The following is a 68,988-nucleotide window of genomic DNA, read 5'->3' as shown; positions in this document are numbered from 1 at the left end:
AAGTTTATGGATTTATTGGTTGGAAGATGTTCATAATAGTCTCTATCTTTTTTTTTTTTTTTGAGGAAGATCAGCCCCTGAGCTAACATCTGCAGCCAATCCTCCTCCTTTTGCTGAGGAAGACTGGCCTCGAGCTAACATCCGTGCTCATCTTCCTCTATTTTATACATGGGACGTCTACCACAGCATGGCTTGCCAAGCGGTGCCATGTCCGCACCCGGGATCCAAACTGGCGAACCCTGGGCTGCTGAAGCGGAACGTGGGAACTTAACCGCTGCGCCACCGGGCCGGCCCCTCTTCTTGTCTTTTAACTAACTGCTACAATCACCGTGATGTTCCCTTACTCGCTCCTGACACTATTTGTACCTTCACCCTTTACTCTTCAATAATCTTAAGCAGAAATTAGTCAATTTCATTAATCTTTTCAAATAACCAACTTTTGATTTGTTGACCCTTTCTATTGTAATTCTGCTTTCTAGTTTGTTGATTTCTGCTCTTATCTTTATTTTTGCATCTCCGTTCTTTGCAATTACTTTGCTAGTCTTTTCCTAACTTTTAGAGTTGAAAAATTAGCCAAATAAGTTCCAATCTTTCTTTTCCTTCCTTGATAAAAGCATTTTAAGGCTATAAGTTTTCTTCTGAGTACAGCTGTAGCTGCATCCCATAAGTTTTGAAACCAAGTATTTTCATTATCATTCAGATCTGAGTATTTTCCAACTTTCATTATGATTTCTTATTTGGTCCATGAGTTATTTAGAAACTTTTAAAAAAATTTCCAAAGATACAGGACTTTTGTTTTCGTTGTCCAGAAATGTTTTTGTTATGAATTTCTAATTCACTTGCACTGTGGTCAGATAATATAATCTGATTTAAATAAATTTTTTGAAATTTGTTGAGACTATCTATGGCTTTGTGTGTGGTGATTCTGACAAGTTTTCTGTAAGCTCTTGTAACGAATGTGGACTCTCCAGTTGTCGAATACAGTCTGTCCATAACAATTATATGAAGGTTGTTAATTATTTTGTATGAAAGTCCTATATCCTGATGACTTTTTGTCTGCTGGATCAATCAACTATTAACAGAGATATTTTAAAAATCTCCCACTATGTTGGTGGATTCATCAACTTTTCCTTGTAATTTTGTCAATGTTTGCTTTATATATTTTGAAGCTGTATTTATAGGATACACATGTTGGACTTGTTATATCCCCTTAACAAAGTAAACCATTTTGTCCCAGTAGATAGTTATCATTTTTATCTGACATTGATCATTTTTAGGAATTCTTTTTGCCTTAAAGTTTATTTGCCTGCAATGAATACAGCTATATATAGAACACAGCTGTTCGGGTTAGTATTAGTTTTGTCTTTTTTCATACCCTTGCTTTCATCCTTTCTCTGTGCTTCTATTTTACATATGCCTTTCATCCACAGTGAATAGCTAGATTTTTAAAAACTCCATTCTTTTAGCTAGAACGTTTAGCCCACTTATATTTATCGTAGTTGTCGATACGGTGGATTATTTGCCATCATCTTACTTGTGCTTTCTATTTGTCATCCCCTTTTGTTTTCATTTGTTCCCCTTTCTTGCCTTCTTGTGGATTGACTAAAATGTTTTCCTAATTCCAATTTCCCCCTTCTTTATAATTTAAATACTATTTCTAGAAAAAGCGTCATCCCATCTTTTCCTTCTTTAGAATTTAAAGACTCGATTTCTAGACATTTTAACTTGTACATTTAACCTAACAAAATCTACACTTAATCACTTTACTGAGCTATAACTCACTGCTAACGAGCTCACCCACTCCTAGGCGCTTATCTGTGTCCACATAGGCACAGTCTTGTGTTCTGGAGATATCTACCAGCATCAAGTCAGCTGTGCCTCCCCAGTGGTCTAGTTAGGCTGTGCCCATGCTTATGCCCCATCTAGGGCCTTGCAGGAGCCAGTGGTGGAAATACGGTTGCAGATGTGGAACCCAAAATTTTGAGATTGAAATGCTTGTCCCTTTCGCTCCTTCATGCCAGGATTATCCATGCGCCTCCCAGGCATCTCTCCTCACTTGGAGACACTCTGAGTCCACTGGGATTTCCAATACCTTCACAGATGTCAAAGCCAATGTTCTGGAAGGTCCCAGGGGCTGGCCCACCATCCTCTTCATGCCACTTGTACAACTGAGCCACTTTGGACTTTTGCCTGTTGGTAGAAACACCAGAAAGACCCTGTTATGAGCAGGGAACAGGGACAAGGACTCAGGGGCTGGCTATGTCCTTGCTTTCAGCTCCCCCACTGTCCACTCCGAGGATGGAATGATTGAAGACAGAGGGATCAGAAAAGGAAGAGGAGGTGGCGGCAAACGGAAGAGGGGTGGCAGTGGCTCACCTTTCCACCTGCCTTCTGGAGCGGAAGATGAACATCAGGAGGATGGCGAGGATGATCAGCACCACTGCGCCCACCGCCCCGAGGAGCCCGTACACCAGGCTCTTCTTGGTGCTGAATTCACACGTCTCCCCGCTGTACCATTCAGTGTCTGTGATCAGGCAGCTGAGACAGAGAGAAGGTGCAGGTGGGGAGAGGGAGCCACCCAGAGTCAGGGCCAGCCAGTGCCCGCAGCCTCCCAGTCTCAGAACCGGCCCTGACCCCGTGGGTGCTTAATGAGGAGAAGGTAAGACGAGTTCACTAGGGTGCAGAGCAAGGAGCCCCAAGGGGATGAACAGAGACGAAGTCGTTTCCACCGGATGGGCCTTAAATAGGCCCAATACCCAGCACTAGGCTTTAGGTTTTGCAGCCCAAGACCTAGAAGAGTTGGCCCAACACTGGGGCTTCCCTGGGCTGCACCCAGGACCTTGAGACCCAACTGTGACTCTTTTGCACACACATTAATCATCCTCCTTTTCAGCCTCCCTCTCTATCCAGAGAAACACTCCGCCATGCCGGGACCAGGGAGCGCACTCCACCTCTGAAGCTCCTCCTCCTCCCTGGAGATGCCTTCTCTAAGCCCGGCTCTTTTCCCGCCCGCGGCGGGCGCCAGCTTGCGAACTCCTCTTCCAGGAAGCCATACCGGAATAACTACTCCGGCCTTTGCGTATGTGTGACTGCTTCCCCCACACCTGGTGCTCCAGCTGGTCTCTCTTAGGTTTAGTTTCAGAGGGCAATGCCTTCCTTTGCTTTCCTACTCCTGTGACTCCACCTTTACACGCTGTCCCCCCACCCCTGCCTCACCCCGACTCTCACCCCCCCACCCCCACCCCCACCCCCACCCCCACCCCAACCCCAACCCCATGCAGGTGTGTGCTCTTTCCCCATTCCCCCAGCAGGGGGCGCTGATCTCTCCTGGGAGCAAGGCTCTGTCCTCGCCATCTGACCAGGAGCTTCCCGAGGCTGGGGCCTTCCTTCTGCTTCCTCAGAGCTGGGCATACTCCTCAGCCTCTCTCGGCACAAATGCCGGGGAGGGGAGGGCAGTTACTGAGCCACCTCGGCCCGTTCTGGACCTGGCCTTGGGGCTCTGGCCACGCGTGTCCTTTGTGGCTAGCTGCATTCCAGAAAGGCGAGGACCCACGCCAGGACCTCGGCCTCCAGGCAGTCTTGAGGGGCGGGGAGGAGGACATCTGGGCTTGGATGGGACTTGCGACACTCACTAGCACCGAGGGCCGCTGCGGTCCAGCTGGCACGTCCCGTGGTTGCAGTTGAGGGACCTGTTGAAGTTCGGCTCGCAACGGCTGATGCAGTTTGGTTTCCCGTTGTCGTCGTACTCCACATAGAAGTACTCAGCGAAGTCTTGCCCGGCCTTCTCCCGGCACTCCTCTGAGGGGCGTGGAAGAGGGGCCGCGATCAGGAGGCTGGGAGCCCGCCTGCCTCCCGCGCCCTCCCCGAAGCCCCTCACGTCACCTACCTTCAGGGTCGTACTGGGTAACTGAAATGTTTTGCACCCTGGTGGCAGTCTCGTTGAAACACAGTAAGGCTGTGAAGGAGACACGTGAAGCCTATAAAAAGCTTGTTTTGCCGGGGGCTCAGGTGTATGTGAGGGGGGGGCGGTGAGGGGCTGTGGTGCGGGGAGCTGGGAAGCCCATCCTCGCAGAGGAGGAATGCGAGCCTCACATCTAGCTCTCCAGAACGATGATCCTGCAAGTGTCCTCTGCCCACCCCCCCCGACCCCTCGCCGTGTCCTTCTCCTATAGCCACCTCTGCCAAGTTCCTCACACCCCTCACTCCGTTGAGCAGCGTCTACTTTGCATAGTAAGCCACGCTGTGCTTCATTTTCCTGCAGACTCTGGCAACCACAGGATTTAGCCTGCGTGTACACTGGCTCTGCACTCTCCTTTCAGAGCGTCTCTGGGAATATGCTAGTCTGAGTGACAAGCTTGGGGACGGAGTCCTGGGCTCTCAGTGCTCTGTTGCTGCCCCCAGCGGCTTTTCTCACCTCCCCCACCCCAGGGATGGCAAAGCTTGAAGACCCCCTCATGGCCCTCCCCAGAAGCCTAGGAATTTACTTTCGCAGGTATTATTTGTGCTTATTTGTTCTTGAGTTGTAGTCTTGATTTTTGACTCCACGTCCTGGATGGCCTTATCCAAAACGTCCTTGTAATCTGGGGTGAAGTTGGCCTTCAGGATGACATCATGCTCCACCTTCACACTGCCAGGACTGAGGAGAAAGAGGAAGATGCCCTCAGGGTCATAATGGGTGCCCGCCTCTCCTACCCTTTCCCCAGGTAGGCTGTGCCCTCCTGCTCCCATAGGAAGGCAGATCTGGGGCAGGACCATTGAAAATGATGACCCAGTGTTTACTGGGTAAAGGCTCGTTCCAGGTGCCTTGCTAGGCGCTTCACCATAGGACTTCTATCATGACCTGAGCCTAAGAGAATCATCTACAAAGGGAAGGCTCTGGGCCGCCCTGCGTGAAAGTCTTAGGGAGGAAGATGGACAGAGGGATGGGACCGTGGAAGAGGTCATCCTTAAGGTACTATGAGATGTGTTCAAGTGGGAGACTGGGCAGCTGCTGGCAAGGTGTCCTTGAGGGGTTGGAGGTCACACCAGGGACTCATGGGATTCATGAATTGCTAGGTGGCTCAGGCTGCAGGAGGTCTGCGGGCCTGCTAAGATTGTATGCAAAAATTTGAAGGTGCATATGTACCTATTTTCTACTCACACACATTTTGGTCAATTCTAGAAGGAGTCTCTGACATCTAAAAGGTAAAATTTCAGGCGAAAGTCTTTCCCTACTCTCTGTGTAGGAGGTCGGAGAAGTCTGGGGCCGGGCTCCGAAGTGAGAGCGGCCTCGGACAAGCTCACAGCAGCTCTTTGCTTTCTCTCTTCTCCCTAACTCCCCATCTCCAGTCAGCAGTCACCAAAAAAGAACCAGAAATGCCTTTAAATCAACACACTGTTATTCCAGAAGGCAAATTACTTCTCTCAAGTGAGTGTAGGAATTATTTGCACCCCAGGAAAGAGTCCTTTCTGGGTTAAAAATACAGCAACAAGTCTTACATTCTCATGCTCACAATCCAAGATTCCTAAGTACTGGACGTCATCAGTAGTCTCTTCCCCTTGCATTCTCCTTAATGCTTATATTCAGAGGCCTAAATATAATAGCAGGTCTGGACGGATGCTCATAGGATAATGTTAGAATTAGAAATAACATATAGAATAGTAGAGTTCTTAATATTATTATTCACATTATTACTAATATAATAATTATTATAATAATATTTGGTATAACATGTAGAATACTAGAATTAGAATAACTCAGAATAGCACTACAGTCAGAAGGGACCAGGAGATCTAGTTCGAGGCTGCCTTTCACAATGAGGATGCAGCCATTCCCACGAAGCCCGCTTGGTCGTGGCCTCAAGCATCTCCCAGTCTCCATCACTGTCCTCAGCTCCCTTTTTGAGAGCTCCCATGGAGAACTGGGGCTTGGTCGAGGTTGTGCGGGTGTAGTGGGAGTTAGGAGGTGCGGGATGAGACCCTGACACTGGCCCTAAGTAACAGTGTGACCTTGGACCAGCCACCTGGCCTCATGGGGCCTCAGTTCCCTTGTCTGTAAAATGATGGGCTGGCGTGGACAGATGGTTCCCAGGACTGTTCCTTCCATGCTTTCAAAGTGAGTGATTCTCACTTCTTATCTGCCCTCTCCCAGACCTCTCTGGAGCCACTCTCTGAGCAAGACGCCCTTTCCTGCTGTGTGTTTTCCCGGAGCCCTCAGAGCCCGGCTCTCTCCTCCTCTCTGCATGAGGAGGAAGATACCTAGAAACGCCTTCAGGTGACTGCCGTGACCAGGAATGGAAAGGTGCTGGCTCTGTGCCTGGTCCACAGAGCCCGTCCTCTCTCTTTCACCTGAGAGATAGAGAGGAACAGGTAGGGAAGAAGGATAAGGACTGGCCTTAAAGACCCCCCACAGGGCAAAAGAGAACCCTGCAAGGTCAGCACATGCCAGTCCCAGAAAGGAGTTTTAGGGCCAGAAAGAAAAATGCTTTTCTCTTGCAGGGAAGCTGAGCTGCTCAAGAGCAGCAAGCAGCTCCCTGCCCGGAGCCTGGCCGACCCAGGCACCTGCCGTGAACACAGACTGGGAGGGGCCTGGGAATCCCACCCAGTCCTACCTTACATTAGACAGAAGAACTTTCCTGTTAGAATTAAGGGAGAAAGAAAAACAGAGGCTAGTAGACACTTTTGTCTTCTGTGCTTTTTGTGCATTTTTTCCCCCTATTGGTTGTAAGTTCCTCTTGGAGACTCTGTAAACCATGAGAAAAGATGTCTTCTTCATGATCCAGAGGAAGCTGGGGGACCCATGTAAGCCCAGTTGGCCAGCACCATTCAAAGGATTTCATAAAGTTGGGGGTCAATAACAGGGCAAAGATTCGGGGGGGGGGGGCAGAATCCTATCGTAGGTGAGTAAAAGTAAACACAAAATAACTGTGGGTTTGGGTGCTTTTTTCCCTGGGGGGCTTCCCTTCGCAGGTTATTTGGCTTCGTCTCTGAAGACCAATGGAATGTCCATCCCACAAGGGTAGCCTCCGGGGGTTCTGGTGTGGGTGTCACCAGCGCAAGAGGACTTCTCTTTGTCTTGGCTCTACCACTCTATAAATGATCCCTTGGGCAACTCACTGTGCTCTCTAAGCCTCAGTTTCTTCATCTGTGCGATGGGAACAGTCCTACTGGCCTCACCCACAGGGTAGTTACAAGCTTTCATTTGGAAAATGTATGTGAAACTGTAATTGTTGGACGGTTGTTGTGGGTTGAATTGTGTTCCCCCCAAATTCCTGTGTTGAAGTCCAAGCCCCAGTACCTCAGAATGTAACTGTATTTGGAGATAGGGCCTTTATAGAGGTGATTAGGTAAAAATGAGGCCAATAGGGTGGGCTCTGATCCAATCTGACCAGTGTCCTTATAAGAAGAGGAAATTTGTTCACACAAAGACACACCAGGGATGCACCTGAACAGAGGAAAGACCGTGTGAGGACACGGCAAGAAGGCGGCCATCTGCAAGCCAAGGAGAGAGGCCTCAGAAGAAACCTGATTTTACCCTGCTGACACCTTGATCTTGGACTTCCAGCCTCCAGAACCATGAGAAATAAATTTCTGTTGTGTAAGCCGCCCACTCTGTGGTCTTTTGTTATGGTGGCCTGAGCAGACTAATACAGGGGACATAGTTACAATTGTCTTTATAGTTATGACTACTGCTTCCCCTCCGAAAGCCTGCTTTCAAGAAGCCCCAGACACTCACCTCAGCTTTGTGATGTTGACCCCTTCATATTCAGGGATTCCGGAATAAACAATTTCCATCTGAAAGGCAAGGGGCCATTGTGTCACTCCAGAGTCCCCACCTCGGTGCCACCGGGCCTTTCCTTACTCAGAATCTCAGGAGGGTGGAGGATGGACCGGCGGTGTCTGCCGGGCCGTGTCCCACCTGGCAGCGGCATACCCTCCAGATGGAGTAGTCCCTTCACAGAGACCTGCCCTGCCTCTGGGACCCCTGGCATCCCCCAGAGGGAGCCTTACTTTGTTTTTCCCTCCCTCCCTCCCTCCCTGGCAAGCCCTGAGGAAATGGGTGACTTCTTTCTTAGCCCTTAGAGACTCCTCCCGGGGAGAAACGAGTGGCCACGGGGACTTGCTCTCCTAGGCTCACCTGTTTTGTGAATGTATCGTTGAAATCCTGGAATTCCTGAGAAGACCAGTCTTTTAGCTCTTCAGAGAACCCTATATTGGTCACTGTCACGGTCAGTTCCACCTGGGCAGAGACGGTCTCTGGCGGAGATTCTGAGGGGGCCAGACACCGCACCGCTTACTGAGGTAACACCCCCCAAATTCCCTACCAAGGAGACCCACATCTCCAGCAATTCTGCCCTGGGAAGAGGCGTGGTCCAGGTCCCCCACCCCTGACCTCCAGTCAGGTCTCACCGGAGTACCCCTTGGGGGACAGGTCTACTGTACTCCTCATGGCTTTGAATGCAGCCCAGAGGACCATGGGTCTTATATTCTCTTAGAGAATTCCACCACACATTTTGTATTCCGCTCCATTATATACTCATTTAAGTGTGTTTTATGGTAAAATTTTGTTCCAAATTTGTATTTCGTTCGAAACTATACTTCCTTGCTTTATTCATTTTTTTAATGCTTTACCTTTCTTACCACCAGGTAAAATGGTTGCCCTGGAAGAGGCCATATTCCTGGCCACACGCTGAGGAGGGGCAGGAACGGGTGCTGAGCATGGAGACTGGGCCCAGGATTGGGGAGGGGAGGAGGACCCTGCAGTCTTACCTATGTCAAGGCTTGAGACCACCTCCTCACAACTCGTCCCATAGTAGGGGCTGGTGCACACACACTTGAGCCCATCCCAGGTGCCGTTGTTCCAGCAGATTGGAACCCTGTTCTGGCACTGATGTCCTCCGAAGCCAGGGGGGCATTTACAGCCCTCTTCACTCAGTGTCCCTCCATTCAAGCAGGTCTCTGAAAGGGAAAAGGTCCCACTCAGCCACACGTATTTGCACAGCACTTTACGGCTTGCAACATATTTTTGCAGACTCTGTTGAATTTGATACTCTCATGAGGCCCTGGGGCAGGCAGGACAGTTAGTGTCATCCCCACTTTACAGATGGGAGAAACGAGGTGGAGAGAGGCTATGAGACCCACCCAAGGTTCCACGTGGAGGCCAGACTTGACCTGGTCTTGGAGTCCTATGCCAGCATACCTTCCTTCAGGCTCCAAAATGAGGAAAGAGAACCCTGGTGTCTTGAGAGGTTGGGGACAATGCAGTCAGGGCAGAGGAAGAGAAAAAGGGAAACAGAGACTGTGAGAACTCAGGGGGAGTGGCCAATCTCAAGTCCACCAAGCTGGGAATGAGCACGTCATTGTCCCTCCACGCCTACTTCAGAAGAACCTGTACCGCACATCATTGCCATCGTGACTGTTCATGATTCCGTTTTTATTTGCTGGGACATGGAGTTTGAGGGAGGTGTATAGACTTAGTGTAAATAGATAGGAAGTAGTTCGAGACAACTCTTGAATGTCTTTGCCAACTAGTCTGGAAAATATAAAGCTCTGTTCTCTTTGGCTTTTCTTGCAAAGAGCTGTGCCTGTGCACATCAGTCTTCCAGGCATAGTTTCTCTGGGGAGGTGCATGAAGTATGCATATACTCTATGAAGACCTGCCCCACCTCTGCCTTCTGGTCTACCCCCATCAGACTCAGGGAGCAGGGGCCACAGCCATGACAGTCACATCACACAGCCTCTGTTTACAGGCCTTTGGTTCAAGACATTCAGGAAGAATGGAAGAGATGAGTTAAGAGTAGAGTCCTGTGCACACTGGAGACCCATAAATCCCAAACCAGCCTCTCTCTCTTTCTCTCTGTTGTGTATTACTGAAGATGTTCAGACCTGACGTAAGAGCCCAAGCACAGGCTTATGAGTAGCAGCAAAAGCAGCTGCTGGGGTTCGTTCACCTGTTGCCCAACAGTCTACAGGGAAGGCCAACATCCAGGGAACAGGAGAAAGACAGAGGGCAACCATCTTCCTTCAGAAGGGTGAGCAGCTGCTGCGGGCCCGGTGGTCATGCGGCCACCTGGCATTCACTGAGAGACACCTGTAGGGCTTCTTGGGAACACAAGGTCCAGACTTCCCCTCTGAAGATGCTCAGCCCCCTATCTGAGAACCAGAGAGCTTAAAAAGACAAAGATACATTGGAGAGAAACCAGAGAATGAAGCCACATAATACAAGGCCAGGCAAAGCAGAGCTCAACAGAGGAAGCAATCACAAAGCCCTGAGAAAACGCATCAGCCAAAAGCTGGAGAACCGCCCTTCTCCTTCATCAGTTCAAGAGGGGACTGGTCAGTGCCCTGGCAGACACAGATCATGTATCTGTGAGCGTATCTATAGTTGACCTCAATTAATGCATGTTGTCAAGTATTTTAACTAGTATACTTTATCCTCTCAATCTGAGAATAATACTCACAGCTATCATGGTATATCATATAATATATACCGCATATTGCATGTAATATATCAGTATATTATAACAGTAGGTGTGGAGTGGGGCAGGTCTCATCCTAACCAGAGTGAAGGGAGCTGAAAGCTCTACAGTCAGAGAGAAGAGAGGGTGGCACAAAGATAGAAACACTCAAGAGCATGGAGGTTGAGTTCAGAGCCGATACAAGTGCACCTTCTTTTGCTGCTGTGGTGGATGCTCAGAGGATAAGAAAAAAGAAAATGAAAGTGAATGGTGGTAGAGAGAGTTGCCAAATGTACCTGTGAATACTATTGGCAACATCCTCCTCTCCTCCAAGATAATAATCTTTGCATGAGGAAAATCAGTGAGAAAGACCATCAAAAAGATGTGAAAATGCAAATAAAAAATACAAAGGTAGTGAAATTATGGTATAAAAATGCAGTGGGACAAAGACTGCAGAGTACAAAGGGAGGGAATGGGATGTGTGGACACTTTACCAGGGGTTGAAGGTACCCAGGCAAAAAGAGGTAAAAGGCAGTGTACAAATGATTGGAACTAGTACAAGAAACAGCAAGATGGGGCAGAGAAGTAAGTGCTAGGATGATAGGAATGCAGAGGTTTTATCGAATTGAAAACAAGGAAGACCAAAAGAAGTCTATGATGAGTAAAGCTTTAAAAAGAAAACCATAAAGAGGAAATTGAAAAGAAATGTAAGTTTCAAAAAGGAGAAATCAAGAATTGCTTACGTGGTGTGGTTGTTGGAGAACTAGAAGTTGTGGTGGGGGTGCTTCCCATTGTAACAGCGGAGGAGCTAGTGGAGAGAATGGTGACTGTGGTGGAGGGAGTGCTCAGCGTGGTAGGTTCCCCCCTGGCAGTTGAAGTGGTGAGAGTTGTGGTGGTGGCAACATCAGAGGTCACAGAGGTGGATGAGGCAGAAGTTGTTGAAGGGCTAGAAGGACTAAGAGTAGACACAGGGGAGGTGATGTGAGAAGTAGTCACTGAAAATGGGGTGACTTCAGATGTACGAGCTGCTGTAGAGGTTGTCACAAGGGTGTGAGTGCCATGAGGAGTTGTTGAAGACAAAGTAGGTCCCGTAGAAGTTGTCAGAGCAGTGGTGATGTCACTAGAAGTTGTTGAAGATGCACTGCTCTCAGTTTCAGTCGTCATAGGGGTGGCACTGTCGGTAAGAGTGGTTGAAGATGCACTGGTCTCCGTTTGAGCTGTCACAGGGGTGGTGCTGTCACTAGCAGTTGTTGAAGACGTACTGGCATCAGCTTGAGTTGTCACAGAGGTGGTGATGTCATTAGGACTTGTTGAAGACGTACTGCTCACAGTTTGAGTTGTCACAGAGGTGGTGCTGTCACTAGGAGTTGTTGAAGATGTACTGTTCTCAGTTTGAGTTGTCGCAAGGGTGGTGCTGTCACTAGGAGTTGTTGATGATCCAGTAGTCCAAGTGTGAGTTGTCACACGGGTGGTGCTGTCACTAGCAGTTGTTGAAGATGCACTGGGCTTAGTAGGTGTTGTCTCAGGGGTGGAGCTTCCAACAGGAGTTGTTGAGGGTGCACTGGTGTCTGTTTGAGCTGTCACAGAGGTGGTGCTGTCACTAGCAGTTGTTGAAGATTGACTGGTCTCAGTAGGTGTTGTCTCAGGGGAAGTGCTGCCACGAGGAGTTGTTGAAGGTGCACTAGTCTCTATTTGAGGTATCACAGAGGTGGTGCTGTCAGTAGCACTTGTTGAAGATGCCCTGGTCTCAGTATGTGTTGTCTCAGGGGTAGTGCTGCCACTAGGAGTTGTTGAAGATGCAGTGGTCTCGGCAGGTGTTGTGACAGGGGTGGTTCTGTCAGTAGCGGTTGTTGGAGATGCACTGGTCACAGAAGGTGTCGTCATAGTAGTGGAGCTGTCACTAGTAGTCCTCGCAGATGCACTGGTATCTGTTTCAGTAGTCAAAGGTGTGGTATTGTCACTAGCAGTTGTTGAAGATGCAGAGGTGTCAATAGTGGTTTTCTCAGGTGTAGTGCTGCCACTAGTAGTTGTTGAAAAAGCACTGGTCTCAGTGGGTGTTGTCACAGGGGTTTTGCTGTCACTAGTTGTTGAAGATGCAGTGGTCTCTGTAGGGGTTTTCCCAGGTGTAGTGCTGCCAGTAGCAGTTGTTGAAAAAGCACTGGTGTCGGTAGATGTTGTCACAGGGGTGGTACTGTCAGTAGGAGTTGTTGAAGATGTGCTGGACTCAGCCGGTGTTGTCATAGTTGTGGTGCTGTCACTAGTAGTTGTTGGAGATGCACTGGTCTCCATTTGAGCTGGCACAGTGGTGGTGCTGACACTAGCAGTTGATGAAGGTGCACTGGTCTCCGTGGGTGTTGTACCAGGGGTCGTGCTGCCACTAGGAGTTGTTGAAGATGCACTGGTGTCCGTTTGAGCTGTGACCAAGGTGGTGCTGTCACTAGCAGTTGTTGGAGAGGCACTGGTCTCAGTAGGTGTTGTCTCAGGGGTGGTGCGGCCACTAGGAGTTGAAGATGCACTGGTGTCAGCAGGTGTTGTGTCAGGGGTGGTGCTGTCACTAGCAGTTGTTGGAGATGCACTGGTCTCAGTAGGTTTTGTCTCAGTGTTCGTGTTGCCACTAGGTGTTGTTGAAGATGCACTGGTGTCCATTTGAGCTGTCACAGAGGTGGTGCCGCCTGTAGCAGTTGTTGAAGATGCACTGGTCTCAGTAGGTGTTGTCTCAGCTGAAGTGCTGCCACTAGGAGTTGTTGAAGATACAGTGGTCTCGGCAGGTGTTGTGTCAGGGGTGGTGCTGTCAGTAGTAGTTGTTGGAGATGCACTGGTCTCAGTAGGTGTCGTCATAGTTGGAGTGCTGTCAGTAGTACTTATTGGAGATGCACTGGTGTCAGTAGGTGTTGTCTGAGGGGTAGTGCTGCCACTAGGAGTTCTAGAAGATGCACTGGTGTCCGTTTGAGCTGTGACAGGGGTGGTGCTGTCACTAGCAGTTATTGGAGATGCACTGGTCTCAGTAGGTGTTGTCTCAGGGGTAGTGCTGCCACTAGCAGTTATTGAAGATGCACTGGTGTCAGCAGGTGTTGTGTCAGGGGTGGTGCTGTCACTAGCAGTTGTTGGAGATGCACTGGGCCCAGTAGGTTGTGTCTCAGTGTTCGTGCTGCCACTAGGTGTTGTTGAAGATGCACTGGTGTCCATTTGAGCTGTCACAGAGGTGGTGCCGCCCGTAGCAGTTGTTGAAGATGCACTGGTCTCAGTAGGTGTTGTCTCAGCTGAAGTGCTGCCACTAGGAGTTGTGGAAGATACAGTGGTCTCGGCAGGTGTTGTGTCAGGGGTGGTGCTGTCAGTAGTAGTTGTTGGAGATGCACTGGTCTCAGTAGGTGTCGTCATAGTTGGAGTGCTGTCAGTAGTACTTATTGGAGATGCACTGGTGTCAGTAGGTGTTGTCTGAGGGGTAGTGCTGCCACTAGGAGTTCTAGAAGATGCACTGGTGTCCGTTTGAGCTGTGACAGGGGTGGTGCTGTCACTAGCAGTTATTGGAGATGCACTGGTCTCAGTAGGTGTTGTCTCAGGGGTAGTGCTGCCACTAGCAGTTATTGAAGATGCACTGGTGTCAGCAGGTGTTGTGTCAGGGGTGGTGCTGTCACTAGCAGTTGTTGGAGATGCACTGGGCCCAGTAGGTTGTGTCTCAGTGTTCGTGCTGCCACTAGGTGTTGTTGAAGATGCACTGGTGTCCATTTGAGCTGTCACAGAGGTGGTGCCGCCCGTAGCAGTTGTTGAAGATGCACTGGTCTCAGTAGGTGTTGTCTCAGCTGAAGTGCTGCCACTAGGAGTTGTGGAAGATACAGTGGTCTCGGCAGGTGTTGTGTCAGGGGTGGTGCTGTCAGTAGTAGTTGTTGGAGATGCACTGGTCTCAGTAGGTGTCGTCATAGTTGGAGTGCTGTCAGTAGTACTTATTGGAGATGCACTGGTGTCAGTAGGTGTTGTCTGAGGGGTAGTGCTGCCACTAGGAGTTCTAGAAGATGCACTGGTGTCCGTTTGAGCTGTGACAGGGGTGGTGCTGTCACTAGCAGTTATTGGAGATGCACTGGTCTCAGTAGGTGTTGTCTCAGGGGTAGTGCTGCCACTAGCAGTTATTGAAGATGCACTGGTGTCAGCAGGTGTTGTGTCAGGGGTGGTGCTGTCACTAGCAGTTGTTGGAGATGCACTGGGCCCAGTAGGTTGTGTCTCAGTGTTCGTGCTGCCACTAGGTGTTGTTGAAGATGCACTGGTGTCCATTTGAGCTGTCACAGAGGTGGTGCCGCCCGTAGCAGTTGTTGAAGATGCACTGGTCTCAGTAGGTGTTGTCTCAGCTGAAGTGCTGCCACTAGGAGTTGTGGAAGATACAGTGGTCTCGGCAGGTGTTGTGTCAGGGGTGGTGCTGTCAGTAGTAGTTGTTGGAGATGCACTGGTCTCAGTAGGTGTCGTCATAGTTGGAGTGCTGTCAGTAGTACTTATTGGAGATGCACTGGTGTCAGTAGGTGTTGTCTGAGGGGTAGTGCTGCCACTAGGAGTTCTAGAAGATGCACTGGTGTCCGTTTGAGCTGTGACAGGGGTGGTGCTGTCACTAGCAGTTATTGGAGATGCACTGGTCTCAGTAGGTGTTGTCTCAGGGGTAGTGCTGCCACTAGCAGTTATTGAAGATGCACTGGTGTCAGCAGGTGTTGTGTCAGGGGTGGTGCTGTCACTAGCAGTTGTTGGAGATGCACTGGGCCCAGTAGGTTGTGTCTCAGTGTTCGTGCTGCCACTAGGTGTTGTTGAAGATGCACTGGTGTCCATTTGAGCTGTCACAGAGGTGGTGCCGCCCGTAGCAGTTGTTGAAGATGCACTGGTCTCAGTAGGTGTTGTCTCAGCTGAAGTGCTGCCACTAGGAGTTGTGGAAGATACAGTGGTCTCGGCAGGTGTTGTGTCAGGGGTGGTGCTGTCAGTAGTAGTTGTTGGAGATGCACTGGTCTCAGTAGGTGTCGTCATAGTTGGAGTGCTGTCAGTAGTACTTATTGGAGATGCACTGGTGTCAGTAGGTGTTGTCTGAGGGGTAGTGCTGCCACTAGGAGTTCTAGAAGATGCACTGGTGTCCGTTTGAGCTGTGACAGGGGTGGTGCTGTCACTAGCAGTTATTGGAGATGCACTGGTCTCAGTAGGTGTTGTCTCAGGGGTAGTGCTGCCACTAGCAGTTATTGAAGATGCACTGGTGTCAGCAGGTGTTGTGTCAGGGGTGGTGCTGTCACTAGCAGTTGTTGGAGATGCACTGGGCCCAGTAGGTTGTGTCTCAGTGTTCGTGCTGCCACTAGGTGTTGTTGAAGATGCACTGGTGTCCATTTGAGCTGTCACAGAGGTGGTGCCGCCCGTAGCAGTTGTTGAAGATGCACTGGTCTCAGTAGGTGTTGTCTCAGCTGAAGTGCTGCCACTAGGAGTTGTGGAAGATACAGTGGTCTCGGCAGGTGTTGTGTCAGGGGTGGTGCTGTCAGTAGTAGTTGTTGGAGATGCACTGGTCTCAGTAGATGTCGTCATAGTTGGAGTGCTGTCACTAGTACTTATTGGAGATGCACTGGTGTCTGTAGGTGTTGTCTGAGGGGTAGTGCTGCCACTAAGAGTTCTGGAAGATGCACTGGTGTCCGTTTGAGCTGTGACAGAGGTGGTGCTGTCACTAGCAGCTGTTGAAGATGCAGTGGTCTCAGCAGGTGTTTTCTCAGGTATAGTGCTGCCAGTAGCAGTTGTTGAAAAAGCACTGGTGTCGGTAGATGTTGTCACAGGGGTGGTACTGTCAGTAGGAGTTGTTGATGATGTGCTGGACTCAGCAGGTGTTGTCATAGTTGTGGTGCTGTCACTAGTAGTTGTTGAAAAAGCACTGGTCTCAGTGTGTGTTGTCACAGGGGTTGTGCTGTCACTAGTAGCTGTTGAAGATGCAGTGGTCTCAGTAGGGGTTTTCTCAGGTGTAGTGCTGCCAGTAGCAGTTGTTGAAAAAGCACTGGTGTCGGTAGATGTTGTTACAGGGGTGGTACTGTCAGTAGGAGTTGTTGAAGATGTGCTGGACTCAGCCGGTGTTGTCATAGTTGTGGTGCTGTCACTAGTAGTTGTTGGAGATGCACTGGTCTCCATTTGAGCTGGCACAGTGGTGGTGCTGTCACTAGCAGTTGATGAAGGTGCACTGGTCTCCGTAGGTGTTGTCTCAGGGGTCGTGCTGCCACTAGGAGTTGTTGAAGATGCACTGGTGTCCGTTTGAGCTGTGACAGAGGTTGTGCTGTCACCAGCAGTTGTTGGAGATGCACTGGTCTCAGTAGTTGTTGTCGGAGGGCTAGTGCTGCCACTAGGAGTTGTTGAAGACGCACTGGTGTCAGCTGGTGTTGTGTCAGGGGGAGTGCTGTCACTAGAAGTTGTTGGCGATGCACTGGTCTCAGTAGATGTTGTCCCAGGGGTAGTGCTGCCACGAGGAGTTGTTGAAGATGCACTGGTGTCCGTTTGAGCTGTGACAGAGGTGGTTCTGTCACTAGCAGTTATTGGAGATGCACTGGTCTCAGTAGGTGTTGTCTCAAGGGTAGTGCTGCCACTAGCAGTTATTGAAGATGCACTGGTGTCAGCAGGTGTTGTGTCAGGGGTGGTGCTGTCACTAGCAGTTGTTGGAGATGCACTGGGCCCAGTAGGTTGTGTCTCAGTGTTCGTGCTGCCACTAGGTGTTGTTGAAGATGCACTGGTGTCCATTTGAGCTGTCACAGAGGTGGTGCCACCCGTAGCAGTTGTTGAAGAGGCACTGGTCTCAGTAGGTGTTGTCTCAGCTGAAGTGCTGCCACTAGGAGTTGTGGAAGATACAGTGGTCTCGGCAGGTGTTGTGTCAGGGGTGGTGCTGTCAGTAGTAGTTGTTGGAGATGCACTGGTCTCAGTAGGTGTCGTCATAGTTGGAGTGCTGTCACTAGTACTCATTGGAGATGCACTGGTGTCAGTAGGTGTTGTCTGAGGGGTAGTGCTGCCACTAGGAGTTCTGGAAGATGCACTGGTGTCCGTTTGAGCTGTGACAGAGGTGGTGCTGTCACTAGCAGCTGTTGAAGATGCAGTAGTCTCCGTAGGGGTTTTCTCAGGTGTAGTGCTGCCAGTAGCAGTTGTTGAAAAAGCACTGGTGTCGGTAGATGTTGTCACAGGGGTGGTACTGTCAGTAGGAGTTGTTGAAGATGTGCTGGACTCAGCCGGTGTTGTCATAGTTGTGGTGCTGTCACTAGTAGTTGTTGGAGATGCACTGGTCTCCATTTGAGCTGGCACAGTGGTGGTGCTGTCACTAGCAGTTGATGAAGGTGCACTGGTCTCCGTAGGTGTTGTCTCAGGGGTCGTGCTGCCACTAGGAGTTGTTGAAGATGCACTGGTGTCCGTTTGAGCTGTGACAGAGGTGGTGCTGTCACTAGCAGTTGTTGGAGATGCACTGATCTCAGTAGGTGTTGTCGGAGGGCTAGTGCTGCCACTAGGAGTTGTTGAAGATGCACTGGTGTCAGCTGGTGTTGTGTCAGGGGTGGTGCTGTCACTAGTAATTGTTGGAGATGCACTGGTCTCAGAAGGTGTTGCCCTAGTTGTGGAGCTGTCACTACTCGTTATCGGAGATGCAGTGGTCTCTGTTTCAGTTGTCACAGGCGTGGTACTGTCAGTAGGACTGGTTGAATATGCACTGGTCTCCGTTTGAGCTGCCACAGTGGTGGTGCTGGCACTAGCAGTTGTTGAAGATGCAGTGGTCTCAGTAGGGGTTTTCTCAGGTGTAGTGCTGCCAGTAGCAGTTGTTGAAAAAGCACTGGTGTCAGTAGATGTTGTCACAGGGGTGGTACTGTCAGTAGGAGTTGTTGACGATGTGCTGGACTCAGCAGGTGTTGTCATAGTTGTGGTGCTGTCACTAGTAGTTGTTGAAAAAGCACTGGTCTCAGTGTGTGTTGTCACAGGGGTTGTGCTGTCACTAGTAGCTGTTGAAGATGCAGTCGTCTCAGTAGGGGTTTTCTCAGATGTAGTGCTGCCAGTAGCAGTTGTTGAGAAAGCACTGGTGTCGGTAGATGTTGTCACAGGGGTGGTACTGTCAGTAGGAGTTGTTGAAGATGTGCTGGACTCAGCCGGTGTTGTCATAGTTGTGGTGCTGTCACTAGTAGTTGTTGGAGATGCACTGGTCTCCATTTGAGCTGGCACAGTGGTGGTGCTGTCACTAGCAGTTGATGAAGGTGCACTGGTCTCCGTAGGTGTTGTCTCAGGGGTCGTGCTGCCACTAGGAGTTATTGAAGATGCACTGGTGTCAGCTGGTGTTGTGTCTCGGGTGGTGCTGTCACTAGCAGTTGTTGGAGATGCAGTGGTCTCAGTAGGTGTTGTGCCTGAGGTAGTACTGCCACTAGGAGTTGTGGAAGATGCACTGGTGTCCGTTTGAGCTGTGACAGAGGTGGTTCTGTCACTAGCAGTTGTTGTAGATGCACTGGCCTCAGTACTTGTTGTCTCAGTGTTTGTGCTGCCAGTAGGAGTTGTGGAAGATGCAGTGGTGTCCATTTGAGCTGTCACAGAGGTGGTGCCGTCCGTGGCAGTTGTTGAAGATGCACTGGTCTCAGTAGGTGTTGTCTCAGCGGAAGTCCTGCCACTAGGAGTGGTCTCGGCCGGTGTTGTGACAGGAGTGGTGCTGTCACTAGTAGTTGTCGGAGATGCACTGGTCTCAGAAGGTGTTGTCATATTTGTGGAGCTGTCACTAGTCGTTATCGGAGATGCAGTGTTGTCTTTTTCAGTTGTCACAGGCGTGGTACTGTCAGTAGGATTGGTTGAATATGCACTGATCTCTGTTTGAGCTGTCACAGTGGTGGTGCTGGTACTAGAAGTTGTTGAAGAGGCAGTGGTCTCAATAGGGGTTTTCTCAGGTGTAGTGCTGCCACTAGTAGTTGTTGAAAAAGCACTGGTCTCAGTGGGTGTTGTCACAGGGGTTGTGCTGTCACTAGTAGCTGTTGAAGATTCAGTGGTGTCAGTAGGGGTTTTATCAGTTGAAGTGCTTCCACTAGCAGTTGTTGAAAAAGCACTGGTGTCGGTAGATGTTGTCACAGGGGTGGTACTGTCAGTAGCAGTTGTTGAATATGTGCTGGACTCAGCAGGTATTTTCACAGTTGTGGTGCTGTCACTAGTAGTTGTTGGAGAGGCACTGGTCTCCGTTTGAGCTGGCACAGTGGTGGTACTGTCACTAGCAGTTGTTGAAGGTGCACTGGTCCTCGTAGGTGTTGTCGCAGGGGTCGTGCTGCCAGTAGGAATTGTTGAAGATGCACTGCTGTCTGCAGGTGTCGTGTCAGGAGTGGTGCTGTCACTAGCAGTTGTTGAAGCTGCACTTGTGTCAGTAGGTGTTGTCTCAGAGGTAGTGCTGCCATTAGGAGTTGTTGAAGACGCACTGGTGTCCGTTTGAGCTGTCACAGAGGTGGTGCTGTCACTCGCAGTTGTTGGAGATGCACTGGCCTCAGTAGTTGTTGTCGGAGGGGTAATGCTGCCACTAGGAGTTGTTGAAGATGCAGTGGTGTCCGTTTTAGCTGTCACAGAGGTGGTGCCGTCCGTAGCAGTTGTTGAAGATGCACTGGTCTCAGTAGGTGTTGTCTCAGCTGAAGTGCTGCCAGTAGGAGTTGTTGAAGATGCAGTGGTCTCGACCGGTGTTGTGACAGGGGTGGTGCTGTCAGTATAAGTTGTTGGAGACGCACTGGTCTCAGTAGGTGTCGTCATAGTTGGACTGCTGTCACTAGTACTTATTGGAGATGCACTGGTCTCAGTAGGTGTTGTCTGAGGGGTAGTGCTGCCACTAGGAGTTCTGGAAGATGCAGTGGTGTCCGTTTGAGCTGTGACAGAGGTGGTGCTGTCACTAGCAGTTGTTGAAGATGCAGTGATCTCAGTAGGTGTTGTGCCGGGGGTAGTGCTGCCACTAGGAGTTGTTGAAGATGCCCTGGTCTCTGTTTGAGCTGTCACAGAGGTGGTGCTGTCCGTAGCAGTTATTGTAGATGCACTGGTCTCCGTAGGTGTTGTCTCAGTGGTAGTGCTGCCACTAGGAGTTGTTGAAGATGGAGTGGTCTCGGCCGGTGTTGTGACAGGGTTGGTGCTGTCAGTAGTAGTTGTTGGAGATGCACTGGTCTCAGAAGGTGTTGTCCTAGTTGTGGAGCTGTCACTACTAGTTATCGGAGATGCAGTGGTCTCTGTTTCAGTTGTCACAGGCGTGGTACTGTCAGTAGGACTCGTTGAATATGCACTGGTCTCCGTTTGAGCTGTCATAGTGGTGATGCTGGCACTAGCAGTTGTTGAAGACGCAGTGGTCTCAGTAGGGGTTTTCTTAGGTGTAGTGCTGCCAGTAGCAGTTGTTGAAAAAGCACTGGTGTCTGTAGATGTTGTCACAGGGGTGGTACTGTCAGTAGGAGTTGTTGAAGATGTGCTGGACTCAGCAGGTGTTGTCATAGTTGTGGTGCTGTCACTAGTAGTTGTTGGAGATGCACTGGTCTCAGTACATGTTGTGCCTGGGGTAGTGCTGCCACTAGGAGTTGTTGAAGATGCAGTGTTCTCCGTTTGAGCTGTCACAGATGTGGTGATCTCGCTCGCAGTTGTTGGAGACGCACTGGTCACAATAGGTGTTGTCGCAGGGGTGGTGGTCTCTTTGGGAGTTGTTGAAGTTCCAGTGCTCTGATGAGGTGTTGTCTTATTGTTGTTCCTGTCAGTATCATTTCTTAAGTTTGCACTAGCGTTTGTAGGATTATTTTCTGTGTTGTTAGTTTTCACCTGAAATGTTGCACATGTAACTTCCATACCATCTGTATTCCTCTCTGATAGCCATTGGCACTGGGAGTCCTGGAGATTTTTCTCAGATATCTCCCCTCCTCCATCCCAAACAACACTGGTCTCACTGAGGTCTGAAAGAGAGAAATGGAAGTTAGTCTCGACCACCTTCTTGTTTCACAGTCTAGACATCAGGCATCATGACTCACTTCACATAGAGGTGAAGCAAGAAGATTGGGGGTTAAGGGATGAGGTCTGAAGGTCTTCGGGGACGTCAGAGTATGTCAAATTGTGCAGGTGAAGGAAGTTCATGTCCAATTCAGGGGTCAGATTTCTGGGAAGTAACTATTTCCATGTGACTAAGTCCTCTCCAGTGCAATGTGAGCACTATTGACAGATGCCACTTCCAGCCTGACCCAAACAACTTCCCTCATGTTCCTGATTGCTCTGCCAGTTGGAGGCAGATGGTGAGGAGGCCAAGGAGAATAGTGAAGCCTTAGGAAGAAGGATCCTAGGTCCCTGAATCACCATGTGAAGGAAATCTCCCTGCCAACCAGGACCATCTGCCTTGTATTGTTACAGGAGCAAGAAAAACACCTACTGTGGTTCAGCCATTATACATTTGGGGCGTATTTGTTATAGCAAATACAAAAATATCTTAACGGATATAGTGAAGAGCTTTGTTTAACCATAGGAACAGGTACAGTTACTTTGGTCATTCTAAAAAAATTCAAACCCATAGTATTAATATTTTATGTTAAAGAATCTCTTCACATTTGCAATTCAATATATTTGTTATGGTCAAGAGAATTTGGCCTATTGGAATAACGTGCCAACCTTGCAGTTTCAATTTAAAATATGTAATCGAGGAGATCTTGTCAAGATGGTGGTGTAAGCAGACTCTGAACTCATCTTCTCCCACAAACACAATCAGGTTACAACTATTTTTGGATAAATTACCCTGGAGAGAAAACGGAAAACTGGATAAAAAGAAACTTCACAACAAGGGACAGTCCTGACTAAGGCAGAAGAGGCAGAAATTCCTGCTGGAGAAGAAAAAGCCACCTTTGGGAGCAGCGGAACTTCTCAGCTGGCCAGGCAGGAGCCACCCTAAGGTATGCAGCCCTCCCTGGAGGACTGAGGTCCCGAGCAGGGCTGCTACTGTGATAAGCATCCTTCAGACTCAGACCAACTGAGATGGCAGTCTTACTATCTGGCTTTGCTGGTTATTAGCTGCAGTGAGGATACACCCAGAAAAGCTATTGGCAAAAGCCACAATGTCCCGGGTCTTGAAGGGCCCATGCACAGACTCACTCATTGTAGCAACCTAAAATCACCAAAGAGGTTGACAGTCCTTTGGTGAAACGAGACTCACCTGGTGGGTTTTGGGAGCATTTTGATGAGAGGAGGGACCTCTCGGGAGACTGAGACATTGGTGGGGCCCATTGTTCTGAACGGGTCCAGGTGTGCTGACCCGGACCTCAGTGGGCCCCATTGAGTTCATCCCTTGGCCCTTTAGCCCAGGGGTCTGCCATGCCCACTGGAGTGCAGATTTGATCCAGTTCAGCCAGGGCAGGCAGACCACCCTAGGGACTGGCCCCGCCTGAGAGCAGGCCCTCAGGCTACTTTTCAGCCTGCATTGACTGGGTGCCTTGATCCTCTACAGGCAGGCAAGGGTGTCTGCCTCTGTGGGGCGGGGCCTGTGTGAAGATCAGGTGAACTGTGGGGGGCATTGGTGGAGGGGTGGGGGCCTCTGCAGTGTGGCATCAGGGTGCGCTCCAGGGGGTTGAGAAGCGTGCTCGATGAGGTCTGTGTTGACAGTGTGTGTGGTCCTGTGGGGGGTGAGGCTTACCAGTGGCAGTAGACCTGTGCTTCACAAATAGCCATGAAAAGGATCAGCCGCACCTTCCAAAGCCTGAAACAATTGAGTGCTCCCTGCCTAGGGCCAGCCCCACTCAGCAGCACTCCTAAGAGAACTGACAACAGCCTTGTAGGCCTGAGGCCTATCACAACTGTACGCCCCTGAGCCTAGCAACCAGCTACAATGGCTACCAACCCAATTAAGAGGAAAACTGCAATAGGAGTGTGCTGATAGACTTTGTAGCCAGCGGTGCTGAGGCTTCCCAAACCAGATTTACAAACAGCTGGCCAGGGAAGGAAAGACTAGACTCCCTGTGTACCTGCAGTGGGAGCAACCCTGACACAGCAGAAGGACACAAGTAGCCCACAAAGGGGTCACTCTTGGATCTTCTGGGACTGGTGATGAGAGGGAAGCACACTGCTGGGCCTCATAAGGCATATCATACATAAGGCCACTTCTCCAAGATCAGGAGACATAGCTAACTTACCTAATACATAGAAATAAGCATAGAGAAAGAAGCATAATGAGGAGACAAAGGAATACTTTCCAAGCAGGGGAACAGGACAAAATCCGAGAAAAAGGACTAAATGAAACAGAAACAAGCGACCTACTCGACAAAGAGTTCAAATAAAATATCATGAGGAAGCTCACAGATATTGGGAGAAGACTGGATGAACACAGTGAGCACAACAGGAAAGAACTGGAAGATATATATATAAAAAAAAAAACAATCAGAAATGAAGAATACAATACTGGAAATGAGAAATTCACTAGAGGGACTCAATAGCAGAGTAGAGGATGCAGAAGAGTCGATCAGCGAGCTAGATGAAAAACTAGAGGAAGTCACCCAGGCAGAACGGAAAAAAAGAAAAAAGAATTAGACAGAATGAGAACAGTCTAAGGGAACTCTGGGACAATGGCAAGCATGCTAACATTCGGATTATAGGTGTCCCAGAAGGAGAAGAGAGAGACAAAGGGGCAGAAAATTTATTTGAAGAAATAATAGATGAAAATTTTCCTAATCTGAGGAAGGAAACAGACATCCAAGTTCAGGAAACAGAGAGCTCCAAACAAGGTAAGCCCAAAGAGGCCCACACCAAGACATATCATAATTAAAATGTCGAAAATTAAGGATAAAGAGAGAATCCTAAAAGCAGCAAGAGAAAGGCCACAAGTGACATATAAAGGGAAGCCCATCAGGCTATCAGCAGACTTCTCAGCCGAGACCCTACAGGCGAGAAGAGAATGGCACGACATATTTAAAGTGCTAAAAGGAAAAAACCTGCAGCCAAGAATACTCTATCCATCAAGGCTGTCATTCAGAATGGAAGGAGAGATAAAGAGCTTCCCAGACAAGCAAAAATTAAAGCAGTTTATCACCAAGAAACGAGTCCTACAACAAATGCTAAAGGGACTTATTTAAGTGGGAAAGCAATGACTACAAACAGAGATAAAAAAAAATTATCAAAAAAAACAAAACAACAACAACAACAAAACCACTTGTAACAGCAACAATAAAATCACTTGTAAAGGTAAAAATATAACTACCTGTGAAGATGATATCAAGGTTAAAAGACAAATGTACTAAAATCACCTATTTCAATGATAAGAGGGTAATGGATAGACGCACACTAAGCAAGAGACTATATATGACTTGAAAAACATAAAACATGGGAGGAAGGGAGTGAAAAAGTAGAGCTGTTAGAAAGAGGTCAAGCTAAAGAGTCTGTCAACTCAATATAGACTGTTATATATGTAGAATATTAAATAGGATCCTCATGGTAATCACAAGTCAGAAACATATAATAAGCAAGAAAAAAAGTAAGACAAAAGAATTCAAAGGTATTGCTAAAGACAGCCATCAAACCACAAGGGAAGAGAGCAAGAGAAAAAGACAGGAACAGAGAAGAACTACTAAAACACCCAGAAAAAAAAGTAACAAAATGGCAATAAATACATATTTATCAATAGCTACTTTAAATGTCAATGGACTAAACGCTCCAATGAAATGCCATAGGGTGGCCAATTGGATAAAAAGACAAGACCCATGTATATGCTGCATACAAGAGACACACTTCAGACCTAAAGACACTCACAAACTGAAAGTGAAAGGATGGAAAAAGATAATCCATGCAAATGGCAAAGAAAAGAAAGCGGGGGTAGCAATACTTATATCAGACAAAATAGACTTAAAAAAAAACTGTAACAAGAGACAAAGACGGGCACTACATAATGATAAAGGGAACAATCCAACAAGAAAATATAACACTTGTAAATATCTATGCACCCAACATAGGAACACCTAAATATATAAAGCAATTATTAACAGACATAAAAGGAGAAATAGACAGTAACACAATAATAGTAGGGGACTTTAACACTCCACTTACACCAATGGATAGATCATCCAAACAGAAGATCAATAAGGAAACATTGGCCTTAAAGGACATGTTAGACCAGATGGACTTAGTAGATATATAGAGAACATTCCATCCAAAAACCACAGAATACACATTCTTTTCAAATGCTCATGGAACATTCTCCAGGTTTGATCACATGTTAGGACACAAAACAAGTCTCAATAAATTTAAGAAGATGGGAATAATACCATGCATCTTTTCTGACCACAAAGGTATGAAACTAGAAATCAACTACAGGAAGAAAACAAGAAAAGCCACAAAAATGTGGAGATTAAACAAAATGCTATGGAACAACGATTTGGTCAATGAAGAAATCAAAGGAGAAAGCAAAAAATTCCTGGAGACAAATGAAAATGAGACTACAACATGCCAAAATCTGTGGGATACAGCAAAAGCAGTTGTAAGAGGGAAGTTTATAGCAATTCAGGCCTACCTCAACAAAGTAGAAAAATCCCAAATAGACAATCTAAAAGTGCATCTAAAGGTACTGGAAAAAGAACAACAAACAAAGCCCAAAATCAGCAGAAGGAAGGAAATAAAAATCAGAGCAGAAATAAATGAAACAGAGACTAAAAAACAATAGAAAAAATTAATGAAACCAAGAGCTGGTTCTTTGAAAAGATAAACAAGATTGACAAACCCTTAGCTAGACTCACCAAGAAAAAAAGAGAGAAGGCTCAAATAAATAAAATCAGAAATGAAAGAGGAGAGATTACAACAGAAACCTCAGAAATACAAAAGATAATAAGAGAATACTGTGAAAAGCTATACGCCAACAAATTGAATAATCTAGAAGAAATGGATGAATTCTTAGAAACATACAACGTTCCAAAACTGGGCCAAGAAGAAGCAGAAAATTTGAATAGACCAATCACCAATAAGGAGATTGAAACAGCAATAAAAAACCTCCCCCAAAATAAAAGTCCAGGACCAGATGGCTTCCCTGGTGAATTCTACCAAACATTCAAAGAAGACTTAACACCTATCCTTCTCAAACTCTTCCAAAAAATTGAAGTGGAGGGGAGCCTTCCTAACTCATTCTACGAAGCCAACATTATCCTGATACTAAAACCAGACAAGGACAACACAAAAAAAGAAAATTACAGGCCAATATCACTGATGAACATCGATGCAAAAATCCTCAACAAAATACTAGCAAATCGAATACAACAATACACAAAAAACATCATACATCATGATCAAGAGGGTTTCATTCCAGGGATGCAGGGATGGTTCAACATCCGTAAATCTATCAACTTGATACACCACATTAACAAAATGAAGAATAAAAATCACATGATCATCTCACTAGATGCAGAGAAAGCATTTGACAAGATACAGCATCCATTTATGATAAAAACTCTAAATAAAATGGGTATAGAAGGAAAATACCTCAACATAATAAAGGCCATATATGACAAACCCACAGCAAATATCATTCTTAATGGAGAAAAACTGAAAGCTATCCTTTTAAAAACAGGAACCAGACAAGGATGCCCACTGTCACCACTCTTATTTAACATAGTATTGGAAGTCCTAGCCAGAGCAATCAGGCAAGAAAAAGAAATGAAAGGGATCCACATTGGAAAAGAATAAGTGAAACTGTCACTCTTTGCAGACGACATGATTTTATATCTAGAAAACCCTAAAGAATTCACTAAAAAGCTTTTAGAAATAATAAAGGAAAACAGTTAAGTTGCGGGATACAAAATCAACGTACAAAAATAGGTTGCGTTTCTATACACTAACAATGAAGTAGCAGAAAGAGAAAGTGAGAATACAATCCCATTTACAATTGCAACAAAAAGAATAAAATATCTAAGAATAAACTTAACCAAAGAGGTGAAAGATCTGTATACTGAAAACTATAAAACATTGTTGAAAGAAATCGAAGAAGACACAAAGAAATGGAAAGATATTCCGTGCTCTTGGATTGGAAGAATTAACATCGTCAAAATGTCCATACTTCCTAAAGCAATCTACAGATTCAATGCAATCCCTATCAAAGTTCCAACAGCATTTTTCACAGAAACAGAACAAAGAATCTTAAAATTATAAGGAACAACAAAAGACCCCAAATAGCCAAAAGATTCCTGAGAAAAAAGAACAAAGCTGGAGGTGTCACACTCCCTGACTTCAAAATATACCACAAAGCCATAGTAACCAAAATAGCATGGTACTGGCACAAAAACAGACACACAGATCAATGGAACAGAATTGAGAGCCCAGAAATAAACCCACACATTTATGGACAGCTAATATTTGACAAGGGAGCCAAGAGCATACGATGGAGAAAGGAGAGTCTCTTCAATAAATGGTGTTGGGAAAACTGGACAGCCACATGCAAAAGAATGAAAGTAGACCGTTCCCTTACACCATGCACAAAAATCAACTCAAAATGGATTAGAGACTTGGATGTAAGACACAAAACCATGAAACTTCTAGAAGAAAACATATGCAGTACGCTCTTTGACATCGGTCTTAGCAGCATATTTTCAAGTACCATGTCTGACCGGGCAAGGGAAACAAAAGGAAAAATGAACAAATGGGACTACATCAAACTAAAAAGCTTCTGCACAGCCAAGGAAACCATCAACAAAACAAAAAGACAACCTAACAATTGGGAGAAGATATTTGTAAACCATAAAGCAGATAAGGGGCTATATGCAAAATATACAAAGAACTCATACAGCTCAACAACAAAAAAACTAACAACCCAATTAAAAAATGGGCAAAAGAGCTGAACAGAGATTTCTCCAATGAAGATATATGGATGGCCAACAGGCACATGAAAAGATGCTTAACATCATTAACTATCAGGGAAATACAAATCAAAACTACAATGAGGTATCATCCCACTCCAGTCAGAATGGCTATAATTAACAAAACAGGAAACAACAAATGTTGGAGAGGATGTGGAGAGAAGGGAACCCTTGTGCACTACTGGTGGGAATGCAAACTGGTGCAGCCACTATGGAAAGCAGTATGGAGTAGCCTCAGAAAATTAAGAATAGATCTACATATGATCCAGCTATTCCACTGCTGGGTATTTATCCACAGAACTTGAAAACACAAAGGCATAAAGATACTTGCACCCCTATGTTCATTGCAGCATTATACACAATAGCCAAGACTTGGAAGCAACCTAGGTGCCCATCAAGGCACGAATGGATAAAGAAGATGTGGTATTTATACACTATGGAATACTACTCAGCCATAAGAAATGATGAAATCCGGCCATTTGTGACAATGTTGATGGACCTTGAGGGTATTACGCTGAGTGAAATAAGTCAGAGGGAGAAAGTAAAATACTGTATGATCTCACTCATAAGTAGAAGAAAAAAATAACAACAATCAAACACATAGCAATGGAGAATGGATTGGTGGTTACCATGGGGGGGAAGGCAAAAGGGGTGATTAGGCTCACATGTGAGGGGATGCACTATAATTAGTTTTTGGGTGGTGAACGTGATGTAATCTACACAGAATTCGTAATATATTATGATGCGCATCCGAAAGCTATATAATGTTATAATCCAATGTTACTGCAATTAAAAATAAATAAAATTTTTAAAAAGATGGAACATTCTATCTTAACTTCAAATGTTAAGCTTGCTAGTTATTCAGGATTACATCAACCCTGAAAAAAAATAAAATAAAATAAAATAAAATAAAATAAAATAAATATATAATTGAGTGATTGATTTAGACATGTGATTTTACATTAAAATCTTGCTAAGGCTGTAAACAGAATTAGAACATTTAAGAGAACTTTAGATTTGCCACACATATACATTTAATTTATTAGGTTTGTAAAATTACTTAAGCTTGGGGAAGTTTTAAAAAATATGCATTTAATGTATTAGATTTATGGAGTTTCTTGAGTACTTGGAAAGATTTTATTTATTAATCCAACAATTGAAGTCTTTCAATAGGAAATGTAATGTCTTAATTTTATAAATGCAACTTTAAATGTTTAAAGGAATTTAATTAGCCAAGTATGTAAAATAGATTAAATGCTAATCGAAGGCTCTCATCAAAGCAATCGTACTTCTGCTTCTGGCCAAAATAGAGTAACGGGGGTCAGATTTACCCTCCTGCCTGAAACAACACTCAACCCCCAAATAACCTCATAACCATACAATAGATATGAAACGATGACTTTCAGCACCCTGGATAGCAGGCAACAAAGAAGAGTGATTCCTGAGAGATGGAAAACAACTGAGGGAGCCCTACAATCACCCTTAGCTTACTGACTTGAGAGAGTTTCCAGGCAGGAGTGCAAAGAAGCTGACCCAGATGGAGCCCAGCAGACCTCTGGAGTTGAGGAGATGCAGGCGAGACTCTTGGGAGATGAAGACAGCCAGTGTTCTAGGACAGAGCTCCTGGAGAGGAGAGAGCTGCACACAGAGGTCCCTGGAGATTCCCAAAGGGTGCTCCTTGAGTATTAAGCACTGCACTGATCAGAACATACTTAAGAAGAAGCTACCCCCAAAAGGGGGGGAGACCATTGCAAAAGATGAGAAGGAACAGGACTTGGATCTCACGTAGGGGCGGGAACAGTGCTGTTCCCACTAGCCGAACTGGAACAACGCATGAGTCACAGGGCGCTTGTTAAAGTACTCAGGAAGATCTTGCTTCAGGAATGGGAAAAACAGCCCTACACTGAGATTTCTCAGGACTTGCCCAAGAAATTCTAAAAAACAAGAGAAGAAAGAGGAGGAGGAGAAGAAAAAGAAGGAAGAGGAGGAGAAGAAGAAGAAAAAGAAAAAGAAAAAGGTTTGATTTTGGAATAATTAATGCTCACACATGGTACAAACAAAACTTGAGTTTTGTACCATGTGTGAAAAGGCATACTCTGAAAATAAGCCTTTCTCCCATCTTTTCTCCTAACTCTCTTTGTCAAAATCTACTATTACTGGTTTCTTGTGAAGCCTTTTGTGGATGTTATATACGTCTATAAGCACTTAAGAAAATATGGAAGCAACCCAAGTGCCCATCAATAGATGAAGGGATAAAGAAGATGTGGTGTGTATATATATATATATATGTATAATGGAATACTACTCAGCCATAAAAAAGACAAAATCTTGCCATTTGCAACAACATGGATGGAAATTGAGGGTGTTATGCTAAGCAAGATAAGCCAGACAGAGAAAGACAAATACCATAGGATTTCACTCATATGTGGAAGATAAACATATAGATAAGGAAAACAGATTAGCGCTTACTAGAGGGGAAGGGGATGGGGAGGAGGCAAAAAGGGGTAAGGGGGCACATATGTATGATGACAGATAAAAACCACACTATTGGTGGTGAACACAAGGCAGTCTACACAGAAACTGATATTTAATAATGTACACCTGAAATTACACAATGTTATAAGCCAATATGACCTCAATAAAATTTTTTTTTAAAGTATGGTTGCATACTATACATATGGTTAAGCGTCTAGATTTTTTCACTGACTATCTTGGACATCCATAGCAGCACAAATTAAGCTGCCACCTTCTTTTTAATGACTGTTCCATGGTATAAGTGTACTATAATTTATTTAATCCATCTCCTAGAGATGGACATTAGGCTGTGTGGCAGGCAGAACTTTGGCCCCCATGACCTCCGCCCCATGGTGTTACTTCTTAGAATATGTTACGTCACATGGTGGAAGGGTCTTTGTATGTATAACTATAGGTACTAACCAGTTGACTAATTAGTTAAAACAGGGAGATTATGCTGGATTATCAGGGCAGGTCCAATGTTATCACATGAGCCCTTAAGAGCAGAGGGCGGGAGGGGCCCACCCAGTGGTATAGTGGTAAAGTTCATGTGCTCAGCTTTGGCAGCCCAGGGTTTGCAGGTTCTGATCCCAGGCGTGGACCTAAGCAAGAGCTTGTCAAGCCATGATGTGGCAGGCGTCCCACATATAAAGTAGAGGAAGATGGGCATAGATAGTAGCTCAGGGCCAGTCTTCCTCAGCAAAAAGAGGATTGGCGGCAGATGTCAGCTCATGGCTAATCGTCCTCAAAAAAAAAAAACAACAGAGCTAACATCTGTTGCCAATCTTCCTCAAAAAAAAAAAAAAGCAGAGGGCAGGAGCAGAAGAGAAATCAGAGAAATTCAAAGCATGAGGACAAGCCATTGCTGGCTTTGCAGATGGAGGGTGATGAGGATTTTAGGTTGGTTACTTTGAAAACTGCACATGAGAAACAGGCTCCGAGGACTGGAATTTTGCTTGTCCTTTTGAGAGACATTTGCATTTGTGAAGGAAGGGGGATGACCTTGTAGGGACCTGAAATTGGCCACCCCAAGATATGTCTCTTTGGCATCAGGATTGTTTTGGGGCTGATTGCTTTTGATAAACTGGGACAGGGAAGGAGGCTCTGAGGAATGGAACTTGCCCTTGTTGGGACACATTTACATTTCTAAGGTAAATCTCTATCTGTAAAGGTGTCTCCCTTTCTGTACCAGGAAGAAGAAGAGAGATGACCTTATCCCTAGAAACTCTTAATGGGGAAGGCAAGAAGTTGGTTGCTGTCTGGCAATCTCATGTAACTGATTTAGGGTGGTGGCTTCTGACCTTTACTTAATCCGATTTGATTCTTGTCTAAAAGTCTTGGGATCACCCAACGACCAGACCCTACCTGCACTGATACCATTTTAACTTTCTTTTTTTCATGTTCTTTCCTTTGTCTTGTAAAGAAATGACCCATATACCCATGCCTTATAAAATTAGCCCTAACCCTCAACTCGGGGCAGCCGCAGGAGCTCTGACTGCCCGTGGGTCCTGTCCCCACACACCAGCTCTGCCTGCCCATGGGTCCTGTCCCCATGCCAGCGGGGGCAGCAGCAGCTGCTCTGCCTGCCCGTGGGCCCTGTCCCCATGCCAGCGGGGGCAGCAGAAGCAGTGGCAGCAGAAGCTCTGACTGCCCATGGGCCCTGTCCCCATGTTATTCCGTACTATTCTCCAAATAAAAGAGCACTACTGCCAGATCTTGAGAGTCCAAGAAATCTTTCTTTCGACGACTCGGCTCACCGACCCCGCATCAGAGGGGGCCTCATGGCGAGCTCAATTCTGCCAACAGCTTGAATGAGTTTGGAAGTGGACTCCTCCACAGAGAACCCAGCAAGGAACACAATTCTGCTGACACCTTGGTTTCAGCCTGGCAAGCACCTAGCTGAACCACACCTGTACCTAGACTTCTGACTCATCAAACTATGAGATAAGAAAAGGCTGTTGTTTTAAGTGACTAACTGTGTGATACTTTGTCATGGCAGCAATAAAAAAGTGACGTAGCCAGGTCCTATCTTTTACTGGAGTGAATATGGCTACCCTTGCACACACGACTTTGTACGGGTATGTGAGTGCATAGCTAGGGTAAATTCCTTAACATAGAAGATGTAGGTGAAAGAGCAGAAGCTCTGAATGTTGTGTTACTTCTTTCCCAGGCCTTCTATAGAATTGTACCAATTGCATTCCCTCCACCTTTCTGTGTCAATTCTGTGTCAATGTCGGGGAAACCACTCCCCGATGGCCCATATGCTGTCTAGCTTTTTGATTCTTGGTGACTGTCATGGGTTGAGTTGTGTCCCCTCAAAAGATAATTGAAATCTTAGCTCCTAGTACCTTGGAATGTGACCTTTTTTGGAGACAGTTCACTACAGAGGTAATCAAGTTAAAATGAGGTCATTAGGGTGGGCTCTAATCCAATATGGCTGTGTCCTCATAAAAAAGGGAAATTTGGGCAGAGACAGACAGACACACAGAGAGGGAAGACAATGTGAAGACACAGGGAGAGGAGATGGCCAGGTGACTAGAGGATGCATCTACAAGCCACTGACCCCAAGGATGGCTGGTAAAGGCCAGAAGGCAGAAGAGGCAAGGAAGGATGCTCCTTTGGAGCTACCAGACAGAGCATGGCCCGTTAGCACCTGGGTTCCAGTCTCTAGAACTTCGAGACAATGAGTTTGTGTTGTTTTAAGCCACCCTGTTTATGGGGCTTACACCAGACACAATGGATTAGGGCCATGCAATGGGTTAAAGATAGTAACTCTTTGTAGTTTTAAGTTTTCCCACCTCTTGCCCACACCCTCTCCTTCTTGAAGGATTATATTCCATGGCTTCTGGGTTACTGCACTGTTTTCCTCCCTCCCGTCGGGCCATTCCTTCTAGGCATCCTTTGTGGGATCTGACATGCCCTGGGGCTCCACCCTGAGCTCTCCTTGCTTCATTATCCAGGGTAAGCTCATGGCTTTACACATCACCTGCACTCTGATGACTCCCATGTGTGTCTCTTGCTCTGGCCTCCCCTCTCAATGGCAGACTGATTCCTATTTTCGTCTTGACATCTCCAGGTGATGTTAATTAGGCATCCCAGACTTGTCCAAAACAGAACCCCTAATTTCTCTGCTAGATCCCTCTCAGAAAATACCCTTCTATTAGTTGCTGAAGGCCAGCATCTCAGAAAGCGTTCTAATTCTCTTCCCCCCACACGTCCCACATCTACTCCATGAACCAGACCTACTGGAGCATATCTTGAACGTGTCCACTTCTTTCCATTTCTCTTGTAACCACCAGGTCGGCACTGATGTTATTCTCACCCCAATTACTACCACGGCCTCCTGCCCCATCTCCTTGCTTCTTGTCAGTACAAGAGATTTTCACATATTGAGGGATATAGGGTAACTATTCAGGTTCAAGACTGATTTGACTTGAACTAAAAAGCCTGACTTACGGCCTATCAAACATACGTTGTACATCTGCTTAACCATTAAAGTAAAGAATGCACTCTCTTAAGATAAGAATGCATACTTCCCCTTCTACACCCTATTGGTAATGCCTGGGTTAGTCCCTTTTCCTGACATCGGTGTCATGTTGACCTCCTAATTTGCAAGTGAATAACTCTTTGAAACTCTGATGAAAATGTACCATGGGTGTGTTTAATGTATGTTCTTTGTTCTAAAAAGATAGAAGACTGTAGTGAAACCCATGCTTCTCTGAAACACCTTCTAAGGCCTTCCTGGGTTAGAATCCTCACTCTGGCTCATAATAAACTCACCCTAATTTTGATTTACAGGCTGATTATGGATTATTTTTGTCAACACAGGGATGAGTGAAAGGGCCCAGGGTGGGTGTGGGCTGCAGGGTGGGCAGGGTGGAAGGGTCAGAAGGGCACATTCTAGACAGATGACTGAGCACCCAGGCCTTGGTCCCATTCGTACTGGGTGTGGGAGGTGAGACAGCACTTGCTGAGGCTGGATAGTGCTGAGCAGGGCAGAGGACATTGTGTTGAGATGCAGTATAACCAGGGTGTGCTGGAAGGAGGTGGCCTGGTGGTTGCAAGAGGTTGTGTCTGTCAGGAAGAGTGAGATGCAGGCTGCTAGGCACCTCCTCCAGGCCCACACCCATCCGGGCATCCCCAGCCCAGGAGCCTGAGGAAGGATGAGGCTCTGGGTCCCCAGAGAGGAGACATGGGACAGTCAAATGTCACTCAAAGCTGGCCAGGTCTCTATAGACCAGCTGATGCCAGGCCCAGACAGGGGACCACAGAATCTTGGAGAGCAGGAGCAGAGTCCAAAAGGCCCCATTTCACAGAGAGGGAGACTGAGGCTAGAGATGCAGTGAGCCACAGCATGCAGAATGTGGGAAGAGGCCAAGGGTGGGGGGTGGAGAGAAGAAGAAAGGGAAGAGAGAGGGAAGGGGAGGGAGGGACCAGAAAGAGGGAAGAGAGAAGCAGGAAGAAAGAAAGGAGGGAGCAGGGGGTGGAGGGATGACAGGGAGCTGGAAAGATCCCTAGCTAAGGCCCATCACGGAACCAGGAAGAAGGTGTCATTCTTACCAGTAACAAGATGGCAGCTCGGGGTGACATCACATTGGGAGTCTGTGCTAAGTGACAGCGTTCAGGTCTGTGAATCAGTCCTTTTGAGCAAGCTAAGTCACTGCTGCACTCTGCCCAGCCTCCCTGCCCCTATTTCTGCCCCCATTCTCTTCATTAGCCTGGGCAGCCCCAGGCAGGCCCCCAGAGAAGGCCCTGCCTACTGTAGATGGGTTTGGGCCAAGGAGGCTCCAGGCCTAGGGACAGGCTCAGGTGTACTTTCTCCCCCTCCCCCATCCCGTTTCCTCCCTGGAGAAGAGCTAGCCAGCAGCTGGGCCAGGGGGACCGGGAGCCCCCACTGCTCCTGACGTGAGCTCAGGGCAGGACAAAGTCCAGGACATGGAGGTTTGAATGTCATCTACAGGGCCCAGAGTGCACCCTGCTTCTGCCTGCAAGCTCCCTTCTCTCCCAGGATGACCAACGTTTGGTTTCTGCCTTGGTTCCCCTCCCTTTTTCTCTGGGGGCAGGTGAGGGGCAGAGGGAGCTCTGGGAGGGTCCCACCAGGACCCACTGTCATCCTCTGCTGACCTGAGCCCTGTCCCCACAGCCACAGAGCCTAGAGCAGCTGAGTTGGAAGGAAACTTAAAGGTTCCAACCCTTGTCCTTTATGGGGAGAAACTGAGGCCAGAGAAGATCTGGGTTGCCCCACGGCTGTTTCATGGCAGGATTAGAATCTGGGCCTCCTGAAACCCCATCTTGTGCCCATTTAGCTACAGCAGTGGCCTCTCTCCTGGTTCTGGGACACCTGATAGCCCCCTGACATCCTAGGGGCACAAGGCAGGGGTGGGGTGATGCCAACAGCGGCAGGACAGAGTTAGAGAGCGCGGAGATTCAAGGCATTTGTCTCGTGTTATGTGAGGAAGACCCGGGGCATTTGGTGCAGGGGTGAAGGGGCAGAGGGGATTGGAAGGACACATTTGAGGAGTAAGGACAGGCCCCAACATTGGCTGAGCGTCTGCCACATGCCAGAGATGATGCCCTGCTGATTCCGTCTAATCCTCCAGCCCTGGGGAGCAGGCCTTATTCCCACTTCCTGGAGATGAAACTGAGGCTCACAGAAGCTCCCTTGGAGGAGCTCCAAAGCCCAGCTCTTCTCCCAAATCTCGTGGGGAGGGGAAAGAAGAAGGCGAGGGGCGTGTGGTGAGCTCCAGGCGGAGGGCACCCTGACCTGGGCCCCAGGAGGCAGCCCACCCTCGGGCAGATCCAGGAGAGAGCTGGCAGGGCTGGGGCTGGGAGGGCAGCGAGGCGGGGGGTCACTCACCATGCTCAGCAGCAGCATAGGGGGACAGGAGCTGGAGGACAAGGGCTGCTAGGCAGAACGTCATTGTCGCTAGTCTCGACATTGGACCTCGGAGGGCTGTGCGTCTGCTCTTCGCTCTGGCGGAAACTGTCCAAATAAACGTCGGCCGAGGAACCCCAGAAATAAATAGGCCCCAGAGCCCTTTGATCCTTGAGACACTGGGGACCTGGGGGCCGGCCGAATCTGAGTCAGTCTGGGAGCTTCACTCACGACTGGGGGTGCGGGGCCTGTTCCAGGCCAAAGGGCAGAGGGAGGGGGAGCCCTGCCTGGCCAGGCACAAAGCACGCAGGCCATCAGACTTGTTGTCCCAATGAAGGGGCAGGTGCAGGAACCTGAAGTGCTGGGAGAACCGAGAAGACCCCTGGAGTGGGTAGGAGGTGGCAGGGAAGGACTGGGCCTGGGCCCGATAGGAGAAGGATGCCTGGTATCTGACTCCATTCCCCTGCAAGGAGACCCCCGTCCCCTCTTCTCAAGCCCCCTTTACTGCCCCTATGGGTACCTCACCAAGACATGGGGTGCAGGTCATGGCTGCACCTGGGCCAGTGCCCAGCCCCTGATGGCTGACTGTACTTGGGTCTGCAGGTTCTCAGGTGAGCGTGGGTCCCTGTGGCCATCTGGAGTGACCTCGGTCCCCAGCAAGGTCAGCAGAGCTTAGTGCTCACTCCTTTGCCCCCACCCCTGACACCCTGGGTCCACTCCCCTCCCCAGGACCTGACCCTAGGCTCATCCATCACAGAGACCTCAGGCAGAGGCGGCCTGGCCCTGCCCTGGCCCGGAGCCGGTGAGGGGCTGGTACTCCATGTGTGGGCACAGGAAGGTGCCCGAGAGCATCCCCGGGTCCAGATTCAGCACTCAGGCCTGAGAGGAACGCTCTCCGGCGAAGGACCTTCCTGGAGACCCAGGCCCCAGCCAGGCCCTGCAGGGGAAGGAAGAGAACCACACACACCACACTCTGCACTTTGAAATTTGCTCTTTTATTGGTAGGAAAATTCCAGAGAGGGGAGTCACTGTGGAGCAAACAAGGATGCAAGGTGTCTGGGCAGCCTTGGGCCTCCTGGGTTGGGGGCAAGAGTGGCTCGCAGCAGGGGACGGAGCCAAGCCCGCCAGCTCTGAGCAGGACATGCCTCAGGCCCTCACATGTTTCCTCTTGACCCACACTGGGCCTGCAGTGGGCTCTCCACTAAAGTCTTGTCGTCCGGAACTGGGGGATGAGTGGAAGCATCTGTCCTGGTCAAGGAGCAGGTGTCACCGCCTGGGGCCTCTCAATGTGGAACTGGGGGTGAGAGAGAGGAGGTGAGGCCAAGGGAGGCTGTGCGATGGCCATGTCCACAGGGAGTGACCTGCATCTGGGCCGAGTGTGCCCCACTCTCCCCAGGCAGCCCCAGAGTGGTAGGGGGCAGGGGTGACAGGAAGGGAGCAGCTCCTGGCTGGGGGTGGGCCCCTGAGTCACCTCTGTGTTGGAGTCAATGTTCCCCAGAGAGGGCCGGAAGTGGTTGTAGGCGTTTGCAAGGCCGAATCTGTCCCTCAGATTCTGATCTGTGGGGAGAGGAACTGGGTGAGAGCGAGCCTGGGGGAGCCTGGAGAGATACGGAGCGGGGATTTTTTCCAGTGAAAGGAGCAGGTTTGAAGAGTCAGTCCCATATCTGCCCTAAACTATCTTCCCACTGCCCGCCCATCCTTCCACCATGGCAGCTTATCTCCAAGGTGGGTCTTGATGACTCTGGAGCGTGTCTGGGGAGCTGGCCCGGTGTGACGCAGGCACAGGTGGGAACCAGAGCAGCAGCCCTCTGACGAGCCTTGGAGTCAAAAGTCATGGCCGTGGTGAGCATGGGCCATGGGCAGGCACAGGGATGACAGGGTGGAGCAGGAGGAAGGTTTGGCTTGGGGTTGCCACGGACACTCAGTCTTAGCAACGGTAACCACAGCAGGCTGCAAACAGCTGTGTCTGGAATCTTCTCCTTTGTGTTCGAGTTGGCGAGTTGGTGTATGCTCAGCCCCCACTTCCCCGGTCCTGCAGCTCACTCTGTCCTTTGGTCTCCTGGCACCTCCCAGACCATTCCTTCTCTGCCTGCTTCCAGGTCCTCCCCGGGGCCCTGCCTTCCACCCTCCTCACCTGCCTTCTCCCCATGGTGGGCCGAACTGAGCTGAGGACGCCCAGCACTGTCTGCAGGCCACTCCTCAGGCTTCAGACAGGCCAGAGCCTGTGGTGCCACCCCCTCTGCACCCCACCAGCCCCCAACGCAGCATGCCCCACCTGCTGCCTCTCCCCTCTGCGCCCCGGCCCAGGCAGTGACCCTCTCCACCAAGCCTGCAAGCAAAAAGTCCTACCCGGCTCACTGACATCTAAACTGCTCCATCCGTCCACTCCTCCCATCCCCACTGCCCCCACTCAGCCTCAGCGAACCCCATCCGTTAGACTGTGGAACACCTCCCTGGTCTCCCTACTTTAGTGCCATCCCCCTCAAATCCACATGAATGAGCTACTCACAATGCATGTCGGCCGCCTTCCCTTAAAGCCCCTCCAGTGGGTCCCCCAATCATGGCCCACAAAGCCCTCCATGACCTGGCTCTGCCAACCTCACATCCTGCTGGCCTGCCTTGGGTTCCCCCACGGCCCACACTTGTTCCCACCCCACGCCCTTTCCGAAGCAATGCCCTCTGCTCAACTGCCCTTTCCCCCTCCTGGCTCCTCGCTGGGCTCTATGTTCCTGGAAGCAGGATGCATGCGGCTTACTCACCGGTTCTGAGCGCTGACCCTTACCCACAATGTGTGAATCAGGCGCCGTCACCTCTGCAGCCTTCTCTGAGCCCGCCCCACTCCGGGCTGGGTCAGGCGTCCCTCTGTGCCCTGTGGAGCCCTGGGCACGGCCCTATCTATCATCCCATAAACTGTGTGTGCATCTGATGCTCTCCAGAGGCAGGATCCTTTCAGTCATCCCTGTAGCCCCTCCATGGTGTTTGTGAGGAAGAACTGGGAAGGCAGGATTTGCTCAGGGGCAAGGATAGAGGTGGACAGAGATGCTCAGGGCCAAGGGTTCATGTAGTGAGAGAGCAGAGCGGACGTGACGGTTTTCCATGGCAGCTGGGTGCGGTGCCATCAGGGGCTCTGGGAGCCAGAGGAGGCTGAACACACATGGAGGAGCAACATTTGAACCTGATCTTGGAAATAGAGTGGGAGTGGGGTGTGCTGAGACTCGGATGAGGGGAACCTTCCAGACAGTGGCGCGGTCCATGCAAAGGCATGGAGGAGGGAAAACAGTGGGCATTGGTGGGCCACACACAGACTGGAGGAGCCAAGGAAAGACTGCAGGGGCAGCGGGGGGTGGCCCATGGGAGCTCTGGGTCAGGAGGCTGCAGAGGAGCTGGCCCAGCCTGGCTGCGGCGGCAGATGTGGGTGGGCTGACAGGAAGTGTGAGTCACCCACAGCCACAATGAGTCCAACCGCAGTGCCTTCTCAGCCTTGCTCCACCCTCAGCTCTGGCCCGACTCCTGCCCTTGATGAGAGGTACCTTCCCAGACGTGTGCATTCTGGAAACTGCCGAGGATGCCTTCTTTTTGCCACTCTCGAAACAGATTGTGTTCTTGCCTGCCAAGAGAAATGCCATGAGCAGCTGGTGGCAGGGGGCGGACGAGGGGGCTCAGAGGCCCCGACCCTCAACTTCTGGAAGGAGCTTTCATGGCCAAGCCCTGAGTCATGGAGGGGCCTGCCCCCAGTGGCAGACACAGAAAACAAGGAGTGTGCCTGGGAACATCACCATCGCCTGCCCCCCTTCATCCCTCAGCAAGCCTCAGTTTTCCTATCTGTGAGGTGGGGGCGTCGGACTAGAGTCAGGGCAGCTCCCTTGAACTGCCACCTGCCAGCCAGGTGCTGTACCGGGCATTTCATGGCAACCTTCTCAGGTGGATCTTATCTGTTTTACAGCTGGAGAAAGCGACACCAGATGTGCCCTGGCGTCCCATTGTGACAGTTGCTCCGTGGCAGCCAAGGTGAAAATAAACACCAGGTAATTTCGGTACACAAGTTTTTGTTTCCATTTCTCTGCCAAACGGATATATCCTTTCCCATCAGCAGGCTGCCCTTTGCTGCACCCAGAGCTGGGAGGGGCCGGTCAAGGTTCCCCTCAGGCCTTGGCTGACCTCCAGCTGCTGAGCCAGAAGGAGCAGAGCCTTGGGATATTCCAATGGTGGTCCCCTCTCTCTGGGTCTGGCCCCAGCTTACTGGTGCAGTTTTCTCTGGGATCGGCTGAGGAAGATGGACAGGGCAACCACCAGGATCAGCAGCAGCACCACCACAGCCCCCACAATCCAGTACACCATGCTCTTGCTGATGATGACCCCACAGGTCTCTCCCAGGTGCCAGTGCGTGTCCGAGGTTGGGCATCTAGGGACATATGCAAGCTCAGGGCAGCCTGAGCTCAGGGATGCTCAGGTAGCATCTCTCACACTCAGTCTCCCAAAAGAAAAAGTCAGGGTCACAGCTCAGGAAACAGGCTCTCCCTCCGAGGACAGGGGCTGGGCACCCTCCCTGACTCCCCAAGACTAAGGGATAGTGGGGGGTGAGGGGACCCTGGGACTGCAGAGCAGGAATTCAGAATCTGAGAGTGTCGGGTGCCTCATCCCACACACACGACGTTGCCCCATCTAATCTCTAAGCCGTAGCTAGAGGTGATAGTGGCACCATGGCTGGGATGATGGATGAGAGAGATGTGTAGATAAAGATTAACTGGAAATTACTCAGGAAGGGGCTTGCTCAGTCCCAGGATGTGCATGTCTGCAATCTATACATCCTCCTCACTCTGAGGGACCCACGTAGAGGAAAGAGGGACATAGAGGAGGGGCGAGAAGGCACCATTCGAGCTCTGCTCACCCCAACCCTGCCCCCTCGGTGACTGTGAGGGAGGGCGCGGCCCTACCACCAGAGGAGGTGGGCCCTGGGCTTAGAGGGGCTGGGCACTTACAGGCAGCGGGGACCACTTTGCTCCAGCTGGCACTTGCCCTGGTGACAATTCAGTTGTGACTTTGTCCCCGAGGTGCACTTGGTCACACAGGTTGGCTTCCCGTTTAGCTCCTCCACATAGTAGAATGCGGCTAAGTCCTTCGCAGCCTTCTGGCTGCATTGCTCTGGTGAGGAGTGGGCAGTAAGCATCAGCCTGGGTGAAGTGCCTCCTAGCCCCCATGTTTACTGCCCACACGCTGTCCCCTGCCCCTGCTTACCCTTCAAGTCAAAACCCAGCTTCACGGTCTTGCTCACAGTGGTGGCCTCCTCGTTGAAACACAGAGTTGAGAAGCCTGATAAAGGTGGTGGAAAAGAACAGAACAGAATTGCTGGGGGTAGCCAGCCTCCCTTTCTTCTATACCACATCCTCTATGCTGGGCCTACATGACTAGGGTCTTGGCCCATCCCTAGCTGCATCTGGGCCTGTGAGCAGGCTCAGATGGGGACATCAGGGCTGGTGACAACCTCAGTGCTGGACTGGGCGGGGCTGCTGGGAGTACTGCAGAGTCTGAGGAAGGCCCCCAAGCCTGGCTTTTGGGTTCCTATAGCGAGGTCTCTGGAGTTCCAGAAGAGAGGAGAGATGAATGGCGGGGTGGGGAGGCTGAGTCCTCCTGAAGGGACGCCTCTCATCCTTTCCTCACCAACATCAAAGGGTTTTAGGTAGACCTACCTTTGCATTCCTTAGATTCTGGGTGTAGCCTTTTGGTCTCATTCATAGTCTTGGTCTTTACGATCTCAATGAGGTTTGCAAACAGTCCCTCAAATGCTGAAGTGTAGTTTGCCTCCAGGATGACGTCAAATTCCACCACAACGCTGCCATTGCTGGAACCAGAAGTCAGTGGTTAATCGGTCACCTGAGTCACCCACCCTCCCAGCAAGTGGAACCAAGAAGCAAGGGGGTGATGAGAGACAATTAGCCATAAAACCCAGAGGCAGGATGGAACTAGAGATCATCCCTAGCAGTTAACAACCAAGAGGGAAGCCACAGACTGAAACGACCTAAGATCCCTGAATATCAGTGATCACAATAAACACCAATGGGCAAAATTCATTCCCCAAATTGGAGGCTCTTGGGCAAAGATGTGAGAAATTGAACACTTGAGCACTGTTGATGGGAATGTAAAATGGGGCAGCGCTGTGGAAAACAGTAGGGCAGCTTCTCAAAATTTAAAAATAGAATTACCATAAGACCCAGCAGTTCCACTCCTGGGTATATACCCAAAAGAATTGAAAGCAGGGATTCAAAGACATATTTTTACACTCACGTTCACAACAGCATTATTTGCGATAGCTCAAACATGGAAGCTGCCCAAGTGTCCATCGATGGATGAATGGACAATCAAAATTTGGTATACATGCACAATGGGATATTATTCAGCCTTAAAAAGGAAGAAAATTCTGACACCTGCCACAACATGGATGAATCTCCAGGACATTATGAAACAATAATAAGTGAAATAAGCCAGTCACAAAAGGACAAATACTGCATGATTTCACTTATGTGAGGTACCTGGAGTAGGCAAATTCATAGAGACAGAAGTAGAATGGTGGGTGCCAGAGGTGGGATGAGGGGGAATTGGGAGTTATTGTTTAATGGGTATAGAGTTTCAGTTTGGGAAGATGAAAAATTCTGGAGGTGGACGGTGGTGGTGGTTGCACAACAATGTGAATGCCACTGAACCTCACAATTAAAATTGTTAATGAAAAATTTTATGTTAGGGATATTTTACCATAATAAAAAAAATTTAAATAAGGAAATTAAAAATAGAAGCTCTTGGATTATATTCTGAAAACCAAATAAGCAAGCTTACAGAAATGAAGAAACATGAGCTCACTTTAGAAACATAGAATTCCAACCCAGAAGCTCCTTGTTAGATGGCAAGCAACGCTGCTGAGTGGGGAGATCTTGGGACAAGGCCAGTCACTGCTCACAGCCATTGTGACAGAGAAGTCAGGGAGCAGGACCCAGGAGCACTTGAACCAACAAAATCCTGAGCCAAAATGGAGACGGAGATGATGGTGCTGATGTTGGGTGAAGGGTGAGGGTCGGGGTGGAGGATGCTGAGCTATGTAACCCTGTGGGCCCTTGACAGTGTGGATTTCCATCCTTCCTGAGACCCTTTCTTCCCCAAGCTGCTGGGACATGATGCCCTCTAGGCTCCCTTCCCACCCCTGTCTGCTTCTTTCCACTCCCCTTTGGGGGCTGTGCTTTTCCTGCCTATCTCTAGAGTACTCTAACCATTCGTGACAGGAAGTGGCAGGAGAGAAGGGAAAAGAGAGAGGGCTTCCCACAGCCCCTCAATCTGCCCACCCCCGCAACATACTCACAGCAGTCTCCTAATGATCAAGCCTCCATAGTGGGGAAAGTCCTTGCCTTTGTAAGCTTCATCCATCTGAAAGAAATGTGGCAGCTGACTCATATAGGCCTAGAGGGTGCAGCAGCCCCAATTTCCTGTCTCAGAGGGCAGCCCCAAGGCCCCCTTCCAGAGGGATCCCATGTATTAGCCCATAGGAAAGAAGGAAGGGAAGGCGTAGGGACACTCCTTCCACCAGGATGTGGATGGGGTAGGGATCAAGAAAGGAGGCTCTCAGAAGACCCTCTCTTGGGACTTGGGAAGACTGAAGAGACCCATGAGCTGAGAAACCCTAAACAGGAAGTCAGACTGAGCCTCTGCCCACTTCTCACATCAAACATCCACAGTAGAGAATCTTAGCTTCCCCTGTTCTTACCTGTTTCTTGAATTGTTCAGAGAAATTCAAGTAAGCCTGTGAGGATACGTTGTTCAGGTCTGTTGTGAAATTACAGTTTGTCACTTTCACTTTCACACCTACAGTGGCATTGATTTTTTCCGGGATTTCTGTGGGAACAGGCCACATTACACGTAAGACAGCAACCTCTCAGTGATGTCTTCCGGGATTGGTTAATTCTCCCCTATTGGTCTCAGGGAGGCAGAGAAAGCAGGTAGGAGGAAGGATGAAAATTCAAGAGGCAGGTAAGAGTTGCTGAAACCTCTGCCCCTTGTTTCTGAACATCATGAGGAGCTGGCGGGTAGGATCACCACCCAGAGAGAGCTAAGAGGAGGTCTCCAGAAAGGGTTGGGAGAGAAACTACCTGAGGAGAGGGGCAAGTGAGCTAGTAAAAAGGGCCCTGAAGGGGGAGGCAGAAGATCCACGTTCTACCTGTGTTTTGGCCTGGGTGAAAGTCACATTGTCTCCTCCACCTGCACAAGGAGGCAGTGGTAGCGATGACCCTTCCAGTGCTGTGCTCCTATTTTAAGTGGTTCAGGCACGTGGGGATGATGGACAGGTCTTAGAAAAGTCATTACCTAGACTGAAGGAGTCCACAGGAGACTGATACAGATAACAAACGAAGCCTGGGGCACAAAAACACTCTTCTCCGTTCCAGATGGTCCCATTCTGACACTGCTCTGTGGAGGGGGAGAATTGACAGCAGTCACCATGGAAGCCCAAGAGACAAAAACCCTGGCTCCCATTCTGGGTCCCATCATTCAGGCATTGCACTGAAAGAGGGGGATGGGAACAGATGATCATGCAGCAACTGAGACACCTTTGCCACCACCTTAATCCCCAGGAGACAGTGGGGAAAGGAAGAAAGACAATGGGGAGGAAGGAAGCAAGAGATAAAAGAGGATGAGCAAACATAACAAGAGTCCTACAAATAAAAAGAGAACAGCATCCATCTGCATGGATGATGTACATAGCAACAAGAAAGTACTGGAAGGCTGGAACAAAATCACAAGATGTAAAAGCTGATTAGCTGGTGAGGGAAGGTGGACAGGAGAGGACCACAGAGAGACATAGAATGGGACTTACTTGGTTTTGTAGCTGGAGAGTGACTTGTCATAACAGTTGTGTGGGTGCTAGTGAATGAGGGATAGAGGGTTGAAATGGTATTGAACTCAGGGACTGGAGAATGAGTAGACCCAGGTGCAGTGGAGGAGAGAGGAAGGGAAACACCAGAAGAAGGTGCAATGGCTGAAGGAAAGTCAGAGACTGGTGTGGAGGAGAAAACAGGGATAGGTGAGGCGGAAGAAGAAGCACGAGGGTATTCAGTTGGGGAGCTGTCAGATGAAACTGTTGTGTTTCGTGAATCTGGGCTGCTTTTGGAGACTGTAGATCCTCCATTGAGGGTGGTGGATGCTGGTCCAAAGATGGCTCTAGTTGTAGAAGATGGAGTGACACCAGAAGAGGTGGCAGGACTAGGTCTTTTGGTGGTAGAAGGGATGGAAGTAGAAATGGTGAGACTTCCATCGGTCACGTCAGAGATCACAGTGGGGATAGACACCACACGGGGGCTTGATGGGGCTGTTGAAGTACCAGTTTCTAGGGTCTGCGAGCTGGGGGAGTTAGGAAATGTTGATTCAGATGCAGCAGAAATGGTGGAGTAGATGGTGGACTTCTCTGACAGAGTTGTGGTGCTTTGCTCAGAGAGCACAGAAGGTGTAGACAGTGCACTGGGGCTTGATGGGGTGACAGAAGTACCAGTTTCTGGGGTCTGTGAGCCAGGGGAGGTAGAAACTGTTGATTCAGATGGAGCCAAAACAGTAGAGTAGCTGGTTGACTCCTCTGCGAGAGTTGGGGTGCTTTGCTCAGAGAGCACGGTGGGTGTAGACACTGCACTGGAGCTTGACGGGGCTGCAGAAGTATGGGATTCTGGGGTCTGCGAGCTGGCAGAGGTAGAAACTGCTGATTCAGATGGAGCCGAAACAGTAGAGTAGCTGGTTGACTCCTCTGCAAGAGTTGGGGTGCTTTGCTCAGAGAGCACAGTGGGCGTGGACAACACACTGGGGCTTGACGGGGCTGCAGAAGTACCAGTTTCTGGGGTCTGAGAGCTGGGGGAGGTAGAAACTGTTGATTCAGGTGGAGTTGAAATGGTGGAGTAGATGGTTGACTCCCCTGCGAGAGTTGGGGTGCTTTGCTCAGAGAGCACGGTGGGCGTGGACAGCACAGTGGGGCTAGACAGGGCTGCAGAGGTACCAGTTTCTGGGGTCTGTAAGCTGGTGGAGGTAGTAAGTGTTGATTCAGTTGGAGCCGAAACAGTGGAGTAGATGGTTGTCTCCCCTGCGAGAGTTGGGGTGCTTTGCTCAGAGAGCACGGTGGGCGTGGACAGTGCACTGGCAGTTGATCGCGCTGCAGAGGTGCCAGTTTCCGGGGTCAGCGAGCTGGGGAATGTAGAAAGTGTTGATTCAGATGGAGCAGAAACAGTAGAGTAGCTGGTTGACTCTGCAAGAGTTGAGGTGCTTTGCTCGAAGAGCACAGTGGGCGTAGACACTGCACTGGGGCTTGTCGTGGCTGCAGAAGCACCAGTTTCTGGGGTCTGCGACCTGGGGGACGTAGAAACTGTTGATTCAGATGGGGTTGAAATGGTGGAGTAGCTGGTTGACTCCTCTGCGAGAGTTGGGGTGCTGTGCTCGAAGAGCACAGTGGGCGTAGACAGTGTACTGTGGCTTGACGGGGCTGAAGAAGTACCAGTTTCTGGGGTCTGAGAGCTGAGGGAGGTAGAAACTGTTGATTCAGGTGGAGTTGAAATGGTGGAGTAGATGGTTGACTCCCCTGCGAGAGTTGGGGTGCTTTGCTCAGAGAGCACGGTGGGTGTGGACAGCGCAGTGGGGCTAGACAGGGCTGCAGAAGTGCCAGTTTCTGGGGTCTGCGAGCTGGGAGAGGTAGAAACTGTTGATTCGGATGGAGCCGAAGTGGTAGAGTAGCGGGTTGGCTCGTCGGCGAGAGTTGGGGTGCTTTGCTCAGAGAGCACGGTGGGTGTAGACAGTGCACTGGAGCTTGACGGGGCTGCAGAAGTATGGGATTCTGGGGTCTGCGAGCTGGCAGAGGTAGAAACTGCTGATTCAGATGGAGCCGAAACAGTAGAGTAGCTGGTTGACTCCTCTGCAAGAGTTGGGGTGCTTTGCTCAGAGAGCACAGTGGGCGTGGACAACACACTGGGGCTTGACGGGGCTGCAGAAGTACCAGTTTCTGGGGTCTGAGAGCTGGGGGAGGTAGAAACTGTTGATTCAGGTGGAGTTGAAATGGTGGAGTAGATGGTTGACTCCCCTGCGAGAGTTGGGGTGCTTTGCTCAGAGAGCACGGTGGGTGTGGACAGCGCAGTGGGGCTAGACAGGGCTGCAGAAGTGCCAGTTTCTGGGGTCTGCGAGCTGGGAGAGGTAGAAACTGTTGATTCGGATGGAGCCGAAGTGGTAGAGTAGCGGGTTGGCTCATCGGCGAGAGTTGGGGTGCTTTGCTCAGAGAGCACGGTGGGTGTAGACAGTGCACTGGAGCTTGACGGGGCTGCAGAAGTACGGGATTCTGGGGTCTGCGAGCTGGCAGAGGTAGAAACTGCTGATTCAGATGGAGCCGAAACAGTAGAGTAGCTGGTTGACTCCTCTGCAAGAGTTGGGGTGCTTTGCTCAGAGAGCACAGTGGGCGTGGACAACACACTGGGGCTTGACGGGGCTGCAGAAGTACCAGTTTCTGGGGTCTGAGAGCTGGGGGAGGTAGAAACTGTTGATTCAGGTGGAGTTGAAATGGTGGAGTAGATGGTTGACTCCCCTGCGAGAGTTGGGGTGCTTTGCTCAGAGAGCACGGTGGGTGTAGACATCACACTGGGGCTGGACAGGGCTGCAGAAGTACCAGTTTCAGGGGTCTGTGAGCTGGGGAAGGTAGAAACAGTTGATTCAGATGGAGCCGAAATGGTGGAGTAGATGGTTGTCTCCCCTGCGAGAGTTGGGGTGCTTTGCTCAGAGAGCACGGTGGGTGTGGACAGCGCACTGGCGGTTGATCGGGCTGCAGAGGTACCAGTTTCTGGGGTCTGTAAGCTGGTGGAGGTAGTAAGTGTTGATTCAGTTGGAGCCGAAACAGTGGAGTAGATGGTTGTCTCCCCTGCGAGAGTTGGGGTGCTTTGCTCAGAGAGCACGGTGGGCGTGGACAGTGCACTGGCAGTTGATCGCGCTGCAGAGGTGCCAGTTTCCGGGGTCAGCGAGCTGGGGAATGTAGAAAGTGTTGATTCAGATGGAGCAGAAACAGTAGAGTAGCTGGTTGACTCTGCAAGAGTTGAGGTGCTTTGCTCGAAGAGCACAGTGGGCGTAGACACTGCACTGGGGCTTGTCGTGGCTGCAGAAGCCCCAGTTTCTGGGGTCTGCGACCTGGGGGACGTAGAAACTGTTGATTCAGATGGGGTTGAAATGGTGGAGTAGCTGGTTGACTCCTCTGCGAGAGTTGGGGTGCTGTGCTCGAAGAGCACAGTGGGCGTAGACAGTGTACTGTGGCTTGACGGGGCTGAAGAAGTACCAGTTTCTGGGGTCTGAGAGCTGGGGGAGGTAGAAACAGTTGATTCAGGTGGAGTTGAAATGGTGGAGTAGATGGTTGACTCCCCTGCGAGAGTTGGGGTGCTTTGCTCAGAGAGCACGGTGGGTGTGGACAGCGCAGTGGGGCTAGACAGGGCTGCAGAAGTGCCAGTTTCTGGGGTCTGCGAGCTGGGAGAGGTAGAAACTGTTGATTCGGATGGAGCCGAAGTGGTAGAGTAGCGGGTTGGCTCGTCGGCGAGAGTTGGGGTGCTTTGCTCAGAGAGCACGGTGGGTGTAGACAGTGCACTGGAGCTTGACGGGGCTGCAGAAGTATGGGATTCTGGGGTCTGCGAGCTGGCAGAGGTAGAAACTGCTGATTCAGATGGAGCCGAAACAGTAGAGTAGCTGGTTGACTCCTCTGCAAGAGTTGGGGTGCTTTGCTCAGAGAGCACAGTGGGCGTGGACAACACACTGGGGCTTGACGGGGCTGCAGAAGTACCAGTTTCTGGGGTCTGAGAGCTGGGGGAGGTAGAAACTGTTGATTCAGGTGGAGTTGAAATGGTGGAGTAGATGGTTGACTCCCCTGCGAGAGTTGGGGTGCTTTGCTCAGAGAGCACGGTGGGTGTGGACAGCGCAGTGGGGCTAGACAGGGCTGCAGAAGTGCCAGTTTCTGGGGTCTGCGAGCTGGGAGAGGTAGAAACTGTTGATTCGGATGGAGCCGAAGTGGTAGAGTAGCGGGTTGGCTCGTCGGCGAGAGTTGGGGTGCTTTGCTCAGAGAGCACGGTGGGTGTAGACAGTGCACTGGAGCTTGACGGGGCTGCAGAAGTATGGGATTCTGGGGTCTGCGAGCTGGCAGAGGTAGAAACTGCTGATTCAGATGGAGCCGAAACAGTAGAGTAGCTGGTTGACTCCTCTGCAAGAGTTGGGGTGCTTTGCTCAGAGAGCACAGTGGGCGTGGACAACACACTGGGGCTTGACGGGGCTGCAGAAGTACCAGTTTCTGGGGTCTGAGAGCTGGGGGAGGTAGAAACTGTTGATTCAGGTGGAGTTGAAATGGTGGAGTAGATGGTTGATTCCCCTGCGAGAGTTGGGGTGCTTTGCTCAGAGAGCACGGTGGGTGTAGACATCGCACTGGGGCTGGACAGGGCTGCAGAAGTACCAGTTTCAGGGGTCTGTGAGCTGGGGAAGGTAGAAACAGTTGATTCAGATGGAGCCGAAATGGTGGAGTAGATGGTTGTCTCCCCTGCGAGAGTTGGGGTGCTTTGCTCAGAGAGCACGGTGGGTGTGGACAGCGCACTGGCGGTTGATCGGGCTGCAGAGGTACCAGTTTCTGGGGTCTGTAAGCTGGTGGAGGTAGTAAGTGTTGATTCAGTTGGAGCCGAAACAGTGGAGTAGATGGTTGTCTCCCCTGCGAGAGTTGGGGTGCTTTGCTCAGAGAGCACGGTGGGCGTGGACAGTGCACTGGCAGTTGATCGCGCTGCAGAGGTGCCAGTTTCCGGGGTCAGCGAGCTGGGGAATGTAGAAAGTGTTGATTCAGATGGAGCAGAAACAGTAGAGTAGCTGGTTGACTCTGCAAGAGTTGAGGTGCTTTGCTCGAAGAGCACAGTGGGCGTAGACACTGCACTGGGGCTTGTCGTGGCTGCAGAAGCACCAGTTTCTGGGGTCTGCGACCTGGGGGACGTAGAAACTGTTGATTCAGATGGGGTTGAAATGGTGGAGTAGCTGGTTGACTCCTCTGCGAGAGTTGGGGTGCTGTGCTCGAAGAGCACAGTGGGCGTAGACAGTGTACTGTGGCTTGACGGGGCTGAAGAAGTACCAGTTTCTGGGGTCTGAGAGCTGGGGGAGGTAGAAACTGTTGATTCAGGTGGAGTTGAAATGGTGGAGTAGATGGTTGACTCCCCTGCGAGAGTTGGGGTGCTTTGCTCAGAGAGCACGGTGGGTGTGGACAGCGCAGTGGGGCTAGACAGGGCTGCAGAAGTGCCAGTTTCTGGGGTCTGCGAGCTGGGAGAGGTAGAAACTGTTGATTCGGATGGAGCCGAAGTGGTAGAGTAGCGGGTTGGCTCGTCGGCGAGAGTTGGGGTGCTTTGCTCAGAGAGCACGGTGGGTGTAGACAGTGCACTGGAGCTTGACGGGGCTGCAGAAGTATGGGATTCTGGGGTCTGCGAGCTGGCAGAGGTAGAAACTGCTGATTCAGATGGAGCCGAAACAGTAGAGTAGCTGGTTGACTCCTCTGCAAGAGTTGGGGTGCTTTGCTCAGAGAGCACAGTGGGCGTGGACAACACACTGGGGCTTGACGGGGCTGCAGAAGTACCAGTTTCTGGGGTCTGAGAGCTGGGGGAGGTAGAAACTGTTGATTCAGGTGGAGTTGAAATGGTGGAGTAGATGGTTGACTCCCCTGCGAGAGTTGGGGTGCTTTGCTCAGAGAGCACGGTGGGTGTGGACAGCGCAGTGGGGCTAGACAGGGCTGCAGAAGTGCCAGTTTCTGGGGTCTGCGAGCTGGGAGAGGTAGAAACTGTTGATTCGGATGGAGCCGAAGTGGTGGAGTAGCGGGTTGACTCCCCTGTGAGAGTTGGGGTGCTTTGCTCAAAGAGCACGGTGGTGGTGGACAGTATACTGGGGCTTGACGGGGCTGCAGAAGTACTGGATTTTGTGGTCTGCAAGCTGGGGGAGGTAGTAACTGTTGATTCAGATGGAGCCGAAACGGTGGAATAGATGGTTGACCCCCCTGCAAGAGTTGGGGTGCTTTGCTCAGAGAGCATGGTGGGCGTGGACAGTGCAGTGGCGGTTGATCGGGCTGCAGAGGTACCAGTTTCTGGGGTCAGCGAGCTGGGGAATGTAGAAAGTGTTGATTCAGATGGAGCAGAATCAGTAGAGTAGCTGGTTGTCTCATCAGCGAGAGTTGGGGTGCTTTGCTCAGAGAGCACAGTGGGCGTGGACAGCACACTGGCGGTTGATCGGGCTGCAGAGGTACCAGTTCCGGGTGTCTGTGAGCTGGGGAATGTAGAAACTGTTGGTTCAGATGGAGCAGAAACAGTAGAGTAGCTGGTTGACTCCTCTGAGAGAGGTGAGGTGCTTTGCTCGGACAGCACAGGGGGCGAAGACACGGCACTGGGGCTTGTCATGGCTGGAGAAGTACCAGTTTCTGGGGTCTGCGAGCCAGGGGAGGTAGAAACTGTTGATTCACTTGGAGCTGAAGTGGTGGAGTAGATGGTTGACTCCCCTGTGAGATTCCCAGAAGCAGGAGTGTCTGCAGACCCAGTGGATCCCTCCAGGGGGTACGTGGTCGTCTGTGGTGAGACATGGGGAGTGGTAGACAGCTGGCCAGGACTTGAAGAGGACGGGCTATTTCCACCATTCCCGGAAGGAGATGATGCAGGGGAAACAGTCGGTGTGGACAAACCAGAAATGTCTGTGTAGACAGTCGTCTCTTCTGTGGAGAATGTGTGTGTCTGTCTAGTTTCCTGATTGGTCGTTGATGTCTCAGGACCAGAAGGCGATGAAGGACTTGTATTCTCAGTTGTATAGACGGTGGCAGAGGAAACGGTTGAACTGAAAACTACCGTGGGTGTTGTGGAGACAAAAGATTGCACAGGTGTGGATGTCGCCAAAGTTGAAAAGGATTCTGTGGAAGTTGATGTGGACTCATTCTTTGTCGGTGATTCTGTTGGTTAGAAGAGTCAGAGATGATGCTACAGCCTGTTAATTTTTCATCGAACTTAGTGGCAATCCACGCCAGCAGCTTGGCTGGTGGTACTGGTCAATGCCCGGTGCTTAGGCTCTGCTTTCCTTTCAGGAGTATGGGAAGTGCCATGGACACCTCTAGATTTGGACCTTTTACCAATGGTAATCTAGACCTTTGTGTCTTCTGTGGAGTAGCGTAGTTTTTCTAGAGAGCAAGGTGTTACTAATTAACGGTCTGGGACTTGTTTGTGATCACCTTCTTGTATTGTTATTTGTGTGCTGGTGGATTTTGACAAACCTATATGATGTTTAGAAATATATCTCACCTGGAGATCACCACATTCCTCAGGCTCCCTGCCTTCGTGTGCCCACCAGAAAACCACTTCTCAGTTCTGCAGCCCACTTATCCCAGCTTTCATTCAACAATAACTTGCTTGTGATCTCTGGGACCAGAGGCCCTGAGTTTGAAGACAAATGAGCCCCCACCCCTCACTAGTGCTCCTGGGCCCCCAGTGCAATGCAAGGGTAGTTGAGGTCCATTTGAAGGGAGAGTGGGAATCAACACAGCATGGGGAGGGAGGGAACTGCTTCTCTGCCTTTCTTGGAAGGCTTCAAAAAAAAAGCAAGGTCTAGGGCCAGCCCCAGTGGCCTGGTGGTTAAGTTTGGCATACTCTGCTTCGGTGCCTTGGGTCCCGCTCCAGGACGCAGACATATACTGCTCGTCTGTCAGTGGCCATGCTGTGGTGGCGGCCCACATACAAAAAGAGGAAAATTGGGTGTGGATGTTAGCTCAGGGCAAATCTTCCTCAGCAAAAAAAAAAAAAAAGAAAGAAAGAAAGAAAGAAAAAAAAGTAACGTCTGAACTCTTTCTTCTCTTCTTCTTTAAAAAGGAGTTTTATGGATTTGGGCATTATAAATTCTACTAGACTTTTTTCTTTTAAAAAAAGATTTGCACCTGAGCTAACATCTGTCGCCAATCTTCTTCATTTTTTTATTTCTTCTTCTTCTCCCCAAAGCTCCCCAGTACGTAGCTGTATATTCTAGTTGTGAGTGCTTCTGGTTGTGCTATGTGGGACGCTGGCTCAGCAAGGCCTGATGAGCGGTGCCATGTCTGCGCCCAGGATCCAAACCAGTGAAACCCTGGGCTGCTGAAGCGGAGCGTGCAAACTTGACCACTCGGCCACGGGGCCAGCCCCAGGACTTTTTTAAGTTACAGAAAAAGACTGTGTTTGTTCCATCATTGAAAAGCATATAAAAGCAGTTTATGACCATGTCCCTGACTGAATCACAGGAATGAATGGGGCGGGGAGAGGTGGCATTTACTGACTGTCTCTCAGATTCCTGCCCTCGCCCTATGACAGTTGTAACTCAATGATGCTGTAAGTAATCACCTGTGGACTGTCTGCTCCTCTCTGAGTCTCCATTGGCATAGAGAACATTTCTTCCCCGTTCAGCCTGACCTGGAGCAGGTGCTCAATGAGCACTTCTGAAGGAAATGAGTGAGCGAATACTGGAAAGTCTACCAGACACGTTTTCTTAGCTATTTAAGGTAACCCTGCGAGATAGCCGTTAGTATTTCTGTTTTACACACGAACTGAGGTCCTGCAGGTTAAGTGCCTTCCCAGTTCACCCAGCTGGTAAGATAGAACTCAAGCACAGCCTGCGAGTGGCTTTTACTTTTAGCACAAGGGAAGGGTTTGGAGAGTAAAGAGGAAGGAGAAGTTTTCAAGCCGAGGGAACAGCATGTGTAGAAGGCCAGGAGTGTGTGTTTGGGGTGGAGCTGGACAGTGAGAGATGACTTTGGGCAGAGAGAAGGCTGGCAATGTGGGTGTGAAGCCAGCTCTGGACTTGACTGAGCAGAAGTGAAGAGTGTCCAGCAAAAGGCCAAGGTCCCAACTGTGCCTTAGAAGCAGAGCCCTGGAGTGAAGGGGCAGCGGGGGCAGATCCAGGGAGATTGATGAGGCCACAGCAGAGATATGGTGGGCCACTAGGGGCCCCAACGAAGGCTGGGACACTCGTTGGAACGGACTGTAGACATCCTGCTCTCTTTTGTCTTTATTCCTGAATTCATACCATTTACCCTATTTATCCTTAAACATCCACATCTGTAGTCCCGTTGCCTCTCAGGGCATACAAACGAGCTCAGAGCGCCCGAATCCTTGTCTATGCCACCAGGCCGCCCTTCTTCCTTCTGGGATCTCTCTCATCCTTCCGGCCTCAAGACACCACTGCCTCCTAATTAGCCTTCTCCTCCCTCCTGCTCTTCTTCCCTGCTCACTGAGGGGAAGGCCGAGCTAAAGGTACTGCTGCACCCACATCCTCCTGGAAGGCAGCCCCCTCCATGCCCGAGGCTTTCACTCATTCCTGGGAGGGACAAGGAAACAGTGCCCTGGTTGAAGAGCTTTAGACCCCTCCTGGCCAAGGATTCTGGTGGCAAAGGCCTCCTGAAGGGTGTGGCAGAGCAGGTGAGGCTGTCCTTCCTAGAATCAACCTCCTGGGTCAAGGATGCTCCACCAGGAAGCTGAGCTAAGAGAAAAACACAGCTCTTCAAATGTCAATAAGCCTGTGAGAAGAAAAAAGCAAACTTCACTGCTAAGCAAAGAATTTCAAAACAAAGGATGATACTACTTATTGTTACCTATCAAATTGTACCCCCTCCGTGACGTTAGGTGATAATAACAGCTGGTGTTGGCTAGGGCGTTCTCATAGGATGCCCATGGACATAAACTTGGTATCTTATTTCTAAAGGCTAATTTGAAAATATGCATCAGGGACCATAGGCAGAGTCAAACCATTTTAGTGATCTCATTTCTAGTAACTTATCTGAAAATAATCTGATGCAGATTTTAAAATTTTTATACAAGAATGTTCATTACATCAATATTTATTATAACGAAAAATTGGGGTAAACATGTCCAAGGATAGAAGCATGGGAGACAGCTCAGATGTCTACAGTATCCCATGGGATGGAGTATTGATCAGCTGTTAAAATATAAACTGCCCACAGAATAAATCTAAATACATATTCAGAAATAGACCAAAATGTTAACATTTATCTGAGCACTAAGGTTAAGTGAGATTTTTTTCCTTTTCTTTGTCTATATTTTCTAAATGTTCTATAACAAATACGCACTCATGTTATAATGTTTAAAATACAATAAATGTGAGGCCAGGCTGGTGGCGTGGTGGTTAAGTTGGCACAGTCCATGTCGGTGGCCTGGGGTTCGCAGGTTCGGATCCTGACACAGACCTAGCACTGCTCTCAAGACATGCTGTGGCAGTGTCCCACGTAAAATAAGGGAAGATGGGCGCAGATGGTGGTTCAGCGACAATCTTCCTCACAAATAAATAAATACCAAAAAACGTGAACGCTATAAAAATAAAAAGTTATGTGTGTCCAATACCTTGGAGAACCAGAGGAAATTACCCACTGGTAACGATGCCCACACTCTAGTGGTCAAAACGCTTCACAAAAATGATATATTTGCTTGTGTTGCAGCCACACTGGCCATCAAAGACACCAGCTCTCCTAACAAAGAAGTAAAATTTGGTACTTGCTTGCCCTACTATAGTTTTTATTGCTTCTTCACAATATGCGTATTTAGATCTTTCTTAGAAAGATAATCACTTGAGTAAGGCAGCTGGTTTGCCAGCAAGTCTCTCATTTGGTGGCCTTCTTGGAGAAAAGCCCTAGAAAGCACCTCAGACAAGTCTGAACACTGCCACTGCGATATGAGACTGTCCCCTCCTGTCACGTCCACGACACATGTCTGCTTGTGGTGAACTCAGTCAGATGTGTCTGCAGGAGCAGCCCCTGGAGGGTGGATGGGGGCCTAGCTGTGCCTCCATGATCAGCTGTGGGGTCTTGAGCAGTTAACCTCTCTGAGCCTCTGTTTCCCCCTAGAAAATGGGATGAAGGTTGCCTACTGTGACCACCCTGCTCACTCTAGAATATTTTACAAGAAAAGCAGTGTGGGGACCACTGGGGTGGACTTTGGTCAACCAGTCCTAGGTGCACTTTCAGCTCTGCCACATGCAAGCTCAGTGGCTTGGGTCTGTCCCGTTTTCCATAAGGTCTTTCCCACCTGACAGAGCTGTGGTAGGAGCGAGTCCGGCCAGGGCCACCATGGCTCTTTCCCCTCCCCCCTGCCCACACCTGTGGTGAGTGGATGGGCTTTCTGGCTTTCACTCCACCTTGCCCACTGCCTCCCTGAAGAGAGAGCCACTGGTTGCTACCAAAGCAAAGGACATGTCGAACTCCTAACCCCAGTACCTGTGAATGCGACCTTATTTGGAAACAGGGTCTTTGTACACGTAACTAAGTTAAGGATCTCAAGCTCAGACCATCCTGGATTTAGGGTGGGCCCCAAATCTAAATACTGGGGTCCTTATAAGAGAAAGGAGAGGGAGATCTGACACACACAGGGAAGATGGCCATGTGAAGACTGAGACAGAGATTGGGGTGATGCCACCAGAGCCAAGGCTCGCCAGGAGCGACCAGAGGTTGGAAGAAACAAGGAAGGATCCTCTCCTGGAGCCTTTGGAGGAACTGGGCCCTGATACCTCACTTCAGACTTCCAGCCTCCATTACTGTGAGAGAATGAATTTCTGTTGTTTGAAGTCACCAAGTTGGTGGTCATTCACAGGAAACGAACATACGTGGGCAACCCCAGTCAGAGCAAGTGGTAAAGAATGTGAGCTCTGGAGTCAGACAGTTTGGGTTCAAACCCTGGCTCCTCCACTTGATGGATGGGAAAGCTTGAACAAGCTATTCAAAATCTCCATGCCTCAGTTTCCCCATGTATAAAACAGAAATCAGTAACAGCACTTCCTCTTAGGGTTGTTGGGAAAGTTAAATGAGATGATGATATCATTTCAAACAGCGTCTAGCAGATAGCAGACCCTCCATGGTCATGAGCAATTTTGATTATTAATATAACACCCAGATGACAGGGTCAGTGTGGTTTCCCAATTTGCTGTACCCAGGGAAGCTTTTTATCAATATTCCAATTCTCTCTATAGTTACACGTGGCTTTGTCAGTTCTGAATTTGCCTAAGGCCCTTGGGTGTCTATTAATACTTTTCCGTACTACTCCTCAATAGCCACCAAAATCTAGTGCCACCTCCCCCTGCAGCCTCCCCGATCAGCCCAGACAGAAGCAGCGTCTGAGGCCCCCTCCACACCCCTCCACCCTCTTGGGCCCCTCTCAGAGCCTCGGCACCGGGCTTGGGCTGTGGTTCTTTCTGCACCTTTCCCATGTCCCATCTAATAAACTCAACTCTAAATGGGCTTATTCATCCAGCTTCGTGCAGAGCCCCAGCACCTGCCCAGGCAGAGCCAGGCCTCCTGTGTTTGCTAAATGAGTAAGTTTATTGCTTTCCACATAAAGCAGCACTTCTTTCTAATTACTCTAAATTTACGTCACACAAGTGTCAAAGGTTGCCCCTTTGTGTATTGTGAGCAAATCTTCACCACACTCTTCCCGATTTTATACGTGTTGGACATCTCCACTCTCAGTTCACCTTTCTAGGCTACAGAGCTCTGACCCCTTCAGGCTCTGCGCCAGCCCTCCAGGACACACGTCATCCCTGACCCCATGCATCCCAAGGAGCTCCCCTCCCCCGCCATTACTATGAGCACTTTGGAACCTCATGTTAACAAAACGGGATGCTGGTTCCAATCCTCACGTTGATCCCTAGCATTGTCTGGTCTTTGTGGTCCCTGTAGCCCATGGAGAATACAGAATTCTAGATTGTGTCTCTATTTCCGTCTTCCTCCTTGAGCCCCAGGCCTCCAGGACAGCTCTGCCCAGAAGCTCCATGGTCACCCCAAACTCACAAGGCCCACCTAAAGGCCACTGTCAACCACCAAAAAGAGGTTCTTGCCCTCCTAGTCATGCCGGCTCTAGGAATGCTTATCTCACTGCCCCCACAGCCCATCACCAAGTGGAAACTTCCTCTCTGTTTCCAGGGTTCCCAGCTACATCATCATGGCCTCATGCCAGGCTGGCTTTCATTGCCTCTCTTGGGATCTGCCCTGGCGGGGGAGACCCACCTCTGAGCAGCCCACAGAGGTCCTCTTATGCCTAAAAGCCTGCACTTGGCTTTTATGCTCTTGTTGCCCAAAGATGCTCCCTCACCGCCACACTTTCCCCAGCAAACCTCACGCCCACCAGGCATCCACCCCATCACCTTCAGGGCATTTCTCCTCCTCCAGTCCCCTGCACGGCCCTGTGCATGTTTGTCTACCTTCCCAGGCTGGTATTCCTTCTCCCTGTGGATGTTGTCCAAAGCCCCATCAGTCCTCCCAGTGAACTGGAATACCCACCCAGAGGAGGTTGCAGATTCGCAACAAGGAAAAACACAGATGCCCTGGTGGTCTCTGACCCCACATCTGAACCCCTCCCTGGGGACCCAGAAGAGCCACATGGGGTAGTGGTGTCACAGAGGGCTGAGGTCCTCCTGTGCAGGGACAGAGCAGTACAAACCCAGTGCCAAATGGGTGAGGTCACGCTACTTGCTTGCTGTGTGGCCCCAGTAGGTCACTCACCCTGTTAAGCTTCAATTTCCTGTCTGCTTTCACTTCCTTACACAATCTTCCTTGGGAGGGTCCTATGGGCTGCCTGCTGTGAAATGCCTTTGTACATAGCAGAGCCCTCTGCAAGTGGGGCCAGGGGCCTCTGGGTGTCATGAGACCTTCTGGAGTCCCCTGGAAGGGCCCTGGCCTCGCCCCCTCCTGACAGCTCTCTGCACTTATCATAGAGTTGCTTTTGGATTCCTGCATGCTAATGGGTTCACCTGTGTCAACATGATCTTTTCTAGGCAATTATAAGCGCTTTAGGAAAAGGGGTCTTTGCTCATGTGGGTAGCTGCCAATAACGGGTGGAGGGCACACAGAGTCTTGCTGACTGTTGGGTCCTTCACCATCATCATGACCACCACCAGCCCTCTCCTCAGATAACCTGGCCAGAGAGAGGCCAGGAGTCTGCCCGGGACCAGGGACAGGGAAAACCCTTCGAAAGGCTGACCCTTGCCCATAGCTTCCTAGTCTGTATATCACCCTAACGGTAATATATCTGTAATTAATGTTCTTTCATAATGTCCCTAAAGCCACACACGTCACACCCCCGGCCCTGATATTCTTCCTTCAGTGACTCCAGCCTGCACTGCTGCACCCCCAAAATGCCTGGATGGGGGAAAAGCATGACGGGGCATGGCGGGCTGAGGGGGTTACCTCATGGCCCGCCCTGCAGAGCGACAGAGACCCCCGCCTCCCACCCCTCCTACCCACTTACCACTCCTCCTCACACAGCTGCAGGCCCTTCCACTGAGCTCCCTCTTCACCTGGGGCGTGGGGCTCGCTGCCCCACGCCCCTCGCGCCCCCCCGGCCACCCTGCCCTCAGAATCCCTGGGCTCTTCCCTGTCCTTGGGGAAAGGACCCGAAAGTCTGTTCTGCACTGGAACCAGTCCTTTCCCATAGAAACAACCATGGCAAGGTTCCAGAAGGACCCCCGAGCCTGTGTCTCCCCCTCAGTCCTCAGCCATTTCTAACTAGGGAGGCTCTCCTCCAAGAAGTGGGGAAGCTACCTGATGGCCCGGACTCCTTCCCTCCCCAGTCAGGGCTGCAGCCTGGACATGACCTCTGTGAGGTGTGGACAGCCCCAGCCCTATAGAAAGAGGCAGCCTGCAGGATGAGGGCAGCCAGAGCGCACCATCTAGGTAAAGAAAAAGCCCTCCTTCCCCTGGAGAGCAGGGGGGTAAATTCCAATCCCACTCGGCCCTCGGCCAGAGGCTTGGTATAGGCCACCAATTGCACAACCACAAGCCATGCCCCTTCCTCTGCACCTGCAGGTCCAGGGTGACCACTTTAGCACCCCAAAAGCAGGAGGGGGTCACAGCCTGGGTGTCCAGCCCTTTGGAAGCCCTGTTCTCTGCAAAGGGAGGGAGACAAGGACAGGGGCCAGCCACCTGCAGCCCTGCCTGAGGCCAGCACACACAGGGATGGCAGGGCCAGGTCTCACTCACCTGTCGTCGGCGTTGTCACTGTAGCAGTCACCCAGAGCCAGAGAGCCAGTGGCAGGATCTGGATCACCAGCATCTCCAGAGAGTGCAGGCCTGGCTGCAGGGTCTTCCCTCATCAGGAGGGATCAAGAAATGAGCACCTCCCAGGGAGGGATCAGCTATAAAAAGGACCCTGGAGACCTTTGCCTTGGGAAGGACAGCGCCTGGCCTAGGGTGGGGGTACAGCAATGGGGCTTGGTGGGTGGCGCATGATGACCAACGGGAATTGGTCAAAGGGCAGCCTGTCAAACCTCCTCCCCTCTAACTCCAGGAGAGCTGACCGCCCTTCAGCCAGGGTCTCTCCAGTGGAAGCCTGAGCCATGGGTGGGGCAGGGCAAGAGGGAGGGACAGGTGGCTGGAGTTGTAAGTGTGTGACGGCTGGCTTCCAAGAAGCCAGGGCCAAGAAGTACCAGGGAGATGGTGTCGATGGAGGGAGGGGTGAAAGAGCCCTGGAAGGAGCAGTCACCGACAGGCCAGGCTGAGGGAAGGACACTCCGCCCCACCCAGCCCCCCGGAGGCCCCTTTTTCTTCCAGACTTCCTTTCCCATCATCCGTCTCAACCTGCCCCATGCCAAATTTCCAGTGCCTTGCCCTGGGCCTCGGACCACCAGCTCTTCTCCTGGGTGGGGCCCACACCTGAGGCTTTATGATCCTGGTCTCCTCCCTGGCCACTGCCAGTTCCTTTCCTGTCCTAGGCAAAGCTCCCAGGGGCCTTTCCCATACTCCCACCCAAAGAATCTCACTCCATCGGCCCCAACCTCCTTCAGCTTGAGCCCAGCAGCCCCGGCTGCCCACAACAGCAGGACCAGGAGAGCCCAAAGCCTGGGCATGCAGGCCCTGCTGCAAGTGTGTGTCTGACCCCAGGGCCTGGGGAGGTCAAGGCCTTTGTGGAGACCCAGCTTATCCATCAGCGACAATGGCAGCTGACCCAGCCTGGGCCAGCCACCTCCCTGACCAAACCCTGAGCTCCTGACATCAAGGGGGAAGGGCAAGGATGACAAACTCAAGAGAGCTCTGCCTTCTGCCCATCAAGAGGCTCTCCTGCCCCCACCCACTCCCTAAGAATCTGGGCCCCCCAATCTCTATGTTCCTTATGAAGACAGCAGTGGTCCCTGAGAGCTGCCCACAGACCCCTCCCTTCCTTGCTGTGAGAAACTGGCGCTTCCAGCCGCCCCGCAACAGCTCCTCTGGATGTCCCTGTTCTCAACCTAGCAGTGACACCAGCAAGTGAGACGGAGAATGACACAGAGCAGCATCGTTTACAATAAATGCTATATTGCATTCACATGGGAGAATTGGAGGATTGCAGAATTCCTGTCCCCAAATGAGACCTTCCTGCGAAGGAGGCTGTGGGCTTCTGGGCTGAGAGGCTATTGCAGGGATGGGGTGAGACCCGGGAGAGGAAGGGAGAGGAGGAGCTGGCAAGGGGGTCGGAAAGAGAGGTGAGGCAGTAAGGGAGGGGATGGAGTTAGGAAAGGAGGAGGGGGCTGAGGGAGCTTCCTCACCTCAGGGTCCCACTTCCCCTCATCCTGGAGGACCTGGAAACACACACCCCACATCCCACCCCCACCCACGGGCATCCAGGGCCCTTGGGGGAGAGGAAGGGATGGAGCCTCAGAAGGGGGAACTAGGGCCTGGGGAGTACCAGCTAGGGGTCCTAAGTGGCAGTGGGCATAGGGACAGGGGTGGGGCAGGGAAGGACTTAGGACTGGGACGCTGGGATGGGGGTTAAGGATTTAGGGTGGAAGGAACAAGGATGGGTAAGGGGAGAAAACATAAATGGGGAGAGATGTAAGGCTGGGAGCTGGATAGGGGAGAGGCGTGATTAAGAAGTGGGTTTAGACGGGGAGAAGATATAAGGAATGGGGGAAGGGGCACCGTAGAGAGTCTCCTTAGCAGACGGTAGGAGGCAGGGATGGGTTGAAGGCTGGCGACAGGTGTTGGGAGGCAGGTGGTAGGGATGCGCACAGGGAACTAGAGACTGAGGCCTGAGATGGGCAAAGGATGTGGGGACTGGGAATCTGAGAGAGGCCACATAGATGAGGGCTGACACAGGAAGGTGCATTGGGACAGAGATCTGAGCGACCACATCTGGTTTGCACAATGACTGTTCAAGGTATCAGGACAAGTATGCTATACACATTTTACAAGTTCAGAGAAGCTACTGAGCTGCCCAAGGTCCCACAGTGGAAGATCCTGGATTTGACCTGGGTTTGCAGGTGGGTTTCATCCAAGTTGAGAGCGTGCCGGTCTGGGGACAGTCTGATTTTGCCCAGGATTCCAGGAGGCTGAGCTGCATGAGTCCTTGGCCATCTCTTGAAATGGATGCAGAGCAGATGCTTCCTTCCCGCTGTCCAGGGCAGGTGGACAGGGTAGGGCAGGGCTCACATCGAGGACAAGTCCACCTCAGGTCTCTGGGTGTGCACCTGCCACAGAGCACATGAGAGGGAGTCAGAACAGAGCCACCTCGCTCAGGCTGGCTGGGAGTTCACTGCCTCCTGGTCCCAGCCCAGCCGCCTGCCCTGGTGGGTGGGTGGGGCAACTGGAGCTGGACCTGGGAGAACTTACCATCCCCCCTTTGCCCTCTCACCCTCACATTGGTGTCCACCATCTCCAAGGCCACCTGGAAATTTTCATCCTTGACTAGAGAGAGAGAAAAGAGGAGGGGAGAGGAGAAGAGGGAGAGGGAAGAAACGTGATGGAGTCAGGGCTTCAGGGGGCTTCTGTGTCCCCACGTGCCCTACAGGGACAGCCTGTGCAGGACCTGGCCTTCCCCAGGAGGGGCTCAGGGAAGAGGAGATGCCAGAGCCCTGGCAGGAGCTATGTGTCTTTCTTGGCCAGGGAAGGTCACCTGGTACTGCCCAGGCTGGGGTGATGCCCAGGGAAACCCCTGCCACTCTTGCCCAGGAGGCAGGACTCACAAGGTTGGTCATCCTGGAAGCCCGAGTTGGAAAAAGTCCCTGCGGTGTCCTCATCCCAAATCTCAAACCATTTCTTGTCGTAGTCCCAGGACCTGAGTCAGGGCACAGCGTCGTCAGGGCAGGGCCTCCGGGTCTGAGGCCCCTTGCCGCCCTCACCCCAACCCCCAGGGTGCTCACCGGGCTCCGCCTCGGCCGCTCCTCCTCCAGCGCCTGACGAAGAATGTCAGCGCCAGCAGCAGCAGCAGCAGCAGCGCTCCGGCCCCGGCCAGGCCCCCGACCAGCGCCCTCCACTGGACGGCCACCTCGCAGCGTGGGCCCAAGAACCAGAGCGTGTCCGTGGAGAAGCAGCTGGAGAGGGGGTCACAGGTCACAGACCCCGCCACCTCCCAAGCCCGGTTAACTCGCGCAACTGGACCCAGCCAGGGCTGGCAGGTGGGCGGGGCTCCCGACAGGGGGAGTGAGCGGGGCGCGCACGTGTGGGCGGGGCCTCACCGGCACTCAGGACCAGTCTTCTGCACAAAGCACTGGCCCTGGTTACAGTTGATGGCGCCTTCCACGTCTGACGTGCAGTTGGTGACACAGCGGAGCCGGTTCTCCTCCTCCAAGGGGAAGTAGTAATCCTCATAGACCTCGGGAGCGGCCCGACGGCAGATGGCTGTGGGGAGAAGAGGGGGTTGCAGAGAGACTACTCAGGAGCCTGGTTACGGGGACTCTGAAAATGGATGGGGAGGACTCCATTTCTGAGGGTGGGGTGTCGTGGGGTAGACCGTGGGATCCGAAGTCGGCAAGGCAGGCCCGCCGGACTCTCACCGACTCCTCACCCTGCCTGCCAGTCCTCAGGAGGAAGCTGTTAATAAGGGTCAGGAAGTCATCACTTGCCTCCCCAAAAGGTCTCCCATTCTCCCCAGAGAATTTCAGCGGGCAGATGTCGCTGAGGGGTCATGGCCTCCTGTGGCCACTCAGTCCTTTGTCCCACACTCACCTTGTGGGGTCATCTCCATCCTGGTGTCGTTTCTCACAGTGATGGAGTCAGGCTTAAAACACAAGGCTGAGGGGACAGAGGCACAGGTGGAATTGGCATGAGTCAAGGGGTCCAGGCCAGGGAAGCAGGGCAGGCGTGGGGAGGGGCAGACAGGGCTCATCTTCCCCAAATAATCAGGGGTCCTCAGCCATCCTGGAGATCTTGAGCAGAACTGTCAGGCGGGCTCTTCCCCAGCACCCAGGTTCTGGCAAACCCCTCCTTAGCCCCATCCTTGACCCAGTTGGCTGTGGATCACACCCCTCCCTCCAGCCAAAGGCGCCCAGCCTCGGCTCACTCTGGTTATTCTGGCAGCTGTCCATGTCCTGGCTGACATTGTGAAGCTCGTCTTTCAGGGCTGCCTTCACCATCTCATAGTTTGTCTCCAACTGGGAGCTGAAGGGCAACTCCAGCAGGACCACATAGTCCACCACGATGCTGCCATTCCTGAAATGGTCAAGGGGTTAGGCACCTTACAGGCCTCCCAGGCCTGGGGCACAGAGGTTCTAGAAGGGCACCTCCAAGGCCAACCATAGGTGGTCATGTGTAGAAGGGAAGGGGGCAAAGGCAACGAGTTGGGATGCCAGGCACATTATTTTCAGAAGGGGCTGCCAGCATCCCTGATGTTGTCAGCCTGGGAAGGCATGACAAGGAATGATTGGCATTCCTTTGCATTGCCTCAAGCCATTACCAAACCAGGGCCTCCTGGGCTCTCTGCCAGGCTCATGCTGACCCACTCAGCAGACCAGGTGCCAGCCAGAATGAGACCAGCTACAGTCCAGACACCAGACTTCCCTCCAGCCCTCAGGTACCACTTCCCTGCATGCAATCTCTCTCCTTCTGACGTGCTTAGAGAGGAGGGGTGGTGCCCTCCTTCAGAGAAATGGCTCCAGAAAATGATCGCTAAAGTCCCCACACTGCCTCCACCCTTCCCTTTATGAAGTCTGATGATTCCAAAAGCAAGAGATGGCTTCTCCAGCCTTTCTTTACGCCCCCTTCCCCCAGCTCACTCTGCCTCCACAGCCTTAGAAGGGTCTCCTACCTCAGAGACAGGATCTCCACATCCTTGAACCCCTGCACATTTTGGTAAATCTTCTGCATCTGAAAAGCAAAAAGTTGCTGGGCTCACGTCTGAACCTCCAGAGTTGAGGGCAACCAGGGGAGGACCTTTGAGTCCCTCAGCTCCACCCTCACCTGACTGCGGAAGTTGTCACTGAAATCCTTGTAGGCCTTGGAAGTGTTGTCATGGAGATCCGGGAAGAACTCCTGGTCGACAGCCACCTCCATGCCCACTTCAGCGTCCACAGTTTCTGCACACAGCATGCCCTGCTCTGGTCACTTCACCATCTTTCCTGTCTGACATCACCCCCAGCACCCTGATCTGGAGGCTACTCCCATGAACCCTCTCCATGTTCCCGAGGACTGATTGAAGAGCAGGAGGGAGAAGGTAGGAATTCTGGGATGACTTGTCCCGAGAAGAGGGAAAGAATGGAAGTCAGGGTGCTCTCGTTGTCTGCCGCAGTGGGAGATGAATAATGGCCCCCACTGATACCTAGGTCTCACTCCCCAGAACCTGTGACTATGTTCTGCTAGATGCAGGAGGAATCAAGGCTCAGGTGGAATGATGATTGCTGATCAGCTGATGTTAATGTGGGAAAATTAATGTGAAATATGGGAAAATGAATGGACCCAATGTAATCACGAGGGTCCTTAACAGTGGAAGACAGAGGCAAAAGAGTCAGAATGACTCAGGTGAAGACATGACTAGAAGAGAAAGGCACAGAGATGCAATGCTCCTGGTGTTGAAGATGGAGAGAGGGAAGCTTGAGACAAGGAAGGTGGGAGGCACCAGAGTCTGGAAAGGGCAAAGAAATGGATTCTTCCCCGGAGCCTTCAGAAAGGAGCACAGCGCTGCCGAAACCTTGATTTAGCCCAGCAAGACCATGTCAGACTTCTAATCTGGAGAACTGTAAGATGAGACATTTGTGTTGTTACAGTTGTGAAGTTTGTGGTAATTCGTGACAGCAGCAATTAAAAACAATTACAGCTCCAAGCACCCCTGACCAGGGGTGTGGTCCTAGCCATGTGTGAAGGTGAGGGTGCACAGGAGGCATGGATTAGCAGTGGGCGTGAGAGTGAAGGCAGGAATGGAGAACTTGAGCATTATGGCATGGGCACCTCCACATGGACCACAGGGCTGGGACCAGGGAGAGTCAGTGAAACCCAAGAGACAGTGCAGAGGGCAGGGCCCCAGCAACTCACCAAAATCCATCTGTTCTACTGCAAACTCACAGCGGGTGCCATAGAAGGTGCTGGGGCAAACACACTTGAGGCCATCCCATTGACCCTCATTCTCGCACACGCTGTCCTGTCGCTCACAGCGGTCCCCAGAGAACCCCGGGCGGCAGAGGCAGCGGTCCTGAATCCAGGTGCCATCATTCTCACAGGTTCCTGGGCAGCACGAGAAGAAGGGGAAGTTCACAATGGGGCCTGACATTGGTGACACAGGAATTTAGTAGGAGAAGGAACAGGGAGGTAGGAGGTCCAACCTGGGGTGGTGGTGGTCATCTGAGTAGTGGTTGAAGTTGTCATCTGAGTAGTGGAAGAAGTTGTCCCTGGTGACGTGACTGTGGTGGGAGTCTGAGGGGTGGTCGCCTGAGTAGTGGTCGAAGTAGTGGTTGTCTGAGTAGTGGTGGAAGTTGTCTTTGGTGACGTGAGGGTAGTAGGAGTCTGAGTTGTGGTCACCGGTGTTCTTGGAGTCTGGGTAGTGGTTGAGGTGGAGGCAGTCAAGTTGCTTGAAGTTGTCACGGCAGTTGGAACGCTGCTGCTTTGTTCGGTGGTCAGTGGGAGGCTAGTAAAGCCCGGCATACGTGGCGTATTTACAGAGTTGGTGCTCATCCAAGTTCCACTGGGGGGTCTTTGTGTGCTTGTCAAAACTGTGCTGATGGGCACGGCCCCAGTGCTCATAGAACTAGGAGCATCACTAATGAGGTTGGTGGGACCAGTTTCGAGAACTGAAGTAGAAGTGTCCAGAGGTGTAGGAAAGACAGTAGTCATACTGGTGTATCCAGGAACGGTGACCTTCTCAGTGGTAGAGGGAATGACTGATAATGAGATGCTGGGTGTAAAGGTTACTTCATGAGTTGGATCCATTTCCACACATGGAGTAGTGGAAGAAGCAGGCACTATTGTAATTGATATAGTTTCTGGACATGGGGTGGTGGAAGAACTAAAGATAGTAGGAGTGATGGTTGTTTTGGTAAGAATAGGGATCACAGGAGACTGGGGTGTAGAAAAGCTTGTAGTAGCAGACGAAGAGGGAGTAGAAAAAGTGGTGACGGGAGAAGACTTTGTATTTTCTGTACTGGAGGTGGGCGGGGATGGAGGAAGAGAGCTAGTGGTGAACTCTGAACTTACTCTGCTGGAAGAGAGAGTAGAGGATGTTTTCACTGTGGAGGCGGAAGAAAGGATGATGGTACAGAAAGGGGTAATTATGGCATTTGTACGGGTATTCAAAGTAGAGGAGGATGGTGTGGGAGAAACACTAGAAGGAATCTGTGGTGTAGTCGAGGATACTGTTGTGAGAATGGGGAGAGTAGTGGTACTGTCTACGTCTACAGTTAAGGCAGTCGCAGAAGTACCTGTGATCGAGGTGGCAGGGGTTGAAGTGTCGGTGGGAGCGGTGCTTTCACTTGTGGCCCAGGTGACAGTGGTAGTGGGAGATGCCGCGGTGGATGTGGCGCGGGGTGGAGGCGATGTGGTAAGCAGGGTGGGTGGAGGGGTAGTGATGGTGGTGAAAGTGGGGGCAGGTTCTGTGGTTGAGGCAGGCGGAGACGACTGAAGCACACTCGTGGGTGACGTCTGGATGTTGGTGGTCGCTGGGGTAGAGGTGGTGGATGTTGGAGAAGACACGACATTCGTGGGTGTGATGGACGACGTGATAGGGGCAGGTGCAGTGGTGCCTGTGGTGGCAGTGTGTGTAGGAAGGTCACTGGTGGGCGTAAGGGTGATGTTCCCAGTGGTCGTGGCGTGAGCGGTTGTGTAGGTCGACGTGCCTGTGTGTGTGGTGGCTGCAGTGGAGGAGGGTGTTCCCGTGGTGGTCGAGGTCGTGAACGTGTGGGTGGTGGTGGGTGCCGGGGTGGTCCGCGCGCTTGTGCCCAGTGTAGGTGTGCTGCTTGCAGATGAGGCGCCACCCTCAGTCTGCGTCGTCCCCGGACTGCTGGCAGACGTGGAAGGGGAGCCTGCAGATGTACCTGGAACACTGGTCGAGAGGGAGGGAGGTGGAGGGGTGTGCGTGGTCGTGAGCGTAGGCGACGCGCTAGGCGTTGTGGCGGAGGTTGTGCTGGTTTCCGCACTGTGGGAGGT

The 68,988-nt window shown here is 50.6% G+C and overlaps 3 protein-coding genes across 3 annotated transcripts in view; all 3 read right to left on the bottom strand.

The window, feature by feature from the left end:
- LOC103541185 (mucin-17) overlaps nucleotides 1–12,251 on the bottom strand; it is a 15,935-nt gene extending 3,684 nt beyond the window's left edge. Inside the window, exons 1-9 of the mRNA XM_070566340.1 lie at nucleotides 11,180–12,251; nucleotides 8,749–8,937; nucleotides 8,117–8,247; nucleotides 7,715–7,773; nucleotides 4,485–4,636; nucleotides 3,887–3,955; nucleotides 3,633–3,798; nucleotides 2,377–2,538; nucleotides 2,093–2,190 (exon numbers count right to left, since the gene is read on the bottom strand). Of these exons, the coding sequence (XP_070422441.1) occupies nucleotides 2,093–2,190; nucleotides 2,377–2,538; nucleotides 3,633–3,798; nucleotides 3,887–3,955; nucleotides 4,485–4,636; nucleotides 7,715–7,773; nucleotides 8,117–8,247; nucleotides 8,749–8,937; nucleotides 11,180–11,600 (1,447 nt within the window). The 5' untranslated portion in view covers nucleotides 11,601–12,251. The remainder of the gene's footprint in view (nucleotides 1–2,092; nucleotides 2,191–2,376; nucleotides 2,539–3,632; nucleotides 3,799–3,886; nucleotides 3,956–4,484; nucleotides 4,637–7,714; nucleotides 7,774–8,116; nucleotides 8,248–8,748; nucleotides 8,938–11,179) is intronic.
- Nucleotides 12,252–37,600: 25,349 nt separating this feature from the next.
- Nucleotides 37,601–60,799, bottom strand: LOC103542763 (mucin-17-like). The gene is made up of 12 exons (XM_070568931.1): nucleotides 60,649–60,799; nucleotides 45,478–52,602; nucleotides 44,970–45,071; nucleotides 44,374–44,501; nucleotides 43,972–44,036; nucleotides 42,314–42,465; nucleotides 41,862–41,936; nucleotides 41,606–41,768; nucleotides 40,867–41,028; nucleotides 40,157–40,233; nucleotides 38,098–38,183; nucleotides 37,601–37,920 (listed from the first exon to the last, which is right to left on the bottom strand). The coding sequence occupies exons 1-12, from the start codon at nucleotides 60,719–60,721 to the stop codon at nucleotides 37,879–37,881; spliced, it is 8,250 nt and encodes a 2,749-aa protein (XP_070425032.1). The 5' UTR covers nucleotides 60,722–60,799; the 3' UTR covers nucleotides 37,601–37,878.
- A 1,143-nt stretch (nucleotides 60,800–61,942) lies between these two features.
- On the bottom strand, nucleotides 61,943–65,935 carry LOC103542762 (mucin-3A-like). Its single transcript, XM_070566341.1, has 9 exons — nucleotides 65,818–65,935; nucleotides 65,666–65,724; nucleotides 64,922–65,070; nucleotides 64,588–64,653; nucleotides 64,098–64,260; nucleotides 63,783–63,953; nucleotides 63,606–63,697; nucleotides 63,275–63,327; nucleotides 61,943–63,110 (listed from the first exon to the last, which is right to left on the bottom strand). The coding sequence occupies exons 1-9, from the start codon at nucleotides 65,908–65,910 to the stop codon at nucleotides 63,069–63,071; spliced, it is 888 nt and encodes a 295-aa protein (XP_070422442.1). The 5' UTR covers nucleotides 65,911–65,935; the 3' UTR covers nucleotides 61,943–63,068.
- Nucleotides 65,936–68,988: the final 3,053 nt, after the last annotated feature.

Source organism: Equus przewalskii, chromosome 12 (assembly GCF_037783145.1).
Source record: "Equus przewalskii isolate Varuska chromosome 12, EquPr2, whole genome shotgun sequence".
NCBI lineage: Eukaryota > Metazoa > Chordata > Mammalia > Perissodactyla > Equidae > Equus > Equus przewalskii.
Note: the sequence above shows the minus strand (reverse complement) of the source record. Positions and strands in the feature narration are given on the sequence as shown.

Excerpts from the sequence above, each read along its gene's own strand:
- LOC103542763 (XM_070568931.1), bottom strand. The coding sequence starts at position 60,721 with ATGCTGGTGATCCAGATCCTGCCACTGGCTCTCTGGCTCTGGGTGACT. Across the intron at positions 45,072-45,477 it reads CTCTCCAGCTACAAAACCAA|AGCAGTGTCAGAATGGGACC; the intron begins GTAAGTCCCATT and ends CCCCCTCCACAG. Across the intron at positions 40,234-40,866 it reads TCCCAGAGAAAACTGCACCA|GCAAGAACACAATCTGTTTC; the intron begins GTAAGCTGGGGC and ends TTCTCTTGGCAG.
- LOC103542762 (XM_070566341.1), bottom strand. The coding sequence starts at position 65,910 with ATGGAGGTGGCTGTCGACCAGGAGTTCTTCCCGGATCTCCATGACAAC. Across the intron at positions 65,071-65,665 it reads GTGGAGATCCTGTCTCTGAG|GAATGGCAGCATCGTGGTGG; the intron begins GTAGGAGACCCT and ends TGACCATTTCAG. Across the intron at positions 63,111-63,274 it reads TGGTGGACACCAATGTGAGG|GTGCACACCCAGAGACCTGA; the intron begins GTGAGAGGGCAA and ends GCTCTGTGGCAG.